Raw genomic sequence first — 72,089 nt, 5'->3', positions numbered from 1 at the left:
CCCCAGTTCAAATATTATTTTTGGGGGTCCCCAGTTCAAATATTATTTTCGGGGATTTTGGGTTGTCTCCAGTTAAAATACCATTATTTTGGGGTGTCTCCAGTTCAAATACCATTATTTGGGGGGGTCCAAATTATTTATTTTAAATTATTGTTCTATGATGGTTGTCATAGTCCAGCAGTGATGATCTTAGTCAGATTTTCTACCTATAAATCCCTGATAAAAGGGGGAAACGCGGGTAAAAACAGAAAACGACACGTTACTTTGGAGCCACATTGCTCTGGCATACTGTTACGTAGAAACACGCACAGCACACGAGGCCATCGACTTTGTTGTGGTTCAGACGGAATTCGAATACGTTGCACGGTTTGCCCGCTATCGCAGTTCAAAGTGTGTGTGGTCTGAGCAAAAATCTCGACTCACAGTGTCGCACGCCCAGAGAGAGACGGGTCAGAGGGAGAAGCCAATGTGAAGACTGTAGCGAAATTCTCTGAACAAATCGTCCTCACGGCCAAAATATTAACTTTACACGCATGGGCTTTGGTAATTTTGTAGCCACAATCGTCCTCTTTCACCCAATGTCACAACCACAGCCCAGATACATACGGTACGTGAACTACAGCCCTGAAAGCGACAGGTGTACCATCATAATGTGTCATCAAACTCCATGTTAACTGCCTGAATGAGTCAGCAATTTTTTCATCACACACAAAATTTCTTAACTCACTCTTATAACCACATTTCTTATCGTACTAATACCACGATCGCACACGGCGTACCTTAATGTCTCGGGTCACTCACGGCGAAAACAAAAATCGCATTCGACTTTTACTTTTTGCGATAGAGCAATTTGTTCGGACATACGTTCTCTCACTGAATCAGTGTGCTTTTAACTGTCAATAGTGGTTGCATTCGCATAGACAAGCCCAGCTGAAAATGATACTTTGTTAATGATTCAAGGTCAAGTTGACCACCTCTCACACACGCACACACACGAACGCACACGCACGCACATGCACACATGTGCATGCACACACACACATTGAAAGTCAATGAAAAATTTGGGGAAACACGTAACTCTTTCATTTCTCAACCGTTTCAGAAGCGGGGCGGCTCGCCGGAACCGGTCTGCCCCCCTGAACGAAACCAAATGGACCCTTACAGCTCAGACATCTTAGCATGTTAGCATTAGCATGTTAGCATTAGCATGTTAACATGATAGCATTAGCATGTTAGCATTAGTATGTTAGCATGTTAGCGTTAGCATGTTAGCATTAGCATGCTAGCTTTAGCATGTTAGCATTATCATGTTAGCATTAGCATGTTAGCATTTTAGCATGATATCATGTTATCATTAACATGTTAGCATTTTAGCATATCATGTTAGCATTAGCATGTTAGCATTAGCATGCTAGCATGATAGCATGATAGCATTAGCATGTTAGCATGATAGCATTAGCATGTTAGCATTAGCCTGATAGCATTAGCATGTTAGCATTAACATGTTAGTATTAGCATGTTAGCATGTTAGCATTAGAATGTTGGTGGTTAACATAATGCACAATAAACTTAGACAAAATACCCCATTGAAAGTCAATGGGGAGACCTGGCTCATATGTAACCAAATGGACCCTTCTGAAGGCTCATACATAGTCTGGACTTTCGGTGGTTAGCTGACCACCGAACTACAACATGACGTCACGAGCCGCAGTGAAGAGCAAACCACCACCACCGCTCCAACCCTTCTCTCTGTTTTTACTCACCAACGCTCAACATTATTTCAGCTCCCGTGGTCAGCTCACCACCGGAGCGGTGGTCACCTCACCACCGAAAAACCAGACAGGCTAAATGTCATCAAATGGTGGTCCGTGGCTCAAATGCTGCACAGACTTGGCGAGCTTCAGGCACCCAGAAAAAAATCTTGAAATTTTGTTTCTAGTTCTAAATGTTTTGCAACATCTCTCACCGGGTGGTGGTGTCGGGCATGGTCTCCCCCTCAGGATGTCAATATGAGCCGTCAGTCGGGTGTTCTCAATTTGTAGTTGCGTAATCTTATTCAACAGCTGGGCATTCTTCCGGGTCCGGGCGTAGCAGTTCTGGAACACAAATAATACAAACTATGAAAAACTATGCCGTCACATTATCAAATGAAATAGTGTTGTATACAGTACTGAACTTTATTCCTACAAAATCACCACCGTACGTTCACAGTGAATGAGTGGCTGCCGAACGGAAGCGCTCTGGTGGCCCAAACTGAACGCAGAAGTGTTGGCTGCATAGGGCCCATTAGTAAAAACATCATTTTTGGAAAAAACTAAAAACAAACATGATATGCCCGGGAGTCACCATGCTGCACCACCGTGATGTTCCTTTTACTGACGCCAAGTCTAAAATACGAATTGAGTGCGTAGAATATCAATATGAAGCAACTGAAAAACATGTTATTTCAATGCAGTGGACGGAGAGAAAGATTTATGTCCAACCACGAAACGGCAACCAATGAGTGCGAAGAGGGGCACAGCCATGGGCGGGACTTGACAAAGGATGAATTGGAGTGAGACTCAATGTGATAGTAATATCCTATTGGCCAATTGGAGTGAGACTCAATGTGATAGTAATATCCTATTGGCCAATTGAAGTGAGACTCAATGTGATAGTAATATCCTATTGGCCAATTGGAGTGAGACTCAATGTGATAGTAATATCCTATTGGCCAATTGGAGTGAGACTCAATGTGATAGTAATATCCTATTGGCCAATTGGAGTGAGACTCAATGTGATAGTAATATCCTATTGGCCAATTGGAGTGAGACTCAATGTGATAGTAATATCCTATTGGCCAATTGGAGTGAGACTCAGGTCACATTCATACCAGAGAGCTTTGCTTTGCTGTAAACATGGAGTGCTGTCACTGTGTGGGGACTAGTGGGGACTGGAACTTTCATCTCAATAAACATGTAAACATTTTGCGCTGCTGTCTGTTATATCAGTGCGCTCAGCGCTGTGCCTGCATGCCCAAAAGAACAGTGTGTGGCTGTGTGTGTATAGTGAGAGAGAGAGAGAGAGAGAGAGGGGGGGGGGGTCCAGTCCCAGACGACACATGCACGTTATGAGTATAATTTTATCACAATAGATTTCACTGTGTTGTAGGCTGTGTTGTAGGCTAGGTTTATGAATGGAACACATTGATAAAGGTCCCCCCTGCTGCGTTTCCAATTGCTACGGATGACAGTGTGAAGGCAAACCGCAGCAAATTAAATATGCAAGAATCCCAAAATCTCCGCCCATATGCATGAGTCTACCGAAGTATTAAGTGAGAATGTGACCTCAATGTGATAGTAATATCCTATTGGCCAATTGGAGTGAGACTCAATGTGATAGTAATATCCTATTGGCCAATTGGAGTGAGACTCAATGTGATAGTAATATCCTATTGGCCAATTGGAGTGAGACTGGTTTCAGCGCTATTTGACATGACCCTCTACCATACGATGACATGTCATAAACATGTGACTCTGCATGTATGCATAGGGCAGAAGAAGAATTTTCATAAAACTGCAATTTTCATTGGCTCATAAAAGCTCAATTATAGTCCTACTAGGGTTTAGATATTGGTCCAAAGTTTGTGTGTAGAAAGTTCTGAGCAAATTGCCCCAAAAACCCGGGAGTAGATCTAAAGGCCAGAGGCAAAAAGTCAGAAGAATAAAGTTGTTCGGCATGAGGAGTCACATGTGCGTATAAAACGTTTATTGCCGACGGTCAAACGGTGAGCTATGCCTGTTCAAAGTTCAAAGTTAGCATTGGCAGCCATAGTCCTCTACCATATTGCATTGGCAGCCATAGTCCTCTACCATATTGCATTGGCAGCCATAGTCCTCTACCATATTGCATTGGCAGCCATAGTCCTCTACCATATTGCATTGGCAGCCATAGTCCTCTACCATATTGCCAGGTAAATACTGACTGCACGGTTAAGCCAGAACTGCTATTTTTGGTGGAAGAAAAAGGAAAATCACACTTGTGTGAAGTGAGGGAAGCTCTCATCATACATCATATTCCGTGCTCAGCCAATGAAATCGTCACAAATGTAATTCCGGCCAATCACTTTACTGCCCTCACATTTATATATGTACTTACTCAGCCAATCAAATCATCGCTATGGAGTGATCAGCCAATAATCAGCCACACGAGGCTGGGCATAGGAGGGGCTAGCGCCCATTAAAAAGAAGAACAAACCTGGAAAATACAATAAAGCGTTTATTCTTAGTATGGATTTTCGGTGGTGAGGTGACCACCGAACTACAACATGACGTCACTGAGGTGACCACCGAACTACAACATGACGTCACTGAGGTGACCACCGAACTACAACATGACGTCACTGAGGTGACCGCCAAACTACAACATGACGTCACTGAGGTGACCACCGAACTACAACATGACATCACTGAGGTGACCACCGAACTACAACAAGACGTCACTGAGGTGACCACCGAACTACAACATGGCGTCACTGAGGTGACCGCCGAACTACAACATGACGTCACTGAGGTGACCACAGAACTACAACATGACGTCACTGAGGTGACCACCGAACTACAACATGACGTCACTGAGGTGACCACCGAACTACAACATGACGTCACTGAGGTGACCACCGAACTACAACATGACGTCACTGAGGTGACCGCCGAACTACAACATGACGTCACTGAGGTGAACGCCGAACTACAACATGACGTCACTGAGGTGACCACCGAACTACAACATGACGTCACTGAGGTGACCACCGAACTACAACATGACGTCACTGAGGTGACCACCGAACTACAACATGACGTCACTAGCCGCGATGAAGAGCAATAGATCTCAGTGTGGTAAAGATTAACATCAAAACTGTCAAGATCCTGTTAAACACAGAAGTAAATAAAATATGTATCACAGAAGTAGCATGAGAGTACAAACTAGATAAAGTGCCCCTCGGGGCACAGGTCTCCACCAGGGCAGGTCAGGTTGTGGCCTCCTGGTGGCGCTATAATAGGCCAATGTGAAAAGGGTGCCATTTATTCTAACCTCTTGGCAATAGATGATTTGAGGCATTTTGTTCCAAAAACGTGTTTTGCAAAAATCCACCTGTTGGTGGTGCTATAACAGGCCAATGTGAAAAGGGTGGGACATTTCTCAGCCTAGTAGGAAAGTCTGTGAAAGATTTAACGTAAATTGCATGCTGTGTTCATGATTTGAGGGTTTTTGTTCAAATCCTGGCCAATCCTGCCAACTTTGAAAGCCAATGTTAGAGAATTAGGATGAAATATGAAATATCGGACCGATCCGGCATGAGCACATGACTATAGAGATAGTGTGTAACGATTTGCAGGATCTTTGGACAGAATCTGGTGGAGTAATATAAAAAGAAAGTTTTTCGAAAGTCGGCCTCCTGGTGGCGCTATAACAGGCTCTGTTGGGGCAGAGGTTAATCGTTGGCATCCAGGGAGTGTGTGTGTAAAATGTGGCATCGACCGGGTTAACGGTGCCAGAGATTAGAGCTGTACACAGACACACAGACGGACGGACGGACGGAGTCCAAAACATACTCTCTCCCCATGCCTTCGGCCTGGTGGAGACAAACATACTCTCTCCCCATGCCTTCGGCCTGGTGGAGACAACAAACCGCAGGGAGTGCATGGGGAGCTAAACAAACGACCATGAGTTACCAATGAAACAAACAAGTCACAGAACATAAAATACAGAGTCACACAGATATAACTGAACTACTAAACTAGCATTTAGGACCTAAAATAATGTAGGCCTACTCACTTTGTTTCATGAACGCACAAAGGGAATCACATAACGTATAAACAAACACAGCTTGTTGTGTCATATAGGCTACTGTGTGTGTGTGTGTGTGTGTGTGTGTGTGTGTGTGTGTGTGTGTGAACACAAAATGACCGGAACTACTTCATATTTCACCAAAACCAGAGCAGAACTCCCACCATGGGACTTACTCGGGCAATCAATTAATATAGCCCAAACATTTAGACTCGAGGTTTTTTTTCGATTCTGACGAATCTCTCTAAAAGATTTACACCCAAATATGGTCGCGCGAGCAACATTTGTGCCTCGAAATCACTCTGCATTTAAGAGTGATTTTGAGGCACAAACGTTGCTGCGAATGTTTGGGCTACAATTAATACAGTTGCAACCACTATATTAATGGAAAGTATTTCATACAGCTTAAGTTAGAAAAAACTATGCCTTCAACATTAAAACAAATATAATAGAGCGTTCTCTGTCTGTACCTTTGTGAATATTTATATATATGTTAACATTAAAACAATAATAGAGCGTTCTCTGTCTGTACCTCTGTGAATATTTATATATATGTAAACATTAAAACAATAATAGAGCGTTCTCTGTCTGTAACTCTGTGAATATTTCCAAGCTGTTTCACTGTACTCTACACGCTGCGTGTCTGTTTCAGACTGATTTCATTTTCAATATAAGCTGGACATTACCGCTGCAATTGCTTGTTAAAGCCACAAGGTGGCACCCAAACACCACTCTAATCTATTACAGTAACCTGTAGAGTGTAGAACATGCAGCCACTTCACAGTTTATAGACAGATCATTGTCTCCACCAGGCCGACGGCTGGCTGCACTCCGCGCGCGCGCGTGTCTGTGCGTGTGCGTGCGTCAGCCACACAAAGCTGGGCATAGAAGGGGCTAGCGCCTCTCGAAAATAAGAACAATCCTGTCTGCAGTAATTTAACCCAACATTCTGCATTTGTGAAACAAACGCACGCACACACACACACACACACACACACACACACACACAGCCATCTGGAGTAAAGTGCAGACCCCCCCCACACACACACACACACACACACACACACACACACACACACACGGTGCACCCCCCCTCCCCCCAGGCAGACAGAAAGTCTTCTGTCTCATTGTTCAAAGTAAATATCTCTATCTCTCTCTCTCTCTCTCTCTCTCTCTCTCTCCTCCAAATGACTCTGACCATGGAACCAAATGGACCCGCAGTGGTCCAGTTGGTCAAATGACTCTGGTGTCTGTTGATTCTTTACCTCCTCGTTGAAGGTTCCATCCTCTGCGTCAGCGAGAGCAGAACAGAGGCCCAGCAGCAGCAGCAGATTGAGGAGAAGGTCCATAACTTCTGTCCTGGTGTCAGAGTGTGAAGTGAAGTCCTCGTGCCACAGAATGACTGACTGTCTGCTCCTCTCCTACTTTTAAACCTATGGAGGGGAGGGGCGGGGGTGTGGGGGCATGGTGAAGGAGACATGACCCTTAGCCCTTTGCTTTGTGGCCAGAACACATGTGAGGTCACATGGGGGGGGGGGGGGGGGGGGGGGGTGATATCATCATCAGCAGTACTTTGTTAACTATCAACACTGATCAATAGCCAGGGGTGGGCATTTATATGAGAGAGAGAGAGAGAGAGAGAGAGAGAGAGAGAGAGAGAGAGAGAGAGAGAGAGAGAGAGAGAGAGAGAGAGAGAGAGAGAGAGAGAGAGAGAGAGAGAATGCCCAAACTCTGCATGCAGGGCTAAATTAGGCCAATATCCTTTACTTCTAAATATACAGAAAATATCTATTAAATTCTGGATCCATATTAAAAAGAGTGACCCTGCCTGTTACCATTATAAAGCCCTTGCCTGCCAAGAGTTGAACATCCAAAGGAGCCCCCTCAGTCAGCTGGTTCTGAAACTAGCTGATCTCTCACCTTCTGACATCACAAACCCCAGACAGCCTCAGTGCAGCTACACTATCACTCAGAAGATTAGACATAACCAAATTATAACTAAAGAAAGAGATAAATACATCACATATTGGAACGAACTCACACAATCACAACACAAACTAGAAACATATTTGGCTCTAAACAGACAGTATACTGTGGCAGACTACCTAACCACAGTAACTGATAAAAACCTGAGAAAGACTTTGACAATGTACAGACTGAGTGATCATAGTCTGGCAATAGAGAAGGGCAGACACAGACAGACCTGGCTGCCCAGAGAGGAGAGGCTGTGCTGTCACTGTGACGGAGCTATAGAGACAGAGTTACACTTTTTAACACAATGTAAAAACTACACAAATATTAGAGAGGAGTTCTTCCCAAAATTTGAAACAAATTTCCCGGAATTCCGAAATGTCTGGGGGAACAGAAAGACTGTTCCCAGAGGGAGGGAGGGAGGGAGGGGGGGGTTAAGGAGGGAGCAAGAGAGAGAGAGAGAGAGAGAGAGAGAGAGAGAGAGAGGGGGGGGGGGTTAAGGGGGGAGAGAGAGAGAGAGAGAGAGAGGGGAGGGGAGAGGGGGGGTTAAGGAGGGAGCAAGAGAGAGAGAGAGAGAGAGAGCTCTATTATAGCAGATCTACAAGATCAGAGTGCATCGCAATGCGACACGCTGTGAGCTTGTAGATCAGCTTTTTGAGGGGCGTTAGCGCCTCCTATGCCCAGCTTTCCTGGTTTGTGTGAACACAAACATGCTTTACATAGATATTATATTACACACACACACTGACACACACACACACACACACACACACACACACACACACACACACACACACACACACACACACACACGCAGTGGAGGAAACCATGCAAGGCACCAACCAGCACATCAGGAGCAATCAGGGGTTCAGAGTCTTGCTCAAGGACACTTTGGTCACATTTGAAATGGGTCGATAGTTACCCAAAACAGCGGGATCAAGATTGTGTTTCTTGAGTAGGGGCCTAACTACAGCAGTCTTCAGTGAGTCTGGGAAGACGCCTGATTGTAGAGAGCTGTTTACAATTTTTAGGATATCTCCAATCACACTGTCTAAGACCTCTTTGAGAAAGGTGGTGGGAATTGTATCCAATGAACAGGAGGATGATGTCATCTGTGATATGGTTTTGCGGAGTTCGTCTTCATCAATTGCGCAGAACGATAATAGGCTCCCCCTGGAGAGATCTACCCTGGGACCATTAGCTGCTGTTTGAAGGTTTGCGCTAGCAGCAGCACTATTCATAATATCAGCTCTAATGTTAAAAATGTTGTTGTCAAAAAAGCATGCAAACTCATTACACTTAGCTTTAGAGGCCGGGAATGACTGCTTGTAGGACTGGGGGGGGGGGGGGGGTTAAAAGTCGTTCAATGGTAGAGAATAGGACTCTGGCATTTTTCTTGTTCTCATTAATAATGCCAGAGAAATATGCCTGCCTTGCTAGACGCAGGGCAGCCATAGTGATGATTTGATTGGCTGATCACCCCATAGTGATGATTTGATTGGCTGATCACCCCATAGTGATGATTTGATTGGCTGATCACCCCATAGTGATGATTTGTTTGGCTGATCACCCCATAGTGATGATTTGATTGGAACCTGGAGACCTGACATTCAGTACTTGGGTCTTATCAACATAATAACTGTAAAACATAAAGTCTATAATGTGCCACAGACAAGGCCTAGTCTTTGCTACGGACACATACAGTAGGGACATATTGACACAATTTACAATTACAATTTAGGCATTTATCAGACACTCTTAATCCAGAGCGATTTACATTAAGCAAGAACAAAAGCATGTCAATACATCACAAACATAAAAAGTAGTTTGGTTGAATGCTTGATTCTGATTGGTCAATGGCTTAATTCAGCGGTCATAATGACCGCTCCGCTCTATAACTGCCTAATCAAACCCTCTGAGCACCAGCTGCGCCCCGCTTTGATTTAGCCTACTGCTGTTTCCAACATGACAGCCATGATGTAAACACACACACTAGTGACACGCAATGTCATTTACAGCTAAACATTGCTCTCAAACATGTTTTTGAAAACATTTGAGCGAGAAATAGACGAAGCCGTAAAACCCGGAAATGGATTCTATTTGATCAACTCACTTCCTTGTTTTAACCTACTGTCCGCCCCAGCTATGACATCTAAAAAATAAAGACGAAAGTCATAAACAAACATTTAAAATAAAACTTGCATGCATGCAATGAGCGTTGAGCGTGCATGTAAAGGTTAGTCAACCCACTGCAAACAGTTGTGTTTACCTAGAGTCTAGGTAAACACAACTGTCTGCAGTGGGTTGACACAGTCTAATGTCTGACCCATTCCTCAAGGATCGCTGCAGTTCCATGCTATTGACAGAACATGTCGACACACACACACACACACACACACACACACACACACACACACACACACACACACACACACACACACACACACTTTGAAGGTCAGAATCTTCAATAGATCAAATTCTATGTACCAAGATCACTCGATGCAGGTATAGTGCAGGAATATACACAATGATTAGTCTTTAGGGTGGTGGTGTAAGTGTTCCATTTGATATCCTTCTCCTATCACAGCAACTCACAAATCTTGCTGCTGTGTTTGCACATTGTTGTACTTCGCCCAGCAGATATGGGAGTTTTTTGGCATTGGTCATGTTTTCACAATCCCCCCCCCCCCTCCCACACACACACACACACACACACACACACATGGAATTCTCCTTTAAATCCTCAAATAAAATGATGTACTGTGCACATGGAAAAGCAAATGATTAGAAAACAAACTGTAACATGTCTTCTTTTATATGCCTGAACTGATTATATGTGAGGTTACTCCATGGTGGGAGAATAATACAGGAGAACGACAGCTTGGCACGCGCGACAGAATGCCAGAATGCAGCCTTAATGTAACTAACTTTTTTGTATAAGATACAAACCGTTTGCTTTGATGGAATAATGGATTGAACATGTCATGTACACCGTAATATGATTTGATTTGGGTGTGTTCTAAATAAAGTGTTTGTGTTGATTGTGTAATTTATTTGTATGTGTAAGTAAACATGAAACATTGTACTGTAAAAAGGTCTCTTGTTCTATTAGAGTTCTCAAATTCGGGCCGGGCCTTCATTTTCAGGCCCTGAAGAGAACTCTATGTTCTATGTACTATAAAGCGGTGTCGCGCATCCCCGGCGATAGGTGTTAAATGTGAACGGTTTGGGGGGCCATTTAAAACAAAGACCTGGCGATAGGTGTTAAATGTGAACGGTTTGGGGGACCATTTAAAACAAAGACCCGGCGATAGGTGTCAAATGTGAACGGTTTGGGGGCCATTTAAAACAAAGACCCGGTGATAGGTGTTAAATGTGAACGGTTTGGGGGACCATTTAAAACAAAGACCCGGCGATAGGTGTTAAATGTGAACGGTTTGGGGGACCATTTAAAACAAAGACCCGGCGATAGGTGTCTAATGTGAACGGTTTGGGGGACCATTTAAAACAAAGATGGCTTGCATGCTGTGGTTTGCTATAGGCCTACTAAACAGACATTTGCATGTACACAAAGAAGGCTATCTTTTGTGGTTTTTCTTGTTTTTTTTTCTCCCCCTCTCTTCGAAGTTAGACTGGGCCAGCTCTAAACTGACTGAATGGACCACGTCCCTATTCCCTAACCTCGGGACCAAGCCGGTGGTCCGGGTCCCCTATTCCCTAACCTCGGGACCAAGCCGGTACCGAACCGAACATGCATGGATACCGGGTATCCATTACAATAATTCAATTTCAGTTCAAACTATTGGTTCCTATAGGCTACAGACGTGCTCAGTCATGCGCTAGTAATGATTCATTTATTTAACAGCTAAATCCGGTGAAACACTGTTGTAAGGAGTAGAGTAGCTGCTACTGCGTGTCTCTCTCTCTCTCTCTCTCTCTCTCTCTCTCTCTCTCTCTCTCTGTACGTACATTAACCCATGCACGGGTTGAGAGTGGCACTGTGCTGGTTGTACCCAGAGCCATCTAATAGAAGAGTTAGGACATTGAGGGGGCAGAAACCCAGAGCCATCTAATAGGAGAGTTAGGACATGGAGGGGGCAGAAACCCAGAGCCATCTAATAGAAGAGTTAGGACATTGAGGGGGCAGAAACCCAGTGCCATCTAATAGGAGAGTTAGGACATGGAGGGGGCAGAAACCCAGAGCCATCTAATAGAAGAGTTACGACATTGAGGGGGCAGAAACCCAGAGCCATCTAATAGGAGAGTTACGACATTGAGGGGGCAGAAACCCAGAGCCATCTAATAGAAGAGTTACGACATTGAGGGGGCAGAAACTCAGAGCCATCTAATAGAAGAGTTGCGACATTGAGGGGGCAGAAACCCAGAGCCATCTAATAGGAGAGTTGCGACATTGAGGGGGCAGAAACCGAGCGCTTGAGCGCTGTTCATGCAGCCTGAACTGAGACAAGCTGGAGTTGGAAATACACTGTTTTCAACGAGGGGCGGCGCAAATAAGAGCAATTCTAGTCATGCGGGCAACATGACAAACTGTTTTAAAGTATTGTACAGTAACAACTTAAAGTCTCTTTAATGTTTATGTTGTACTATTACTACAAAACAAACCTAAAATAAAGGGATTTAAGATTATTAAAGCTGGGCTGTTGCCTGCAGAGTCCAATGCATTTCTGCCTATACTTCCACTCCAGGACTTAATTGTCCCAGTTGGTTGTCCCCATTCTCAATAGAAGTCTATGTAGGAGAGCCGCCATTGGACTGTATGTATGCAGGGGCGTGTCCACACCTGGTCCTACCGGGCCTAGGCCCAGGTATTTCTGAACTCGGCAAAAAAAGAAAAAAAAATGTTGTTGTTTTTTACAAAATATATGATGATATATATGACAGTAGTGTCATTACTAAGGCTGTCAAAAATAACGTGTTAATGGCATTAATCAATTGCGTTAATTAATTGCGTTAAAATATTTAACGCAATTAACGCATGTTAGTGTTCCCCCTAACAGATCTACACAAGCACCGAGTGCCGCACTACGAGCGCTAGATCTGCTATTTTTTTTAATATCGTGACAATGTGGAGCAAATCTTATATATTATATTCTTTCAGAGCGTTTTTTAACTCAAGTTTTTGCTTCTGTGGGGGTCCCTGGAACAACATATTTTTAGATGGGGGTCCGCGACCAAATACAGATAATTCTGGGGGTCCTTGACATGAAAGACGTGAGAACCGCTGACCTATAGAAACAGAGGGTTTTTCAGAAAACCCCCAGGATTCAGAAGACATTCTATAATCTATAGTTTCAGGTCTAATTGGGTTAACTACATTTGCATAACGTAGACATGCACACAGGTCTAATTGGGTTAACGACATTTGCATAACGTAGACATGCACACAGGTCTGATGTGGTGCGGTATAATTCTCCACCATTAGGTCAGAATCACATTTCCCACGTTGTGGCTGAATGTGTTTAGTTTAACCCATTTTCAGCGGGAACCCCTTTTGGTGTTACATACATTATGTTATAATTTAGCTATTGAAAAATAGCAGATCTACAAGCTCATATAGCGAGCCACCGAGTGGCGCGCTACGAGCTTGTATAGGTCTGCTATTTTTAAAAAATCGTTAAAATGCCTCAAATCTTTCAGAAAATTGTCATGATTTAGAAGATTTCTAATGACGTCCATCCCGGGCCGTCGCGAACATTATAAACTCAACTCTTGGCTTCTGAAGGGGTCCCTGGAACAACATATTTTCAGATGGAGGTCTGAGGCCAATGCATATCATTTCTGGGGTCCTTGAAATGAAATAGTCTGAGAACGACTGACAGAAACATGATTAATAGAATCAGTTCTCGGATCTAAACGGGTTAACTTTCTCCATGGAGACTTCATCCAATAGTGGTGGTTTGTGTCACACACACAAGCACACACAAGCACGTACACGGACGCACACACACATACACGCAAGTCACGCATGCATGCACGTGCATGCGCGCAGTCTTTGTTTTTTTGTTTTGAATCTTTATTTCGGTCATTTTTACAAAAACAGATAAACAAAAATAGGTTTAAGCAATTTACATTGCTTAATTTATATTACATTAATTAGTCAACGCAGTGACTAGTTCTGACCGAAAAGGTATGGGCTGAAGCATAAAGCTTATTTTGCCCACCTTTTTATATAATACAAATAATAATAATAATAAGTCTGTGATTAATTATCACAGTAGCATAATTTATGAAAACACAAATGGGAAAGAAAAAAAAAGAGTAATGTCATAGAAATATGACTAAAAACAGAAAAGGAAAAGGAAATATAACAAAAGTAAACAGGATGTTGATTTACATTTGTCATTACATACTATAATATAATATATAATAATATAGATATGAATATAAATATAAACTTAAATATAATCATAAATAGAAATAAATATAACCATACTTATCTAAATGTCTATACATGAAAATGTATACATATTTGTTTTTGTTTTCTTTTTTACAAATATATACAGCCAAGCACCCATTCAACCGTTTTCTCATTTTGTTTGTTCTGCTGCTATATATGTATCAATTATCTTTGCTTTAAATAATTTCTTATATGTTTGTATTGACCTAGACAATTTAAGCTCGTTATCCAATTTGTTCCACAGTTTCACTCCTATCACAGTTATACATCTCCCCATGGTGTTTGTCCTTGCCTTTGTTGTTTTAAACATAGCTGTTCCCCTGAGGTCATATTTGCCCTCTCTTGGCTTGAACAGCTCCTGCATGCAGCTTGGAAGTGAGTTATTATGAGCCTTGTAAATTATTGCAGTGGAGTTGAGGTTGACTAAATCTTGCAGTTTCAGTGTACGGTTTTCAATAAAGAGTGGGTTTGTTGGTGCATGATAGTCAGACAAATTTACAATTCTAATAGCTTTTTTTTGTAGCATAAAGATGGGATGAACTATTTAAGTGTTTCCCCACACTTCCACACAATATGTTAAATATGGCAGTAGTAGGGATCTGTACAGAGTTTGGAGTGATTTTTTGTTAATGATACTTTTCATTTTGTATAATATTGCGATTGTTTTAGATAATTTTCTTTTTAAAGTGTCAATATGTGGCTTCCACGTGAGTTTTTCATCAATAATGATTCCTAAGAATTTAGTATAGTTTGTTTGTTCTAATTGTATATCATTGATTGTTAAATGGATTGGAGCATTTATCATTTTATTGCCAAAGATAATGAATTTAGTTTTACTGATATTTAATGATAATTTGTTTATTTCAAACCACTTTTTTAGAATGTTGAGGTCCTTCTGTACTACATGCAGAAGCTGTTTAAGGTCATCTCCGGATGCGTACAGACTCGTGTCGTCTGCAAACAGAACACAATGCATATTTTGTAGGGCTTTACATATATCATTGATGTAGAGAATAAATAGTTTTGGTCCTAGAACAGAGCCTTGAGGCACTCCAAATGTTGCGTTTAGTGTTTCTGACCCAACACCATTTAGACTGACATATTGTGTTCTATCATTGAGATAGCTTTTCAGCCAAGAGAGGGCAATGCCCCTAATCCATACCTCTGCATTTTCTTTAATAGTCTACACGCACATGCACGCACATGCTCACAACTTCAATTATATTCTATTGGATTTTATTAAATCTTCTCTGAGCCGCCTGTCACTTCACTGTAGCAGCCATCAGATAATTATTATTATTATTTATTTTGCTGTCAAGGCAGCTCAATCCATGCAGAGTCCTATACGGAAAATTTCCCAAAGCTGGAGTTCTTGAGTGCCATGCATGGAATGCATCCATGCATGGCACGCATTCCATGCATTCCTACATGTGTTTGTGCATGTGTGCATTTACATACTGTATGCGTGCATGTATGAATGAATGAACCTTCACCTCTCAATGTATGAATGAATGAACCTTCACCTCCCAACGTATGAATGAATTAACCTTCACCTCCCAATGTATGAATGAATGAACCTTCACCTCCCAATGTATGAATGAATGAACCTTCACCTCCCAATGTATGAATGAATGAACCTTCACCTCCCAATGTATGAATGGACCTTCACCTCCCAATGTATGAATGAATGAACCTTCACCTCCCAATGTATGAATGAATGAACCTTCACCTCCCAATGTATGAATGAATGAACCTTCACCTCCCAATGTATGAATGAATGAACCTTCACCTCCCAACGTATGAATGAATGAACCTTCACCTCCCAATGTATGAATGAATGAACCTTCACCTCCCAATGTATGAATGAATGAACCTTCACCTCCCAATGTATGAATGAATGAACCTTCACCTCCCAATGTATGAATGAATGAACCTTCACCTCCCAATGTATGAATGAATGAACCTTCACCTCCCAATGAATGAACCTTCACCTCCCAATGTATGAATGAATGAACCTTCACCTACCAATGTATGAATGAATGAACCTTCACCTCCCAATGTATGAATGAATGAACCTTCACCTCCCAATGTATGAATGAATGAACCTTCACCTCCCAATGTATGAATGAATGAACCTTCACCTCCCAACGTATGAATGAATGAACCTTCACCTCCCAACGTATGAATGAATGAACCTTCACCTCCAAATGTATGTATGAATGAACCTTCACCTCCCAATGTATGAATGAATGAACCTTCACCTCCCAATGTATGAATGAATGAACCTTCACCTCCCAATGTATGAATGAATGAACCTTCACCTCCCAATGTATGAATGAATGAACCTTCACCTCCCAATGTATGAATGAATGAAACATTGTAAAGCGCTTTGAGCACTCTTCTGTTCTAGTTAATGGGACACTTCACCCTTTTTGCAAAAACATTGATGTTAATGAAAATGACAATGATGAAAAATGTTCGTTGACAAAAATAACATACAAACAAAATAAAAACTAAGCTATCATGACTAAAACAAGGACTAAATATATTGAAAATGTCATCAAGAAATGAAAACTAGACTAAAATGTGGAGAAGAGATAGAACTAAAAGACAAGGCATTTTATGTTTGGTTGTGCTCTGCCGATCTACAATCTCACAACGTGTCGCACTGTGAGGCGTTGTGAGATTGTAGATCTGCTATTTTCAGCATGCAACCAAGTGTACAATCAGCCATTATGAAGCCAAAATACATTGTAGTCGACTAAAATCTTACACTATTTAGTCAACTAAAACTAGACTAAGACTAAAACATTTCAGATGATCAAAATATGACTCAAACTTAATACATGTTTACTCAAAAGACTATGATTAAAACTAAATGAAAATTTGCTGTCAAAATCAACAACAGTGAGGAGCCCCCACCCATCAGGGCGCGTTGTGAGCTTGTAGATCTATTCTCACAATGCGTCGCATCAGGGCGTGTTGTGAGCTTGTAGATCTGCTATTTTCAAATGGTCCTTATGTATATGGCTGAGGTTAAAGGACCACTTCACCACTTTTCAACCTATCTTCATATAATTGGACCTCGCTAATAATCATGATAAAAATAGCACAATTATTTTTCTATGTCTGTGTCTCATATGAGGGCTGAGGGCAGCTCAGAAACCCACCCACCAGTGACATCATTGATGGGTCTGTGTCTCATAGGAGGGCTGTGGGCAGTTCAGAAACCCACCCACCAGTGACATCATCGATGGGTCTGTGTCTCATAGGAGGGCTGTGGGCAGTTCAGAAACCCACCCACCAGTGACATCATCGATGGGTCTGTGTCTCATAGGAGGGCTGTGGGCAGTTCAGAAACCCACCCACCAGTGACATCATCGATGGGTCTGTGTCTCATAGGAGGGCTGTGGGCAGTTCAGAAACATTGTGAAACAATCCGGGGTTCTGAACTGCCCACAGCCTCCTATGACAGCGGTTCCCAAACTTTTTAATGTCAAGGACCCCCAAATTGACACTAATTAGCCCCGCGGACCCCCGTTTGAAAAAATATGCCAGGAACCCTGATAAGATTTTTTTTTTTACAGCTCTAGGAGAGAGAACGCGTTTAATGTCAAGGACCCCCAGTTTGACATGTATTAGTCTACGGACCCCCATTTAATGGCTTTTCTATCTCTGGGACCCCCGATTTATATTGTAAATTGTAATTTAACGGGTCCATTTGGTTCCATTTATACACTCTCAGGGTTACATACCAGTGTTGTTTTTGGCAGCATTTTTTTATTTTAGTTTTAGTCTCTTGAATAGTTACTTGCGCAAGCAGAGCGCGCAAGTAATAATTCCGCCCGGTCTTCGTTCATCGCGACAGCCACCTGCCATTTTATGCGTATGCCAATAAAACAGCAAATTTGTGCCTGGTTTGCTGGGACCAGATCACATAAATGACCATATGTCTTACGTCATCATTTAGAGCTAGTCATACGTATACTAAATACATAATCAGTAAAATAAACTAGCAAATTGTGCCTGATCTGCTGGGACCAGAGTACGTGGTGTGTATATGTATGACTAGCTCTAAATGATGACGTAAGACATATGGTCATTTATGTGATCTGGTCCCAGCAAACCGGGCACAGTTTTGCTGTTTTATTGGCATACGCATAAAATGGCGGGTGGCTGTCGCGGTTTTTGGCGCAAAGTAACCACAGTATACCGCTAATCAACTTACAACTACGACCCTCAGCCATTTAAATGTTAATGCTTAGATGCATGCAGAAGACGCTACATTTCGCTCCCTCCAGAAAGACTGGAGCGCGCAGAGCGCATATGCACGTAGACAGCAGACACATACATGTCCCGACCCAAACATTGAGGAGCTAAAGTAAACGTGACGTTGTTGTGATTAAACATATTGTGCCACGAAAAATAGCTGTCCAAAATAGCTGTCCATAGATGTCCAAACATGATGGCCTCGTTCGGCCAACAAAATATATCTCCCTCCCTCCACAGAAGCGCAGTGATGCCTGATTTATTCTTCGTCGTACACGTGTTATGCTTGCATGCTGAAAATGGCTGATCGACAAGCTCACAACGCGTTGCGGACGCAACGCGTTGTGAGCTTGTCGATCAGCTATTTTTAGCACGTGGAAATATGCAGGCTGTGAGAACTGAGACCCTTCACAATAAAAGCATGCAGCTTTCACAAGTTGGCCCATAATAAAGACAAGGAAAAGGATTAAGAATTAGGTGGCATTTCACATTGCATATGAGCTAACTGTAGTATCCACAAATGGCTCAACTGTTAAAGGAAAGGATGTTGGTCTATACTCTATTCATCTGTCTTAAATCAAAGTCTTAAAAATAAAAGCTTTGTGAAAAACAATTGACCTTAAGTTTATACCAAATTTTTTTTTTTACTATATTATCCACAAATGGCTCAACTGAATGAGGAGGAAGAGGATGTTACACTATTTATTCATTACATGTCTTAAATTGACATTGAGCTTTTTTGTTAAACATTTGACCTATTTTATATCATTTTGGAACCGAAATAGGGAACCGTTAAGAACCGGAATCGATAAGCAGAACCGGAATCGGTACTGGACTCGAAAAAATCCTAACGATACCCATCCCTACTTCTTTCACATGTGACGGATCACTCTTTGTGCACCAATAAAAATAAACCACACACACACACACACACACACACACACACACACCTTTGCTAGGCTCTGTGGTATACGACCTGTTCTGTGGTTATGAGATGACATTCTACCAAGCACAATGACTATATAGGCTATACTAACGGAAGCTACATAGAGGTGACCACAGTTTTTCATGATCTCTCAAAAGTTACACAATCCTCACCACTGTCCATTAGGAAGAACCAACACCAAGTTAACGTTAAACAATGCAAAATAAATGATGATGATCAATAAGATGTTTTAATCAAACAATGTGTGAATTTATTGGTGTGTTGATTCAACTAGTAGGCCTAATTCATGTTACCTCAGTCCCTCACTTAAGCAATATTACACGAGAGAGTGTGCTTTACTGTGATATTGGCACGACAGTGATGCTTTCAGGAACGAGACGTAGTCACTGAAGTGCCAATAATCACATTAAATCACACCCTCGAGTGTAATATTGCTGTTAGTTACACTGCTGTTATTGGAAAACAAAACATTCAAAATAATAAAAATAAAAAATAATGTTTCGACCTCTGTTTCCCTGTAAATAGAAGAGGTCATATGACTGAGACATTAAATAGCACCTGTTGATTCAATGTCTGCGCTCTGAGGCTGTCTCATCAACACAGCTGAGCTGTCAAAGCCGGCCCGGTGCAGTGGGAGGAATTCAAGACATGCTCCGTCGTACAACTGTTGCGTGGCCAAAATAACTAAAGCTTAACTCTTGTGAACTTGTAGATCGGCTATTTTTTTTTGGTTGACTTCGCTGTACTGACTTAATTCTTAGACTTTTCTAAATTATTGAGGTCTTTTTTGACAATGCAACATTATCTCTTGTTTGGTTTTGCGTTCTCCTTCCAACCATTCATCACAAGTAAGTCCATGGCCAAATAAATCATAACAATATGATCCATTTCTGAACGGAGTACTGGCTGTTGTTTGGGTTTCCCTCCAGTAGGACAGTGTGACGCAGGCGTGCAGCTGTGTCATATATGGCTGCAACCATAATCTGGTCTAATCAGGTGTGGACTGCAGTGCGGAGTGATCTATTTATTGTGATTAGGCCCAGGGCCAGGTGTTCCATCATGCTGGTTTGAAACACTGGTAGATGGCTATTTCAACCAATCGGATTGCTTTGTCAGCCTTCCTCCGAACCACCTGTCATAGTGTGCAATGTTTGGTTGTGCAGAGAGCAAAGTACGTACAGTATGTAGCATTGGATAATGTAATGTTTTCTATTAAGTGATTTATTATGTATCATGCATGCACGCGCACACACGCACGGACACACACACACTGTGTGTGTGTGTGTGTGTGTGTGTGTGTGTGTGTGTGTGTGTGTGTGTGTGTGTGTGTTTGTGTGTGTGTGTGTGTGTGTGTGTCAGTGTGTGTGTGTGTGTACCCTCTAACATTGTAACATCATGTTAGTTCTAGTGAACTTGAGTGGGTTTCGGGGGTTCCCCAACATCTTGAAACTAAAATGAAACATTTGAAATAGAAGAAATACTTTTTCAACTAACATCTTGTATGGGGGTCCCTCAATATAGTACAAAATATTATCAGATGGGGGTATACGGCCAAATACATTGTATGTGGGGGTCCTTGACACGAAAAAGAACGAGGTAGGCCTAACAAAGAAAATGTCACCGTCTTGTGTGGACACTTTTCTCCCATGGTAGGATTGGCCTTGCTTTCTATTAGAGAGAATTGCTGCCATCTGTTGGTATAACCATGTAGTTACAACTTGGACTGCATTTTCACAGTAGTAATTGCGAACACAGTGATTGCGAATTCAATGAGCACTAACTATGAGACCCTGCAGATCATGGCTGTGTCTGTCTGTCTGTGTGTGTGTCTGTCTGTCCCGCTGTGACACCACCCGCCCGCCACCAGAGGGCACAGCTGTAGCGCACACACACGCACACACGCACGCACACACACACACACACACACACACACACACACACACACACACACACACACACACACACACACACACACACACACACACACACACACACACACACACACACACACACAGTAGAAAACTTAAAAAAATTACTAACTAAAAAGGAAAAAAAAGTACGTAATTTATTCTAATTGTTGTTATTGCAATTTACGAGCTGCGTTCGCTTCCCGCGTTTGCGCGTCTTACTTGTGGTCTTATATTCAGGTCTGTTCTTTATACAATTCATCATCTATGTCTATCTTTTATTCATAGGCTACTTTGATTAATATGCAAAGTAACTCAATCAATCAACTAGAAACTGAAGTGGTCTAAAAAGTATATTTGCCTCTGAGGTACAAGTGGAGTAGAAGTTTAATGTATCAATAGAAATGTGTTTGAGGTATTTGTGGAAAGTAAATCTTTTACAAGACTAATTTGTAGAGAAAGAACATTGAATGTCAAATAGTTTAGTCTCCGATTTATAATATGACCCCGTTTTTTAGGATATTTCTATTGGAAAAAAACGTAGTCTTACATTCAGGCCAATAAAGTACATGCAGGTATTGTACTTAAAATCATCAACTTCAATACTTGAATATTCAATTAAATCTGGTTTTGTACATCATCATTATACATCAACACTTACAATTCAGCAGACAAAGCATATCTTACTGAAAACTCAGAGTCTTTGAGGGGTGCTAGCCCCTCCTATGCTCAGCTTTCCAGGTTTGGGTGAACACAAACATTGGCTTGTGATTGGCTGATCACCCCATAGCAATGATTTGATTGGCTGAGCAAAGTACATATTGAAGCTAAAAGTGAGGGCAGAAAAGCGAAGACGGAAAAGTGAGGACGCAAATTGTGATTGGCCGGCATGGTATACAGTATGATTGATAAGAGCGCCCCTCACGTCATATGGGTGTGATTCTTTTTAAATGTAAATGCTGTCTTGAAACCTCTTGTAACACAATTTAAGGAAATGGCATCCTTGGTATACGAGTCAATCAATAAATATAGTGAATAAATACATAAGCTTAAGCAACAAAATATAGTTTATTGTTTTATCAAGGTGGTACAGATCAGTGCAATTTGTAGTAACAATTATAGGAATATATTCAGGATAGGTAGCATATAAAGGACCTTCTGTATAAAAAAACAATACTTCAGAACAGTGGAATGTACATTGTGGTGCGCGATTAAAATGTGACATTTGCATTGTTTTTTTCTATAATTAATGGATTCGAAATTAATCAGTTAAAATCCCTGCCCTAAATAAAGAGATATATTTTGGGTTGAACTATCCCTTTAAGATCTTTCAACCTGCTCTGCTTATCTTAGCCATGTCGTTCTAGCTGAACATCTGAACAACATTATTCATGAATATTCATACATTTTAAACTTATTCATGAATATTCATACACTAAACACATATTACTCCAGAAATATAAAAATCAAAAATAGCTTATGTACAAACTCAAAACACACTCTCTGAGCTTATAGCGGCTATTTTATAGGGACTCAAGTAGTAAACTTGTTCCCAACCTGCATCCCCTGGGCCCTGGGGGCTACTGTCAACAGATGACAGCAAATTGAAAAATACCAATACAAGAATTACAACACGCACATCTCTAGAAATTCTACAGGTGCTGAACAAAAAATATACGTACAATGAAAAGGAAGGGTTGTCCACACAGCTGTGAGGACAACCCTTCCTTTTCAACAAACTATAACATAAGAAAGAGGCAACACTTGTGAAAATCACTGATGAGCTCACTTGTAGCAGATGTATACAAGCTTTCATATAGCGTCAGCGTGCATGGTACCAAGTGACACGCTGTGACAGCTTGAATATCTTCTATTTTTGAACGCTTCATTCTAAAATGACACATGCTTTCCTGGTGTTAATGCGTTAAAGTGGTTATGGCTACAACAGTTTGTACTCAGTGGTGTAAAGTACAATTTTCCTGTATTTGTACTTTATTGAGTATTTCCAATTCAAATAAAAAAAAATGTACTCCACTACATCTCGGATCCAAATATTGTACTTTGACTGTACTTTTACTACATTTATTTGAAAACTTTAGTTACTAGTTACTGTATATTTTTATTATTACAGTAACAAGTAACTATAAACATTTCGGCAATTTGATCTACAAGCTAACATTATTGTGACACATGGTGAGCTTGTAGATGTGCTATTTTCAAATATTTTTTAGACATTTGAAAACTTGAAATGAGACATTCGACATACTTTCATACTACGTACTTTCACTTTTGGTACTTTAAGTAAATCTTAATGCCAGAAATGTTGTAGGCCTACAGTACTTTTACTCAAGTGCATTTTGAATTCCGGTCTTTTACTTGTAACAGAGTATATTTGTATGCTGCAGTATTGATACTTTAGGTAGAAAATCTGAGTACTTTTTCCACCACTGTTTGCACTTTTGCACAATAAAATGTTTGGGTTTATATGATCTTCACTACTAATTACTACTGTAGCAGAACACTGAGCTGCTGTTTGATCAATGAAATTAAAACAATCACTTCTCGCAGATTGAGGCCCATGTAGATGAACATAACCCATTATACAATTTTCCAGGGTCATTCCCGTGATAGTACTCTGCACAGTCCCAGTCTTCATCGTCAACGGGATATCTACTGTACCAGTACCTGCACAATAAACAACAATGTATTGAACCACATCCACTCAGTCACACATACAGGGACTTTGATAGAATTACAATATACAAACATGTCAAATGTCTCACTGTGTTGTCGTTGGTGTTCCATCCAGCCACGTCCAACTGCCCTCAGTCCTGGTCAGACCAATCCATGAATAATGAGCACCAGGTCTCAATCCTCTGATGAATTCCTGATTATTTGTACATGATTGAATCATCATTAATTGTATCCAATACATTCACTTCTTCACGGTAATCATGGAATTAGATCACATGTAACTATGTGGACAATCTGAGATCCCATCGTTAAAAAATAAAGGGAAAATAGCACCCTATTTTTTATATATTAGATTCAATTTATTGTCACTGCACATAGTATACAAAACTTTGACAATGAAATGAAGAGTGGAGTCTAGCCAGAAGTGCAATACAGTAATGCAGTAAATGAGAGAATAAATGCAGAAAAATATACAGTATTTACAGTAATGTATACAGAATAATAAATAGAATAAAAGGAATGAGTATGATGGTAGAACCAAGCATAATCTGGATACATGAGAAGAAATAACTGTACAGTGCATGTATAGCATATATACAGTAGGCACATCCACCCACACATACCCACACTCTCTAACATGCTACTGAATATAAGCATGAGTTCAGATGGGTAGAGCTATTTCCTTGAGTCCTATGTGGATGATGGACACCTGGACACACACATACACACACACACGGACACAACTAACCTGTTCTTCTCCACTGTTAATGACCACCAGATCAGCTCCTTGATTCTGACATTCCTCTCTACCTTCCTGCCATGTTTTCCCTCCAGTAGTTCTGTAGTAACAGCTGTGTCCAAACTTCTTCCATCCACTGGGACACGACTTGTCTAAAAACATCAAACAGGAGATTTACTGATGGATTTTCAATGTACTGATAATGAATTATAACACATAGTTGTAATAATACTAGTAGTCAGAGATGTAGTGGAGGCTAAAACTATTCATATTATATTAATGGTGTATTCTTCTACACACATTTACTCAAGTAAACTTTTCTGATATTTGTAAGTATATAAGTATTTCAATTTTGTGGTAGGCCTATAGCATTACGCAGAAGCGGGGATTGAACCCGGGTCTCCCACTCGTCCATTCCAACACACAACCTACCGTGCCAATAGAGTAGACAGAAATGATGTTATAATGAGCATTAGTGACGCCGATATATTATATAAAGATGAGCTTGAAAACGGGTGACGTGCATCTTAAGAATAATTATTGTTATATGATAGTTGTCATACACCAGCAGTGATGAGCTTACTCAGATTTTCTACCTCTATATATCTGCGTCAGATTTTTGTTGTCAGACTTTAGCCGGGTGTTCTCCAGGGTCAGCTTATCATTGGACTTCAATGTGTTATCAACGACCAGGGTGTCGTTGGTCATGCTGTTACTGCAGGGTGAACGATCTGCGGAGGACAGAAATGGACGATAGAGACCTGTTGCTACTGTTCATGATGCGGTCAATAAGCATCTGTGTGGAAAGTTGGGCCTTTTTTAAAGTCGATTTGGCCTTTTTTAACATTGATTTAGAGGAATACAGCCATCCCACCCTAAAAAAGAAATCCTAAAATATATGAACATATATTTTCATATGCCACATCAACATATTTGTGGATTAAACTGCAAAAGAAAATGATAGCTGCATATGATGCTGAATAATAACCCACCTTTTGAATAATAGCATTTAACAAAATGAGTAAAAGAGTTGCAGCAGGTGAGGAGATGGTCTGTGTCCTATTGGTCATATGGTGCACCTTCTCCATGGGTGCCTATGTCTCCTATTAAATATTGGTTTACATAAAAGTCAGACTTTTTAATCACCCACCTCAGTGGAACTCTGTCTGTCTGTCTGTCTGTCTGTCTGTCTGTCTGTCTGTCTGTCAAAACAAAAACTGAAGAGGCTTTGGAGAGCCTGATTTGGATATAGGGACACATGATCTGATGCATGCATGATTCATGTCACTATGACATAAAGAGACAAGATGGGTCTGTTGTTGCCACGTTACCCCATTCACCCCATAATCTCAGTGGAAATGGGGGAATATGTTGTGAAATTTGGGAAAAAGCCTTATTTTTACATTTTCTTAGTTGTAAAAAGAACCACCACTCATCTGCTGAAAAAACTTAAGAGAGCTGCTGGAGCCACAAAGGGAACATGAGAAAAATAAAGGGAATCTCCGCGCACTCGGATCTGCGCACAATCAACATTTTCACATTTTCTTAGTTAAAACCATTCTATGATCCCCCCCCCCCCCCCTCTCTCTCTGCCTCCCTCCTCTCTCTCCCCCTCTCTGAACAGAACTAACGAGTCGCAGCCCCTACCCCTTCACACACACACACACACACACACACACACACACACACACACACACACACACACACACACACACACACACACACACACACACACACACACACACAGCAGTGACACTCAGTGACACTGGGGGTGATATGGAGGGGCTGGCTATTTAGAGGGGAGGCTAATGAATCTTGGTTTACATAGGAGTCAGTCAATTTGGCTTGTTTGGAGGGGGGGCTTAGGAGCCGTCCCTGACACACACACACACACACACACACACACACACACACACACACACACACACACACACACACACACACACACACACACACACTAACCTGTTCTTCTCAATGACCACCAGATCAGCTCCTTGATTCAGATATCCCCGATAATAATTAAAATATCAATAATATACACTATTTAATAGTTATTTTGTGTCTTCTCTCACCTGTCTTCAGGTGGTTGACTTCACTTTGAAGCTGGTTCCTCTCCTGAATAAGGTTGGTGTTGTCAGACTTTAGCTGGGTAAACTCCAGGGTCAGATTATCGTTAGTCATGCAGTTAGGCCTACTGGGTGAACGATCTGCGAAGGACAGAAATGGATGATAAAGACAGTTGTTGCTGCTGTGAAATTTTGATTTGAGGAGAAGAAATTTGCAATGGTATCCTTATTTACATGCATTAACTTGTTAACACTACTTTATTCATCATACTTTTCAGATGCATGAAATAATACACGCAAAAGGAAACTATGAGAAAATAAAAATAAGTCACAAAAGTTAATACTGTGGTGGCCTTAATACTTGTCACAGCTACAAAATATCAGACAACAAACTCCCGGATTGAGAGAGGTGGTAGTTTAGTGACATAATACTCACAGTGCACAGCCTGGGCTATGTTCATACCCATCAGTATAAGACACAGCATCCCCAGACACACAGCAACTCTGAAAGGCCTTCTCCCTGTTAGACAAAAACAACATAAGTCCTGTTAGGTAAACTCAACCAGACCAAAGTGCTTTGAAATGCGGCCTCCAACAATACTTTTACATTATTCACTCTCTAACTGTCCACTGTCCTCAGTCTCAGGGTCTCATGAGTCTCTCTCATGTCTCCTGTGTCTCCATGTCCATCTTTAATATTAGGCTACACTCCTGTCCTCGTTAGCTTGAGCAGAATTTCACATTACATGATAAGTAGTTAATTAAAAGCTGAGTTCACTGTCGGACAACTCACAAATAGATTGAAAACGTTTAAAATGTAAATGTAAAAGTGTGAATATAATTTTATCTTGGCGGTCTCTGCTATCCCTGCTCAGCACATTGAAACTGTTATAGTTTGAGACCCAAACCCCCTGGGACCCAAACAAATCTACAAGCTCACAATGCGTTGCAATGAACACGTTGTAAGCTTGTACATGAACAATTTTCGCTACTTCTGAAAAGTTGTCTTTATTCAAGGATTTCCCCATATATTTTATTCTATTAATTAGCCTATATGTACGAAGTTCTTTTGAAAGATCAAATTTTGAATTATTAGGCCTATTTCAGATTTGTATTTTTTTTTGTCCCGCCCCTGCGACACATCTTCCTGAACTGGCTCACAGAAAGGCTACGCATAATTTTGCTAAATGGAAGAAGTAAGATGATTAATTGTTTAAAAGGTTAAAATGTTTTTAGGGGGGTATTTTTTGTCTCCGTAATCTCACCAGACTGCCGTATCTTCTTCGGTAGGCCTTTGTCCTTCCTGGTCTTGGTCCGTAGATCTTCATAGACTGCATCGTCTTTCTTTTGCAGATCAAGACTCTCATAATGTCCTTCAGACATAAATTCTACATTAGTTCTTCTTGCAGTGACTGTGGTTTCATTCGCGTAGATTGTATCATCTTGGTCTTCATCTTGGACCTCAATGTTCTCAGAATGCCTAGCTACAGCCATTTGTACCTTTATGACTTCATTTGTCCTGCAAATATTTGACCTTCACAACACACTGTAGATACAGTATACTGTATCCTATCCTCACTACCCTAAATGTAGATGGCACTTCTTTCGCAGTGACAGATCACACCACACACACACACACACACACACACACACACACACACACACACACACACACACACACACACACACACACACACACACACACACACACACACACACACACACACACACACACACACACACACACACATGCTAATAATTGCTCCATAGTTCTGTGGTTATGAGATGACATTCTACATACCAGGCACAATGAGTAGGCTATAACGGAAGCTAGAGGTGACCACTGTTCATCTGTAGCTTCATGATATCTCCAAAGTTACACAACTCGCATGACTGACTGTCCATTATGAAGAACCAACACAGAGTAACAAAGTTACACAATGAACGTGAAATGATAATAATCAATAAGATGTTTTAATCAAACGATGTGTGAATGCATGCGTACGTGCATGCACATGTGCATTTATTTGTCTGTTGAATCCACTAGTAATGAATGGCCCTCAGTAGCATGCTGTCCTACATGTATGTGTTGTGCATGAGTTGGCAAAGTAATATATGTAGCACTGGATAATGTAATGTTTTGTATCATCAAGTGATTTATTATGTATCACCAACTATGCACACACACATCACATGCGTATGCATGCACACTGTTCATCATGCTAATTGCTCCATAGTTCTGTGCTACACAGTAGGCTATACTAACAGAGGAAGCTATAGGGGTGACCACAGTTTATCTGTAGCTTCATGCATAGCTCCAAAGTTACACAACCCTCACGAATGTCCATTATGAAGAACCATGAACACCAAGTAACAAAGTTAAACAATGAAAGTGAAATGATAATCAATAAGATGTTTTAATCAAACATACTGCATACATGTGCATTTATTCGTGTTTTATGTTGATTCAACACATTTTGTTACAGTGCAGATCGTTGGCAAAGTATATGTAGCACTGCACTGGATAATGTTTTTTATCAAGTGATATGTATCACACACGCTCGCACACGCATGCATGTACACACGCACACAATCATACCGTTTTTATTCAGTAGGGGGTTGGAACTTAGAAGTACACCAGGGCACTTCTCCAAACCTCTCTGCATGCCCCTGAGGCTCTGAATGGGCAAAATATTTTTTTTTGTCACAAGCCATGAATGTATACATTTTAATTATTATATAGCCTATATTCATCTTGACAACACAAAATCTCTCTCAAACTGTCATTTATACGTGCACCCAACACATCAGACTGGTATAGGCTACTCAAATGTGAATTTAAACCATGACATAAACGCTTTATAAAGAAACACAACACACAACTTGCAGTGTTTGGCACCCAACAAAATTAAACAATGCACAATAGGCCTACATTTAAAATGTATTGTGCAAAAATGTTATATTTTGCTCAACACGCATCCAGGGACCCCCATAAGAGAATAGGCCTATTTGTGTTGTTGTTGTTCAGAATTATTTCAAAAGCTTTCAATAAATAAATGAATAAATAAACAAACAAACAAAAAACTACATAAACAAACACATCAACAAACAACAAACAGATAAATCGATACTTAGGGCGCGTTCGGCTATGCGCACCGGGAATGTGGTCAGTTTGTTGAGTGTGGTGGGCGGTGACGTCACAGAGTGCGTTCAGTGTGCCTTATTTACGAACGACCAGTTACAACACACCATTCACACTGAGCAACCCTACCCTCAGGGTAGGGTTGCTCAGTGCGTGCACTCGGCACACCCGGTGTGCAGCGCACTGGATTTTCGAACGACAACGCACTGAGTGCACTGAATAAACGAACGACAAGAGAGCACACCAGTGCGTTCAGGGCGCATTTCCGAACGCGCCCATAGATACATTAATTAATTACTTAATAAACAATCTACAAGCTAATTTCAGCCTCATGTGGCACATTGTGAGCTTGGGGAGTGGGATGCAAATAAAGTTTTCATATAGTATTAGTAATAGTTTTTGTCATAAATGAGCTGGTTGATTGGAGAGAGCCGAGTGAAACCTTTATTTTGAAATGTACTGACGACTCGAGCGTTACGACTCGAGCGTTGCATCTCGACCTTTACTTTGAAGGCTGCGCTGCAGACAGAGCGGTCCGGAGTCCGGACGTGACGTTGTATTGTGTTTGCTCTGCTGCCTGTGTGTGTGTGACTACTCTACTCTACGCGGGCTGCAGGCTTCAGGTACACCACTTGTTTACTGTCTGTCCTATTCATGTTTGTGGAGACATTTGGAGTTTATTGCTCATGTATAATAACGGTATCATGTCGGAGAAAGAAAGTAGATTTTAGTTGAGTCGTTGGTCTGTTTCATCAGTCTTTAGAACCCAGAGCAAAGCTGAGTTTGTACTAGCGCGGGAGTTCTAGCTACTACTAAAACAAACAAAGGAATCGAGGCTGTCGTCACTGTCCTGCGGCGGTGCCTGCATGGACCCCCACATGCTCGCGCGCCGTCGATTGTTTTGGACGTCACCAGCTTGTCCTTGGTATCTGTGTTAGTGTCTTAGTTCTGGAGACTTCAACGCTGCTAAACGTAGCCCTGGTCCAAGGCTTACAGCGAGCCTCTCTTGGACCAGGGCTATGCTAAACGTAACGTTAGTGTTGTTTAAAAACGTTTAGGCTAACATTTTAATTATTTAATTGGTCAGAAATAATTGACCAACTTAAACTAAAACATTATTATCCTGTTTCACTTCACTAGTAGGTAGGCTACACTACACATGAGTATTTTTCTGTTATCTCTCACTCATTGACTCAAAACTGTAAGTGTCTAATTGTACATAATTGCTTTGCATTGCATTAGTTAATAGTTATATAGCCTAATACTATTCAGCTTTTTCGGCATTGTATCTGTATCTGTGTAGGGGAAGTATATGCCCAATTTAACATTTAGGTATTCATTAGCCCCATATGTGCCCTCTCCCTACGCTCATTCTGTAGCTCCGAGATGAGGTCACACACTGGGCCCCTCCCACCGCGTTTCAGAAACGGCGCAAGTTTCCGAAAACATAGTCTCTTATCCTTACCAGACCATTAATCCAAAACGTGTAGGGCCGATCCTGGTTTACACTAATTCAAACCTAGGATCGGCCCAGAAAATCCAAGTCGCCATTTGAAATGAGCCTTTACGTCCCGTCTTTTGTCAGTCGCTTCCATGTTTTATGTTGGAATAATGATCTGAATTGTGTATATATATATTTTATTATTGATAACTCTTATTGTGAAGTACACCAGACAGGAAGTGCTTGTTACTATGTGTATATAAACCGGTGTAAATAAATCTGTCAGTGACCTGTGACGTACTGATCCAGCAACACTACAGCTGATGCCTCCTGGTGTGTTATTTATTTACTTCAGCAGTGTTATTCCTCCGTCTATATTTCTTCACTTTATATTTCTGGTACAACACGCTATTACAGCTGTGAAACTCAACAGGTTATGGGCCCAGAGAGACCGGATTTATTTACGAGGTGAAAAGTTTGTTGTCGGCGTGCTTTGCCGAGCTAGTCTCGTTAGGCTAACAACAGAAGAACAGAACCATGCGGGCTGCTTCGAGTGGTCAGACTCATTGGTCAAGATTGTGTTTCGACGGAGATGCGGAGAGATATATACTGTGGGAGACGAGGATGTTGGGACATCTGAGACTACAGGGGTTGAAGGATATCGTCCTAAAAGATCTCGAGCCACCTGTCGAGGGTGAAGAAGTTGATGTGCCCTACGAGGACAAGAATGCTTTGGCATATGGAGGGTTGGTCCAGTTTTTGGATAGCAAGAGCCTGTCGCTCATTACACGAGCAGCGACGGATGATGGACGCAAGGCACTACAGATCCTAAGAGCCTTTTATGCAGTCAAGGAGCCGGCTGCAGCAGCATCAGGAAATGACGGTGTCGTGAGTACCCAGATCCGAGTGCAGCAGCCGTCTATGCTACATGAAAGTGCATGTGACCGGCGAGGGACTGTGAGCGTTGATGACGGTAGGATGTGCTACAGATGCGGCGTGAGAGGGCACATCGCCAAAATGTGTGAACGCCAGGAGTGGTGCGAATACTGTCAACGTTCTACACACCGGTACGCGGTCTGCAGAAGGAGGAGACAACAGCGGCGAGATGAGGCACGGAGAGTGTCGTCGGAGAAGAAGAACAACAGCGAGCACGAGTACTCATTCGGGGTGAGAGACTGTGATGCCGAAGTTCAACAAGTGAGAGCCGAACGAGGACATCGTGATCGTGTGAGACAGACGGGTCTGATGGTCGACACAGGAGCGACTTCCCATGTCATCACAGACATCACAAAGTTCACAAGTTTCGACGGCAGTTTCCAGCCTAAAGAACACTGTATGGAGTTGGCTGACGGCACGAGATGCCATGGAGTGGCGGAGCGCAGAGGAGATGCAAAAGTGATTCTGATCGACAGCAGGGGGCAGCGCCACACAACTACCCTGAGACATGCGTTGTACATTCCTACATATCCACAGGACATGTTTTCGGTGCAAGCAGCAACCACCAGAGGTGCCACTGTCATTTTCCAGAAAGGTAAAAATGTTCTGAAGTGCAGAGATACGAGGTTCAAAATATATTTATACAACAAACTGTATTATTTGAACACTGTGAATGACCAGAAATGTATGGCTAATGGTAATGGTAAAGTGCAGACGCACAGGTTGAAGTGTGTGACCCCACCCATTGTAGAGCAACAGACACCGACTGCAATGCCCATTGTTAATGTTAATGATGATGATGATGATTATTTTGATGTGCCGAGATGGAGGAGTAGGTCTAAGAGAAATGCTCCACTCCTACCACAAGGGCAGGTTCAGCAGCAAGTGCACGAGGCTGTAGTAGCTACACCTCAGGCAAACCAGACTGTGCAGTCAGATGAGGGCCAGGCTAAAAATGAGGCTAAACAGCAGACACGTTACCCTCCCAGAGTGAGGATGAAGCCAGCCTATTTGAGTGACTATGTAACTGTCAGTGCAGAAAAGGTCCCGAAGAACATGGACTATTCCTACAGCTACAGGTTACGAGTCAGACAGCCAGAGGGCAAGAAAACAGTGGGGGAAGCAAGCAAGAAAGCAGTGGGGGACAGAAACGGGATGGTGCATGATCACACTAGTACTCAAAACCCAGCTATGCAAAAGAAGATGAGAACACAAAAGAAACCAAAGAGAAAGAAATGTTCATTTGTGTTTGAGTGATCTGATTTTGTGATTTATTTAATCTGCTATTTATTATTGAGTATTTGAAAAGAAAATATGCATTTGAAGAAGAGTAATATGTGTATTTAACTTGATGATTGAAACCAGTAATGACAACATGATGACGGATGTCAAAGGTTTAACTTGAGTGTGTTACAGAAGTGTTAAAGATTTGTTTGAAGAGACATATGCATTTTGTATTATATTGTGAAAAGAAGAGAGGGGAGAAAATGTGTATATAAGAGATGTATGAAAAAGAAAATATATCCAATGTGAGATCAAGTGGGGGTGTTGGAATAATGATCTGAATTGTGTATATATATATTTTATTATTGATAACTCTTATTGTGAAGTACACCAGACAGGAAGTGCTTGTTACTATGTGTATATAAACCGGTGTAAATAAATCTGTCAGTGACCTGTGACGTACTGATCCAGCAACACTACAGCTGATGCCTCCTGGTGTGTTATTTATTTACTTCAGCAGTGTTATTCCTCCGTCTATATTTCTTCACTTTATATTTCTGGTACAACACGCTATTACAGCTGTGAAACTCAACATATCAAGGAAGTTGAAAAGCTTTAGCGCCTCCCCGGCGCCTCCCCTGGTCGAAAATTTCCAACTGACTTCAGTTCACTCGACATGCACGCGCACACGCACACTTCCTTGATAAACATGGAAGCCGGGACGTAAAGGCTCATTTCAAATGGCGACTTGGATTTTCTGGGCCGATCCTAGGTTTGAATTAGTGTAAACCAGGATCGGCCCTACACGTTTTGGATTAATGGTCTGGTAAGGATAAGAGACTATGTTTGCGGAAACTTGCGCAGTTTCTGAAATGCGGTGGGAGGGGCCCAGTGTGTGACCTCATCTCGGAGCTACAGAATGAGCGTAGGGAGAGGGCACATATGGGGCTAGGTATTCATTAGCCTAATAACAGAGTGAAATGTCATGAACTAAACTCTACGCCAGTCGTTCTTAAACTTTGATTTTAATTTCAAGTACCACATGGACATAATTGTGAGTGTGTCCAAATGGAACCAAGTGAACCCTTACAGGTCAATTTGGTTCCATTTGTACATTATTTTTTATTATAATGTTTTGAGAACCACCGGTATTGTATTGGTCATTTATCTCAACCTTCCATCATTGATGCGCGTTGCGTTGCCGTTGACACAATGTGAGCCTGTAGATCAGGTCTTCTACTCCAATATGTTGAGCTATTTTTGCAGAATGAGTGACAATGTATATGGCTGACTTTAATCTGTTGAAGCAGCTCAATTGCGCCACTCAGTGGGCGTTTTCTTGATTTGTTTTTCCTCCCTTGTTTTAATACAAAAGCTCTTTATATAATGTTGCATTTACATCGTGGCCGATAATAAACTTAAAATTAAATATGGCATCTATGGAGTAATCCATATTGAACAAGCATACTGTGGTAGGGACAGGATTTGGGACAGACATAGTTTAGATTAGATTAGAACATTAACTTGTGTTGAGTTGACACTTAAAACCAACTAGTACACTGTATACTTACCCCCATACACCAATCGTTCTGCAGCACCTTGTGAGCTTGTAGATTGCCATTTTTTGCCGAATGTTCATGCATGTCCAAAATAGTGACTAGGTTTCATGTGGGTAAGGTTTTACATTATTTATTATTACAGGATCTTATGCATATGCACATAAGGTAGGGTACGTGATTTTCTTTGGTTAAAATAAGTGTTACATATAGCTCTATATTGTGATAGTACTCATTGCTACAGTACAGCGTGTTTGATCCAGCTCTTTATTAAACAGAAAATGCATTTTCAGGTCTGGATAACGATTCTATTTAATCAGGATAGAGAACTCAGTCAGGACACAGATTAAACAAGAACTGCACTCTGTCGAGTGCATACTTGCTTGTTGCACTCGCAAGCAGAGCGCGCAAGTCCTTTCGACCGCTGTAAACTGTCAAATCTCAGTATCTCTGTGAAGGAACGTTTGAAATGTATAATGTTTAGATGTAACTATTTGCTACCTACCTACTTTATGCATATAAACACCTAGTATTATTACGTATGATTCAAGTTTCTATCTATATAAGTTTGGGTGAAGAGCTAGTCATACATATACACACCACGTACTCTGGTCCCAGCAGATCAGGCACAACTTGCTATTTTATTTTTACTGATTATGTATATAGTATACGTATGACTAGCTCTAAATGATGACGTAAGATATATGGTAATTTGTGGTCGTTTGGTCCCAGCAAAGCAGGCATATACTATATATAGTATATATAGTATATAGGCATATACTATATACGTATACATATATACTATATAGAGTGTGTAGTTGTAAGTTGATTAGCGGTATACTGTGGTTACTTTGTGCCAAAAACCGTGACAGCTGTCCCGCCATTTGATGTTTATGCAAGAAAACAGCAAATCTGTGCCTGGTTTGCTGGGACCAAACGACCACAAATGACCATATTTCTTACGTCATCATTAAGAGCTAGTCATACTCATACATATACACACCACGTACTCTGGTCCCAGCAGATCAGGCACAATTTGCTATTTATTTTTTACTGATTATGTATATAGTATACGTATGACTAGCTGTAAATGATGACATAAGAAATATATATAGTATATATATAGTATATAGGCATATACTATATACGTATACATATATATAGAGTGTGTAGTTATAAGTTGATTAGCGGTATACTGTGGTTACTTTGCGCCAAAAACTGTGACAGCTGTCCCGCCATTTGATGTTTATGCAAGAAAACAGTAAATCTGTGCCTGGTTTGCTGGGACCAAACGACCACAAATGACCATATTTCTTACGTCATCATTAAGAGCTAGTCATACATATACACACCACGTACTCTGGTCCCAGCAGATCAGGCACAATTTGCTATTTTATTTTTTACTGATTATGTATATAGTATACGTATGACTATGACTAGCTCTAAATGATGACGTAAGAAATGTATATAGTATATATATAGTATATAGGCATATACTATATACGTATACATATATACTCTATACTCTATACTGTATAAAGTGTGTAGTTGTAAGTTGATTAGCGGTATACTGTGGTTACTTTGCGCCAAAAACCGTGACAGCTGTCCCGCCATTTGATGTTTATGCAAGAAAACAGCAAATCTGTGCCTGGTTTGCTGGGACCAAATGACCACAAATTACCATATTTCTTACGTCATCATTAAGAGCTAGTCATACATATACACACACCACGTACTCTGGTCCCAGCAGATCAGGCACAATTTGCTATTTTATTTTTTACTGATTATGTATATAGTATACGTATGACTATCTCTAAATGATGACGTAAGAAATATAGTATATAGGCATATACTATATACGTATACATATATACTCTATACTCTATACTGTATAAAGTGTGTAGTTGTAAGTTGATTAGCGGTATACTGTGGTTACTTTGCGCCAAAAACCGTGACAGCTGTCCCGCCATTTGATGTTTATGCAAGAAAACAGCAAATCTGTGCCTGCTTTGCTGGGACCAAATGACCACAAATGACCATATTTCTTACGTCATCATTAAGAGCTAGTCATACATATACACACCACGTACTCTGGTCCCAGCAGATCAGGCACAATTTGCTATTTTATTTTTACTGATTATGTATATAGTATACGATACGTATGACTAACTCTAAATGATGACGTAAGAAATATGGTCATTTGGTCCCAGCAAAACAGGCACAGATTTGATGTTTTTCTGCATAAACATCGAATGGCGGGACAGCTGTCATGGCGGAAGAGACCGGGCGAAAACATTACTTGCGCGCTCTGCTTGCGCAAGTAACAAGTGGAATTGGAAGTGACGACACAAATAAATGAGCGGACAAAATTGGAACTGGAACACTAGAAAATTAAGCTGATAAATGGCTACTCCCTCCTGATTGGCCGATGTCTTGTCATCTACCTGTAAATGCTTTTTATGTATAAAAAGCATAGAGCTGGAGAGGCAGGGAGACTCCTGTTCCTGAAAAAGCACTCTATAGCAAATAGCAATGATTGCTATCAGAATACAGTGGTTTAACCTAAAAAAAAGTGTTTTAAGCATTATGTTATGCTTTAGCTATTGAAAAATAGCAGATCTGATTCTACATACAAGCTCATAGCGCGGCTGCGCGGCACCGAGTGCCACGCTACGAGCTTGTAGATCTGCTATTTTTGAAAAATTGTGAATATGTGTGGCAAATCTTTGAATATATTTACTTTCAGAGCGAACATTTTTTATTCAAATATTTGCATCTGGGAGGTCCCTGAAACAACATGTTTCCAGATGGGGTCGGCAGCCAATTTCATATAATTTCTGGGGTCCTTGACATGAAATAATTTGACAACCACTGACATAGAAACATAGGTTTTTCAAAAAACTGTCAGGATTTAGAAGACATTTATTTTTTAGAATCAGCATCAGGTCTAAATGGGTTAATCAAAAAGTTACCCTACCTTTTTTTAATTAAGAGTAATAAAAGTATAAGTGAAAATTGCTGTATGTATATTTCTAACGGTGCTGCCAACTGTTCTCAGCAGGAGTCTACCTCAGCACAGACATGGATCTGCTTGACATGCCCGACTATGAGCACACGGAGGATGAAAGCTTTCCTCCTCTTCCTCCACCTCTGTCGCCCAGCCAGGAAGACCATCCTTTTGGTAATGGTGATGAGGTCAACACACGCATGCACAGCCACACACGCACGCACGTACGCGTGCATGGCATTTCGTTTTTGTCGGGCAGAAACCTCTACCTCCATATTATAACTTTTTTGTTTGGTTTTTTTTTAATGTAAATTAATCATACTACTACTACTACTACAGCGTCACCCAAAACTGGCCAATAGTATAACAAAACAGCAGATCTGAAAGCACAAAGCCACATATATACAAACATTTTGAGTTTGTAGATCTGCTATTTTTGAATTTGGATCCTGTAAGTGTAAAGTGTAAAGTAACAGTTTTGGACATGGTCTTTGGACTGAGACCAAAGACTCGTATTTCATGAAAGAAAAAGAAAGACGGATGAAGGAGAAAATATTATATTGCTGTTTACTGGCAATACAGGTGACAAAAACTAACTAACTAACGCCCCCATGACAATTATAAAAACATTTCGTCTCTGCTTGTACTGTTGTGTGTTGTGTTAGGGCTGTGACGATTGCAACATTCAAGTTGTTGCGATTAACAATTGAATTGCTTTTTTTGGCATTGAACATTGGATCAATGTCAAAAAAGCAATTTTAGGATTTTAGGCTTCCTAATCATTGCACGGGGCATATATGAGAAAAGAGAGCAATGCCATGCACATCCCCAAGTGCTGAGCGACGAACGGTATACACAGAATAAAACTAAAGAACAGATGCTTTTATTGCACCATTCAAGTGACTGTAGCGTTTCGAGCACAAGGCTCTTCCTCAGACTAAATCTAAAGGCCTCAGTGTGTGAGCGCTTTCGTTTTATTCTGTAAAGGGCAGATATGACAAATAACTTGTATACAAAGGAATGACTGACATTTAATAATTCTATACTGGAAAAGAAAGTAGAATAGCAGTGATCAGCTGTTTTTTTATATATATAATATCTTATGTATGTATGAACACGTGATAATGACGATTATGTCAAATAATTGTGATTACACGGGCGGACAGTCAAACCACAAGGGTATTGTGCGTGGTGAATCCAAGTGTGACTGTGTGTGTTTGTGCTGTACGCAGGTGAAGAAGGCGAGGTGTCCCAGCTGGCGGAGGTTCCTGCTGCTAAAAGGAAAGGAGTGAGGAGACCTCAGCCAAAGCTGGACTCAAACAGGTATGATACCGCTCCTTTCATCCATCCATCTTCGTGGGGATAACAGTTCCAACAGAGCTCCAGACTTCCCTTTCCCGAGCAACTTTAGCAACTTCCTCCATGGGAATCACGAGGCCAGTGTGGAGAAATAATCCCCCCACCCGATTCTGGTCATCCTTAGGGAGACACTCAGGAGGCATCCGTACTAGGGCCCTCATTTATCAACCGTGCGTACACCAAAATATGGGCGCACGCCGAAATTACCGACATTTTCGGCATTTAACATTTCCGGCAAAGCTTGAAATTGAACTTGACAACGTTCAAAACTCACGTCTGGTCGAGAGCTGTCGTAGCTTTGTCCTCACCTGTTTTTCTGTCGTAGAACAGCGGAGCAGCATTGTTTGACCAGCTGAGAGGCTGTCACATGCATCTAAACATATGTTTTCTCTCCTAAAATGTATAAAACTAATAATAGCCTACATGTGAAGAAAATATATTTTGTAAAGGCATGACGTCATATGAAATTGGTAGGATATTACCTAGTGTGCAAGCTTATTAAATGCGCTGCAGCTTTAGATTTTCTTTTCGCAGATAAGTAAGCCTGGGACCGAGGCTATGCAGCTATAGTCAAGTCTACCAACCAACTGCAATCTACAGCCATGTCTTTCTCGCGTTACGTCTCGTCCTTTTAATTAAGGATAAACCTGACGCACTCGAATGCCACTAAATGTGACATGCCGACAGTGCCTACTAGGCAGCAAAGTGGGCGGGGACCGAATCTCTTTTTTTCCCCGTCATATGGAAAATCAGGGGGTGCCAACTTAACTCACGGAACTCCACCACTACAGCCTACCACCAGTACCACATAAGGTTTAGGCTGCGAGGCATGCAGCCTAATATACAGAAATGTCATAAACGTGCATGCAGGTCACGACAGTGACAGAGACAGACAGAACAGGAGCGGAGGAGGAGATGCAGAGTTGCAAAACAGCATTTGTCACGGGCTGAAACTCATTCCAATGACGTGAGCAATGTTATTTAATTAATGCTTCACATAATCACAGGTTCAGGTTTTCGTTCACTAATCTTGTTGTATATTAAATTAATGAAGACTTTAATAATTTAGGCTACAACAGTAGCCTACAACTAACAACACACAGCAGGCGCGTAGCGTGGATCAAATTATTGACTGGGAAAATTAGCATGGGGGGGGGGGCGCATCCCCGGCCGTTAGGTGTGAAGTGTGAACGGTTTGGGGGACCATTTAAAACAAAGGCGGCTTGCATGCTGTGGTTTACTAACCAGAAAGGCAAGCGAGGTGAGAGGAGAAACAGACAGGGTAGGCCTTTCTTTAATTCATGCATGATGCAGGTGTTCGTTCTTTATATATATTTAAGATACAATAACACACCAGTTGGGCTTGCAAGTTGCGTGTGCGTGCTTGCGCCTGTGTGTGTGTGTATGAGAGGGGGGTGAGGCGGGCAGCAAGGGGAAACTTTTTTATTTGCTTTTTCCATTGTGTAACTAGGTTACCATGCGTTGTTTGGTCGTATTGCAAAACGTTCATGTCGCAAAAACGAGGGCGAGGCTAGGGCGTGCCAGATAGATTTCAGCCGTCACATTTATTAACGTCGGAACGAAATTAAAGAAGGATCAGCTGTTTGCGATCACTTTATAAATGCCGTGGCGACGTGGGTGTACTACGAAACCTGCACTCGAATCTGTGGCAGATTTTACACTCGATTGATAAATGAGGGCCTAGATGCCCGGATTACCTAAGCTAGGCCCTGGTTGTCCCAGGTACGATTTCATGCCAGGCCAGCAATTTGTCAATGTGCGTCCCTGAGCAAGACTCTTAACCCCTATATGTGATCTTAATCTTTCGACTCACACTTCATGTCAGGAAAGAAGATTGGTCGGTATAGAGAGCTTTGCCTTTTGGCTCAGCTGAACAAGACCTGAGATACTTAAACTCCTTCACCTGGGGCAAAGTCTCTTTCCCTATTTTGTGCTATTTTGTGCGCTAACTTCCCAGATTGCGTTTTTTGGTCAAAGCAAGCTATATTCAACGGCCATAACTAAAGAACCAATGACACCCTGGACACATTCCGGCTCCCGACGGTGGGGTCGACACAATAAGTGAAAAACACTGGCAGTGGCAGAATAATGAATTAATTACTACCTGGAAATCAATGTCTTCATGCACAGTCAGAGTATTTCCAACCAAAGTATAATGTCTGTATTCTAGGCTGGTGTCGGAGAGAGGACTCCCAGCTCTACGGACACTGTTTGATAATGTTCACTTCAAAGGCAAAGGACACGAGGTGAGCTTTGATAGTGGGCCTCTCTCCTGTTTCTATGTCGGTGGTTCTCAAAGGCTTTCATGTCAAGGACTTCTAAAATGATATGCCACGGACCCCCCCCATCTCAAAATACCTTGTTCCAGGGACTCCCCAGAAGCAAAGATTTTAGTTATAAATGCAATGCCACTGGACCAACCAGCGTTGGTCATTAGATCATTAGATCCTCAAGCTCCCCTTGTCCCCTTTTTGAGTAAAGTTGTTATACTAGTATAATATAGCGTATTATACTACTGGAGTGAGTGTGGAAATGCAGTGGCCCTTTGCCGATTAATCTCCCATCCCTATGATGCAAACACTTCGGTATCGGCCGATTCTAGTTGTTGTTTGACTAATCTGCAATTCATTAATCGGTCCGATTGTCTAATGTGTGTCCGTGTGTTCAGACAGAAGACCTAAAGCTCCTCATGCACAAGATGGAGAACTGGGCTCACAGGCTGTACCCCAAAATGCAGTTTGAAGACTTCATAGAGAAAGTGGAGAAGCTCGGCGCCAAAAAAGACGTACAGGTGAGGTTGGAGATGCTGAATATTGGTAAAACTAAATGTACAAACTCCAAACAATATTGCTGTTAATTCTTCCCCTTTCCTTGTCCACCTTCAGACGTGTCTGAAGCGAATACGACTTGACATGCCTTTGACCCACGAAGATTTCATCGGTGAAGATGGTAAGTCATGTCACTCTTTTACTGCCATTGACGTGAATCACGTGCATTTAACTGTCAATTCCTGCCGTTGCCATGAATCACGTGAATTTGGGGTTGATATTAATCCAGAATAGCCTCTTTTATATTTACCGTATACTATAGTAGCGTTCCACGTCGCTAGGCAATGCTCGGCTCTGTGTATTTGCCGGTAGCAAGATGGCCGCTGCATAGACTGCTGTAATTAATGGCCACGATCTTCAGCTGCGTTTTTCTCTGAATTGAGGCTCAGATTGAGGTGATTGAACAGACTGTCGATGTTAGGATCGGGCTCGTTAGACAAAAATGTAAAAAGAACCACCGCTCATCCGCTGAAAAAACTTAAGTGAGGTGCTGGAGCCACAAAGGGAACATGAGAAAAAATAAAGGGAAGCTCCACGCACTCCGATCTGCGCACAATCAATGTATTTATTTAGCAAGCTTTCGATCTGAGTGTGCAGAACTTCTCTTTATTTTTTTCTCAGGGATCAGGTAATTAAAAAAACATCATTTTACATACTGTGATAGTTCACAGTATGTAAAATGATAATGCGCTAATATGGAGGACTTCTTTCTCACCCTTTCACAAATTAGATTGTGAGATTAGTTTTAGCTTTAATCCCTGATACTGTATGATGGTGAAAGTAAATAAATGAAAGTCTCCATATAGTATGTTGTTTTCACTTGTCCCAAACCAAGGTGACATTTGTGTCTAAACTTTGCACACACACACCTCTCAGGTGCGGAAGACATGGGTGCGCACAGGGAGGAGCAGCACTTTGGGGAACCGGATCCATTCGGAGGAGGAATCTTCCCCGATGAACCACTCCACTCCACCCCCGCTCCGGCCTTCCGCTCCACCCCGGCTCCGACTCCGGTTCCGGCTTTCCACTCCACACCGGCATCCTCCTCGGCCCCTTCGCTGACCGAGGAGCAGCGGCAGCGCATGGAGCGCAACAAGCAGCTGGCCTTGGAGAAGCGTTTAGCCCGCAAGCAGCAGCAACAACAGCTGCAGCAGCAGACAGGTAGAGTCTCACTGGTTCACGTTTTCCTCATTTGGTGAAGTAAATTATTTAAATCCCCTTTTTTATTCTACCCAATTTAGTAGTGATAGTGTAGTGATACATTGTAAATCGATGAAAAAAGCAAATCAAACTGGTGACAATTTAAATCGCAAAAAAAGAAGAGAATACAGGATTTTTCTAAGAGAATTGATTTAAAAAAAAGGTTTCAGTCAAAGGTAAATGGTGCATTTATATCATGCCTTTTTCCAAAGCTCTTTACAACACATTCACACACCGACGGCAGAGGAATCCATGCAAGGCACTAACATGCTCATCAGGGGCAGTTAGGGTTTCAGTGTCTTGACACTTGGAATCAACACTAACATGGGGGTGTGGGCGATGTAACTGGGAACCTTCCGATTCCCAAGCGACAGCTCTACCTACTGAGCCACTGCGGCCCCTGGAGCGCCCTGAAATTGATTGAAGAGAAGAAAAGAAAGAATGCTCTGTTTTCAGACGTTTGAGTGAAACTTGTAGCGTTGTATTTTGGAGGTCATTGTGAAAATCCTTGTTGACGGTGTCTTCCCACCTTTTTCCAGACGTGTCGGCTTCCCAACCTGCCTCTTCAAACGTGATGGCGGAGGAACCGTCGACGGGCTCCTCTCAGAGGGAAGACCAGGCTATGGAAGAAGACATGGACCAGGGACACCAGACTGAAGATATGGACCAGGGAGATCAGGCTTCAGTCCAGACTAAAGAGATGGACCAGGGAGATCAGGCTTCAGTCCAGACTAAAGAGATGGACCAGGTAGATCAGGCTTCAGTCCAGACTAAAGAGATGGACCAGGGAGATCAGGCTTCAGTCCAGACTAAAGATATGGACCAGGCTTCAGTCCAGGCTAAAGATCTGGACCAGGATTCAGTCCAGGCTAAAGATCTGAACCAGGCTTCAGTCCAGTCTAAAGATCTGGACCAGGTTTCAGTCCAGGTTAAAGATCTGGACCAGGCTTCAGACCAGGCTAAAGATCTGGACCAGGCTTCAGTCCAGGCTAAAGATCTGGACCAGGCTTCAGTCCAGGCTAAAGATCTGGACCAGGCTTCAGTCCAGGCTAAAGATCTGGACCTGGCTTCAGTCCAGGTTAAAGATCTGGACCAGGTTAAAGATCTGGACCAGGCTTCAGTCCAGGCTAAAGATCTGGAACAGGCTTCAGACCAGGCTAAAGATCTGGACCAGGATTCAGTCCAGGCTAAAGATCTGGACCAGGCTTCAGTCCAGGCTAAAGATCTGCACCAGGCTTCAGACCAGGCTAAAGATCTGGACCAGGCTTCAGACCAGGCTAAAGATCTGGACCAGGCTTCAGACCAGGCTAAAGATGTGGACCAGAGAGAGCAGGATGCGGATCAGAAGACGCAGAAGCAGTTGAGTCTGGAGGGAGCTCCTCACAAAGATTCTCTGCTGCTCTCAAATTCACCCCCATGTGGCGCTGTTCCTTAGCTTTAAATGTATGAGGGACCAGTATATGACACTAGATATCATCTGGGGTTTTGGACTGGTGTTTCCTGTTCCTGGCTTATAATCACTTCAGAAATTGGCCCAAGATTTTCCAAATGGCAAAAATAGCTATGCGACCCGATGTGCGTTTTTAAATGTGCAATTTTGGAAACACTTTTGCTGCAATAAAATGTTCCAAGACAGTTCTTCAAAACTAAGTCGGACAGCAACTCGCCAAAACCACAGAAAGAGCTCTCAATGAGGCAAACCTACTTGTAACAGATGAGAATATATGTGATCAGCGTGAAAGCTGAGATTCAATGACAACTGCTGCATGTAATGAAACACAACGCATCACATTGTGTTGTGAGCTTAAGCACCCTGTACTGTACATCTGCTATTTTGGAGATATAGGGCTCCATTTTCGTCACCGCTAAACCCCTTATCCCTAAACTTCTTTGCCTTTTTTCTTTTTTTTTTACTATTTTGAAAAGCATTTTTGAATAGTTCAACTAGCCAATCTACATTGACACGTTGTGAGCTTGTAGACTGGCCATTTTAACTATTCAAAAATGTTTAAAGTTTAGAGATATTGGGGTTTAGCGGTGACGAAAATGGAGTCCATATTGTGTGTATCACAAAATATTGTGATATTTATACAGCACTATACAATTGTGAGGAACATGTGTGGGCCGTCCTCTGTACCATCAATATTTAGGTCAACAGTCTGTATGTACAGTACAGTATGTTGACTAATGTTTGTCCCAAATCAGCATTTTGTTGACGTTTAGATTTGGTGATATCCTCTCGTGTTGTCGTCTTGAGCCACACATGCTTGTGGATGGAGATTTAAGTATTTTTCAGTGATCTTTTATAAAATAAATTGACATACGTTAACAACCGATGCATGCAAGAGATGTCACAAGGCTGATTATTATTTATTTTTTCCGACAGATTTTTGATCCCGATGGGAATCGGATTGCGTTGATCAAATCTGAACAGCAAAAAGCCAAATTTGATACACGTTCTTACAGTAGGTGGTTCGAAATGCGTTTCAAGAAAGTCTGACGTCTGAATAATGTCCTAGGCTGGACACGTGGACACAGAAACCTGCTTTATACTTTGTTGTATGATGGTGGCGCTCGCTAAAAGAATTGCCTATCTACGTGTACGCTCTCACGTCACTGGGCATTGTGAGATTTTTGATCACTTTCCCAAACAATGTCCCCCTTTTTTGCTTTGTTTTCCTACATAAAATATATTTGAAAAGTTGTAACTTTTTAAATATATTTTATATCAATTGAAAACGATTCCCAAAAATGTTCAAAGGCATATGAAATTAATTCCATACATAAATTAGTTATAAAGCATATAAGTTATAAATAGCAGTTCCACATGCTCACAACGTAAATCTGCTATTTTCACCATTTTGTGTCAGGGTCAAATTTCTCTTTTGGGTCTTGCGCTAAAAGGTTTTGGAACCACTGTTTTCGATCAAGGAGCAACATCCTACGACGGCATATAAGGTAAGCGTAAGGTATGGTAATGTTACGGTATGTCCATAGTAACCAATAGGCTACAGATAACTCGACACTGAATACACAAATCCCTTCTCATGACTTGCACATAACGGCGTATACGTTGTCCATGGTGTCGGTCCCAAAGATTGACCTTAGACCGATTTCTATGTCAGTGGGTCTCAAGACTTTCATGTCAAGGACCCCAAAAATATATATGTAATAGGCTGATGACCCCCATCTGAAAATATGTTGTTTTAGGGACCCGCCCAGAAGCTATTTCCGTAGACAACGCCCTGGTAACGTCTGTCCCAACAGCCAGGAATCTTGGTGTTGTCCTGGACAGTCAGCTCTCGTTCAAAGCTCACATCACAGCTGTCACTCGATCATGTAGGTTCACACTCTATAACATACGACGAATTAGACCGTTCCTCACCCAGGAATCAGCCCAGCTCCTAATCCAGACAACAGTCTTGTCAAAACTCGACTATTGTAACTCCCTCCTTACTGGCCTACCAGCATGTGCACTTAAGCCTCTCCAGCTGATCCAAAATGCAGCAGCTCGCTTGGTCTTCAACCAGCCAAAATTCTCACATGTCTCCCCCCTGCTCCGCTCCCTCCACTGGCTCCCGGTCGCTGCCCGCACAGAATACAAAACTCTGATGCTGGCATTCAAAGCAACCAAAGGTATGGCTCCCCCATATCTTACAAGTATGATTGAACCCTACAAACCCTCCCGCGCACTCAGATCAGCCAACGCAGGGAAACTGGAAGTACCCTCACTAAAAACGCCGGGACAACGCTCCACACGTCCCAAACTCTTCTCCCTTCTGGCTCCAAAACTGTGGAATGCACTTCCCATTGCAGTCAGAACTGCAGCATCACTCCCAATCTTCCGCCGTAGCCTGAAAACCCACCTTTTCAGACTCCATCATGGCCCATAGCACTTACCCTAACCCCTTACATAGCATTTCTGTTGGCTTAGATAGCATTTGACACAGACTTATAGCATGTTATGTAGACAGCACTATAATTGTATTGTATATAGTCATAGCACGCCATAGTACATATGTATAGCATAGTAGTGAATATGTATAGTTTATTATGTATAGTGTATGTATAGTTTCATCATATAGATATTCCACTGTTACCTTCTTATCTTACGCATGTTTCATGATAAATGCTTTTATGTGATGTATTCCCATGCTTTTGTTCTTGCCTAAATGTAAGTCGCTCTGGATTAAGAGCGTCTGCTAAATGCCTAAATTGTAAATTGTAAATTGTAAGCAAGTCAAAAACGTTCGCTTTGAAAGTATATATTAAAAGATTTGAGGCACATTTTCACGATTTTTCAAAAATAGCAGATCTACAAGCTCGTAGCGTGGCACTCGGCTTGGCTGTGATGGTTATACAGCAGTGGTTCTCAACCTGTGGGTCGGTCAAGACCCCCAGGGAGGTCCCCACATGGTCCTTATTCAATGCTTAAAATGACTGTCAAAAGTACTCAACAAACTATACTATAAAACTGATCGAACATTGGTCAAATTGTCAAATAAATAAGATTATGCTATGATTAATCAATATATTCACTAGAAATATGCAACTTGTAGCAAGTGTGGTTGCCTCTTGTAATACATTTTACCAGCAGACTTTATATAAGTGGAGATGCTGATGTCATATGTCATACATCATTAATAAATTATTCCCCCTCATAACTTCCACAAAGTTGTGTGTATTTCCCCAAACGACCAGTGGGAGGCAGCATGGCACCACCAATGCTCAAGCATTATGTATGCTGTTTTTTAAAGCCACTGAAGAAGCAGAACCCAGAAGTTGGAACAATAACAAACAAACGGCATAAACATGGACGCGGTGAGGAAGGTGCTCGTGCACGTCCTCTCCAAGGAGACCCGCGCGGCCCCGCAGCGCGCGCACTTTTTGCAGGTCAGTTTAAATCCCCCCCCCCCCCCATTTCCCCCTCACTGTATATGTTTCTTTCCCTTTTTACCTCCATTATGATGTAGAGAGATGAATTCCTGTTCTGTTCTTTGACTATATAGAAGTGTCTATTTGTACGTCTCTAAATGTTTTGATGAATTGAACATGGTCGACCCTCTTGTAAACAAGTGTAGGGGAGGATGGGGGAAGATGAACCACTTTTTACTTAAGTTGTCCTGGAAGCAAGGCAAAATGAGATGGCAGTCAAATCTAATGATCTACACATATTTCAGGATGTCCTCTATCAATTGAAATGATGAGTAAGCAGCTATGACAAAGGGCCATGAAAATATGACCTTTAAAAAAAAAAAGAAAAAAGTGGCTCAATTTGCCCCAGGTAAGGGGTAAGTTGATCCAAAATTGAACCACATGATATTTTAATGTAAAGAGCTTAAACTTGAACAGATAATGTATTCACGTATTGAAAATAATTTAATAACAGTTTTCCCTTTTGCAAATAGTCTTATTTTTCTGTTTATTTATTATTTAAACAATATAAAGACAATTAAATAAAGTTTGTTATTCAGAACCTTATAATATTTGCAATATTGTTAATACAATATAGCAAATTTGCAAACATTTGCAAACATCCAAATTAAAGGTCATTCAGTATAATTTGAGTAGCTAATACTTAATACAAAAATATGAATGGTGATTCACATTAAGAAAATTGGCTCAATTTACCCCAAGGAATTGGTTCAACTTGCCCCATGGCCACTTTTTGACAAAACATGGCTAGCTTAATGCTCCAGGCTAATGTTTAGCTAAATGATTCACATGGGTTTTATACATTGGTATATCACCAACATGCATGATATATAAGTTTAGACCTGGGTGCTTTTGCTTAATATAAAAATGATTATTCCAGAAAAGTTTATTTTTTTACTTTGACCAGCAAAAAACACTTTTTTGTGTATAAATGTACTTTCCACTTTGTCCATGTGTCTCTCATCTTCACAGTCAGGTTGAAATGGTGGGTGTGTCCTGATTTTGAGGTCACATGACAACTCATGTGTGTAGTTTTAAAGATACAGGGGGTGGTTCAACTTACCCGACGGTTCATCTTCCCCCATCCTCCCCTAATGCCTAATTGGGTCGTCCACTCACAGTTAACAGTCTTTGTATTGAGTTTGTGCTTGAAATGTACTGTCATTCTGCAAACTGTTAATACATATTTCAATCAATCAATCCATCTCTAAAACCAGGTGTTTGAGCAGTGTTGCCATGTCTGCATATTTTAAGTGACTGGGCTTATTTGGGCTGGTTGCATGGTTTCTAAAGTGTAGTTATTTTTTCAAGGATCCCCAAAATATTTGTGTATTTCTGCCCCTGTTGTGAACACACCATTTGGACTTTAATGTTTGTATAGGGTAGTTATGATGATGTAATTCTATGCCAGCTAAGTCTGTGGACTTTAATGTTTGTTTAGGACAGTAAATGACAACGTAATGTAAGACATATCATCTTGCTGATATACAGTAAATTCATCTTGTAATTCATGTATTTAATTTTTCATGGACACATGAGAACATCAACATTTGCCCCCAAACATCTAAGCGCCCCTCACTTCACACGAGTGATTCATTTTTACTAACTGTATCCTCTGTCCTTTTTTTGCAAACTGTTATTACAAGTAATGAATGAATGCTGATGGTGAATGTGTTGTGGTTTCAGAGCATCGCCGGGTACTTCAATAACAGTGTTGTGGTTTCAGAGCATCACATTCATAGCCACATATTGCCCCCAAGGCCAACATCCTGAGAGATGAATAGCACTTTACACACATGCACTTTGAATGCATCAGCACTTTCTCCTGCCAATGTTGTCTGCTCCTTTTACCTTTTTAATGTTTTTTTAAAAGGCTTTGCCACTTTTTAATGTGTCTATTGTTTTTAAATGTGAAGCATCATGAGCCATGGAGAACGGTATTTTGCTCCCCTGTATGCCCAGTGTATATTGTGGAAGTGACAATAAATCTGATTGATTGATTGATCACAGGGTACTTCAATAACAGTGTTGTGGTTTCATAGTCACAGGGTATCAATAACAGTGTTGTGGTTTCATAGCATCACTGGGTACTTCAATAACTGTGTTGTGGTTTCAGAGCATCACAGGGTACTTCAATAACTGTGTTGTGGTTTCAGAGCATCACAGGGTACTTCAATAACTGTGTTGTGGTTTCAGAGCATCACAGGGTACTTCAATAACAGTGTTGTGGTTTCAGAGCATCACAGGGTACTTCAATAACAGTGTTGTGGTTTCAGAGCATCACAGGGTACTTAACAGTGTTGTGCTAACAGAGCATCAGAGGGTATCAATAACAGTGTTGTGCTTTCAGAGAATCACAGGGTATCAATAACAGTGTTGTGGTTTCAGAGCATCACAGGTATCAATAACAGTGTTGTGGTTTCAGAGCATCACAGGTATCAATAACAGTGTTGTGGTTTCAGAATTCAGAGCATCACAGGGTACTTCAATAACAGTGTTGTCGTTTCAGAGCATCACAGGGTATCAATAACAGTGTTGTGGTTTCAGAGCATCACAGGGTACTTCAATAACAGTGTTGTGGTTTCAGAATTCAGAGCATCACAGGGTACTTCAATAACAGTGTTGTGGTTTCAGAGCATCACAGGGTACTTCAATAACAGTGTTGTGGTTTCAGAATTCAGAGCATCACAGGGTACTTCAATAACAGTGTTGTGGTTTCAGAGCATCACAGGGTACTTCAATAACAGTGTTGTGGTTTCAGAGCATCACAGGGTACTTCAATAACAGTGTTGTGGTTTCAGAATTCAGAGCATCACAGGGTACTTCAATAACAGTGTTGTGGTTTCAGAGCATCACAGGGTACTTCAATAACAGTGTTGTGGTTTCAGAGCATCACAGGGTACTTCAATAACAGTGTTGTCGTTTCAGAGCATCACAGGGTATCAATAACAGTGTTGTGGTTTCAGAATTCAGAGCATCACAGGGTACTTCAATAACAGTGTTGTCGTTTCAGAGCATCACAGGGTATCAATAACAGTGTTGTGGTTTCAGAGCATCACAGGGTACTTCAATAACAGTGTTGTGGTTTCAGAATTCAGAGCATCACAGGGTACTTCAATAACAGTGTTGTGGTTTCAGAATTCAGAGCATCACAGGGTACTTCAATAACAGTGTTGTGGTTTCAGAGCATCACAGGGTACTTCAATAACAGTGTTGTCGTTTCAGAGCATCACAGGGTATCAATAACAGTGTTGTGGTTTCAGAATTCAGAGCATCACAGGGTACTTCAATAACAGTGTTGTGGTTTCAGAGCATCACAGGGTACTTCAATAACAGTGTTGTCGTTTCAGAGCATCACAGGGTATCAATAACAGTGTTGTGGTTTCAGAGCATCACAGGGTACTTCAATAACAGTGTTGTGGTTTCAGAGCATCACAGGGTATCAATTCAATAACAGTGTTGTGGTTCCAGAGCATCACAGGGTACTTCAACAACAGCGTGGAGGACCAGGCGGTGGTCACATGTTCCCTGGAGGACAACCGCTTCATACTGTCTGCTGCCGGACAGACGGGCGGACCGATGGGAAGACACGTCCCGCTGAAGGTGACCGCCTTATCTCTGTCCTGCTGCTTGCATGCAAAACCATTACAACTGGGAGAGCATCTGTGTCATTTCACATTTTAGCGTTTGTTATTTAAAAAATAAAATAAAAATAATTATATATATATATATATATATATATATATAGCAGATATACAACCTTGTTAAGACTGCTCTAAGATCACCCACACAGTGAATGAATGAAGGGCATCATGACACTCCTACAAAACAACAGTGGTGGAAACTGGACAATAACTAAGTACATTTACAAGTACTACTGTACTTAAAGGTATACAGGGTAAGTGATATTCTTTGGTAAAAAAAGGTTGTTGTTAAAGGTTCAAGCGCTATAGTCTATGATTGTACAATTTTGAAGTATTTGTACTGAGTATTTACAATTTCCCCAAACAATTGAGTATTCGACCCACTGCAAAACAACCACTTTAGAAGATATGTAATGTGTAAACATATCTAACAACATTAATATTTGCAGACACTATTTACCTAATACTGGTTAAAACAGATGCATATAGAACTAAAGACATTCACAAGTTACAACAAAAGCAAAAAAAGAAAACAAAAACTCCAGTCACACCCCTCCCTCTTCAATGGCCACTTTATACAGTCTGATGATTAGGTGTTTGACAGTAACAAGGTGATTGACATCAGCTGGAGGTCATCTGACGAACTACAATAAACATGGGGGCTGTAGTCCATTATAGTCCAGGAAGAACTGACATTCTGAAGGCGTCATGGTCGCCCAAATCATGTTCAATAGGAGGTGCAAAATCCTTCCCTCGTTCCTTAACAGTTCCCTTAAAATCTACCTAATATTTTTAATTTCTGACACAAATGCAATCATACATACAGTATATTGCAAACATATTATTGTAGCAGTTCTCAAAGTGAGGTCCAGGGACTTTCTAGGTTCCTTGAGGGGGTTCCAAATGGACCCTTACAAGTCTGTAACTCTGAGAGTGTACAAATGGAACCAAATGGACTATTACAAGTCTTTCTTCTTAAAAAAAAAAAAAAAAACATGAAGTTTGATTGGCCAGCTGGCTCTTTGTCCCACCCAGAGGGCACCCTTCTGTCCCTTCAAGCACCTGTCAGTCACAGAGGGAGCCGCTATCCCATTAGACGTGCAGCAGCGGGGTGTGGACGTGGGCGTGGCTGTCCTCCTCCAGTCAGCCAATCAGAGAGTGCTGTTGACGAGACGGGCTGCTGGACTCCGAATCTTCCCAAATATCTGGGTTCCACCAGGTATGTCTTTAAGACCATATTATTATTATTGATAACTATTGTGGCCTCGAGAAGTGAGTCCACTATTGTTATCGTATGTTTTGCCGGGGCAGTTTTCCCTCTGGGCTGTGACATCTCATGGGCTAACCAATAGGAAGACAGAGGGAGGGCGGTTACGCCGTTTTCATTGGCCACTGAGCTCTGACGTCATGTGGGTCAATGCCACTCTTTATTCACGCTTTAGTTCCGTTTTATTATCCCCCCCCCTGTGATGTCACCAGGGCCGTGTTAACATCCGAATGGGCCCAAGTTTTTATTTGTTGCTGAAACCTTCCATATATTTAGTCATAGTCATGATGAAAGCTTCACTTTTATTTTGTTTTTGTCAGTGGAAAAAGGTAGAACACTTCACTGTGTGTGTGTGTGTGTGTGTGTGTGTGTGTGTGTGTGTGTGTGTGTGTGTGTGTGTGTGTGTGTGTGTGTGTGTGTGTGTGTGTGTGTGTGTGTGTGTGTGCGCGCGCGCGCATGTGTATGTGTTCTCTGCAGGTGGTCATATTGAACTGGATGAGCAGGTATAGTGTATGTGTGTTGAACATCAGTGTAACTTCAGTGTCATTTTCATTAATTGCCCCGCCCCCACCAGCGATTATTATTCTTTCTTACCAAGATGGCAGTAATAAGCCTTCGTAGGGGCGCTCTTATCATCGTACATCATCATGACGTAAAATAGACACTCTATTTGCTCAGACACTATGACGTAGAATTTTCCATTCATTGTCACTGAGAATGTAATGTTTGTGTAGGACAAAGTTTGTGAACATATACTAAAAGCTGGATATAGGAGGAGCGCCCCTCAAAAATCACACTCGTGTGAAGTGAGGGGCACTCTTATCTTCAGACATCATCACATTGCATGGTACAAACTCACACAAAACTGTGCATAGGAGGGGCTAGCACCCCTCAATGACCAAATGCGTATTAATGCGAGTTCGTTGAACATGGTTGTTATTGACAGCTCCTGGAGGCGGGGCTTAGGGAGCTGAGGGAGGAAACGGGAATCAAACTGGAACCCGAGGATGTTTCACCCGAATTACTGGGACTGTGGGAGGTACACTCACGCACACACACCCACACACACACACACACACACACACACACACGGAATATCCAAACCTGCCTACCGATGATGTCACTGGTAGGCGGATTTATGAACAGTACAGTGTGATGCAGATATTTTCTAACAGCGATACAATACGCATCACGATACATGGTTGATGCGATGATATTGGTTAATTTATGGGTGGAAATAAATTTAACCCGGGGTGCATACTTAGTTTAGACTAGTCATTGGTTATTAGACATGGGTTAAGGTTAGGTTTAGGTGTGCTGCCCCGTGGGAGGTTAGGTTTAGGGTGAGGGTTTGACATAGACTAAAGACTGGTCTAACCAATAACTAGTCTAAACCAAAAACTGAATACAACGCACACATACTTGATACTAGTAGGTACTTTAAGACAATACGAATCGATACGATAAGTCAAGCGAAACAATATATTGTTGTTTGCATATCGATATAGTTGGATCGTTGAAAATGAAATTCATTATGTAATGGTTATCCTCCTGTCTCACACCTTGACATATATGATGTTTATAATATGATATAAATGTATATTTATTATGATATTATAATAATGATGTGTTTTGTCTCCCTGACAGTCCGTCTACCCTGCCATGTTGTCCAGAGGAAAACCACATAGACACCACATAGTGACGTACATGTTACTACACACAAACTACACACACGTGCAACTACAGGTACGTCTGTCTGTCTGTCTGTCTGTCTGTCTGTCTGTCTGTCTGTCTGTCTGTCTACCCGTCTGACTATCTGTCTGTCTGTCTACCCGTCTGTCTCTCTACCTGTCTGTCTCTCTACCTGTCTGTCTTTCTAGGAACAGTTCTCTCCGTGTCCAGAAGAGGTCAGTGGATGTTTGTGGGCGGAGCCTCTTCTGGTCAGAGCGATGGTGTCGGCTGTAGACGGTGAAGAATCTGACGTTCTATTGGCTGGTCTACCTCCCTCTGTCAGGTAATGGCGTCCTATTGGCTGATCGATTGGCTGATTGCGAATGCAACCCTGCAGATCATGTCTGTCTGTCTGTGTGTGTGTGTGTGTGTGTGTCTGCAGATCATGTCTGTCTGTGTGTGTGTGTCTGTCTGTCCCGCTGTGACACCACCCGCCCGCCACCAGAGGGCGCAGCTGTATCACACAAAACACACGCACGCACTCACACACACACACACACACACACACACACACACACACACACACACAACTTAACTTAAAAAAAAACTTAACTTAATGAAAAAGAAAAAACTTAACTTAAAAATAAAATCTTAAAAAAACAAAAAAGCGTAACTTAAAAAACTTTAAAAACACTTAACTTCAAAAAACTTAACTTCAAAAAAATGTTGTTATTGCCATTTACGAGCTGCGTTCGCTTCCCACGTTTGCGCGTCTTACTTGTTCTTCTGACCAATTTCATTAATAGTTGATGGGACACTTTTACATTTTTGAGGGCCTCCTATATACAGGTTTAATGTTTGTTTTTAGTTCAATGTTTGTTTAAAAAAACGCCATTGACAATGAAGGGAAACTGGCGGGGGCACTGGGGAGGCACTGGGGAGCGTTAGGGTTCGGGGTACGGTGTCGGACTAATGCCTGTCTGACCAAACACATGCACCCGTGTAATGGTAACGTGTGTGTGTGTGTGTGTGTGTGTGTGTGCGTGTGTGTGTGTGTGTGCATGTGCGTGTGCACGCATGTGTGCTGCAGTGTGTGTGAGGTCTCTCCAGACGGCTCTCTCGCCCTCTCAGAGCTTCCGGTGTCAGTGCTGTGTTCTCGGGTTCCCAGCAGTGGACCGGACGTAGAACGGGTCAGCACCGGAACCAAGTTTGCCCTGGAACTGTGGCTGGAAACCCTGTAGGACCACCACCTCGTCTACAGGACCACCACCTCACCGCGGGGATGGGGGCCATGTTGGATTTGGAAATAAATATAAATATATAAATACATTCACTGATTCAGAACCCATTCCTTGAGCCCTAAAACCTATAGTTAGACGACCAAACCACCTTTTTGGGTTATATAGTCATTGCGATAATAGCCATAGAGCACCGAAGTCTGACGTCAATATCGGCAGAGTGCGCAAATCCACAGGTTCATGTACTTTTTACTTGCTTTATAATCCCCATATAAGAACTGTGTTTGACCCTGGCCGTTTCACTCATATGGATATTAAGAATCAACTGAGAGAAAACGCTAACTACTGCTACTGAATTAGTTACATTTTCGCTAGAAACAGACTGTATCATATATGAGTGACTGACTGTTGCAAACGATACAGAGACACCTCCATGACAATAACGCAGAGACAGCTTGTTTATTTTTGGATGAGTCCATGTTATTCTCCATAGAGAAATTACTTCTGCGAACCAGGGGAATCGAAGGGATGAGCGAGTTATGTCAGGACTTCGGTGCTTCTTTTGTAGTGTGCTTATGGACCCCACCGCTTTTCGAGGGAGACCGGCTGCTGTGATTGGCCAGTATAGTTGCTGTGATTGACAGTTCTTCCTTCCTAGCCTTCCTAAACCTAACCCTAACCTCAGTAAAACTATGACTCAACCTCAAACAGGAAGCCACTCCGATAAAGCTGGTCTTCTGGCAGCCGTCTTGTACGTCATCTTGAACATGACGCCTTTCATTTTTCTAGATTTTTTAGTATGTTCTTAAGCATGCCTAGTGGCACCAGCATATAATTTGGAAAACCTTTTGTATCAATGTCTTTTGGTTTATGCATATAGCCTATATATATATGTCATATATTGACCGGTTTCATTTGCATAATGGGGCTCAATTTGTTAGCCTAATTTAAACCTTCATAGATAACAAATCCACTGAGATGCTCTCTCCACGATCCTGAAATAACCCAACAAGTATACTTTCCGTACCAAAACTATCTGTTTATTTCACTTCACCGTGAAATTCATTACATTTTAAGTCACCTGATTATGAAGAATGATCTGCATTGATGTCGACCCGCTCCAAACTCACTAGATAAGTAAACCTTTTAAGATAGATTAGTTAGCTCGAGACTCAAAAGAGAAATCTTATGTGAGCTTGTAGATCAGCTATGTTCCCTACTTCTTAAAAGTATTTATTTTCCGTCTAATTAATGTTCATGGTATTTTATAGCAACCAGAGGCTCATGTATAATAGTTTATTGCACTCACCCAGCATTGGGGTTTATTACTGTAAATGTCCCTTACACTATACAGCATGCATGAGGCCTTGTGTGTGGGTGTTATATTTTAGTGGAAGCAACTTTTTATTTATTAGTGTTATATTAGTATTATTATTATTATTTTTTAAGTAAATTTTATTCAAAGAGATGGATCATGTGCAGTTTTCACAGAGAGAGAATACGACTCTTCGGTTTTTTTTACATTTTCTCCCACAACTCCCTTCCCAGTCCTCCCCACCCACCCACCATCTTTCCCCACGAGGCCAGACATACAAACAACATACAAACACAGGTATAAGAAATAATAACAATAATAATTTGAGTACAAAGCAATACACACAACATACAGTATATACAGGTATAAAACCAATGGGTAATAGATAAGATACTAACAGACAAAGAAAGGGATCACATGGTTATGGTTAATAACAACTTCAATGGGGGGGTAAGATTAACAATAATACAAACAGGTAAATAAAAATAAAACAAAGTAATATTAAATAAAAATAATTATATATATTTAAAAAAAAAAAAAGAGAAAGAAAAAAAAAAGAAAAGAAAAAAAAGAATTAGTATTATTATTAATGCAGCAGCATTAGTAGCCTACAATTAATGCATGTCCACCAAAAAAGGAAACACAGGACATTACGTCATTTCAGTAAGACTTTTTTTTGGATGGAAAGTAGGATGAAAGTAGACTGTCAGGAAATGGGGAGAAGACATGCGTCAAAGGCTGTCGGGATCGGGAGTCGAACCCCCGACATGACGTCAAGCTGGCTCAGCAGCCTTATTGAGCATAATTGAGCATAGATATATGAAGCATAGATTGGTGTCAGGGCACTGTCCCTATTCATTCCCTGTGACACTAACATTTTAGTTAAGTTATAAGCCAAATAGAATTACAGGGAATTAATTAAGATCCCATGCATCTAGAAACAGAGTCTACAGGTGGATGCTGGGGAGGCGGTGGGATTTGCAAAAACTTAACAGCAAGCTAGGCAGGGAGGCAGCAGCGACGCACGTCCGCACAGCAGGAGGGAAGCCAGGAATGAGCAGTTAGGCAGAGAAGTTTAAATAGCCGCTCTGATCAGGTAAAGAGTGCATCAGTCACATGATCAGGTATAGGCACGCTCATAAAAGTTGTATGCCTGAACTAGCTACGCAGGCTGTGCATCATTACACCAACAAGTAAAACATGGGGATAAATGATGAGGGATCGATGATGCCGATGAACTATGATGGATGTGGTTTCATGGTCGCAACTTCACAGGGTTTTTATTGCTTGGCATTGATGATGTCAATGAACTCTGGCTTGAGGGACGCTCCGCCCACAAGGAAGCCATCTATGTCTTTCTGGCCACAAAGCTCCTTGCAGGTGCCACCGGTCACGGAACCTCCGTAGATGATCCTAACGGAGTCGCCCACGGCTTCAGACACGTTGGCTCTCAGCCATTCCCTCAGCTTCTCGTGAACCTCCTGCGCCTGCTGCGGGGAGGCTGTCCTGCCAGTGCCGATAGCCCACACGGGTTCATAGGCCAGCACTACCTTGCTCCAGTCCTTTACGTTGTCTGCGAAGAACTTGGTCTGAGCGAAGACCACCTTCTCCGTGATGCCGGCCTCTCTCTCTTCCAGCTTCTCGCCGATGCAGGCGATGACATGGAGGCCGTTCTCCAGAACGTGGGCCGTCTTCTTACCGATGAGTTCGTCGCTCTCTCCGAAGACGTGGCGTCTCTCGGAGTGTCCCAGGATCACCCAGTGGGCTCCGCAGTCCTTGATCATCGCGGGGCTGATCTCCCCGGTGAAGGCACCCTTGGCGACTTTGTAGCAGTTCTGAGCGGCCACCCCGAATTTAGCGTCCAACGTAGACCTGACGAAGTCCAGATAGACAGCCGGAGAACTGCACACCACCTCGACGCTGGGGTCCACCGTGGCGCTGTTCAGGGTCTTCATGAGCTCGCCGAGGCTCGCCTTGTCGCCGTTCATCTTCCAGTTACCACCGACAAAGAATTTCCTGCTCATGTTTGCGGTTTGGTGGATGATCTTGCGCTGCTTTGTCCTTTTAGAATGGTGTTAACCGTTGATTCCAGGCTGTTGCCTGTCAGTGTATTAATTAAGGGTAATAACCACTCTTTATATGGAGCTTGGCTCGATGCTTGTCACGATGATGTCAGTCGATGTCATCCATACATGGAGTTCTACATTGGCATGATTTCAGCACTTAATGTCACTGTCATCTCATGTAGAGCTCTGGATCAGCCTGGTCCAAATATGGGGTTTGTGATGTCAGACATGGATATGTTGGTAAGACGATGTCAGATATCTCCATATATGGAGTAGCAATATTCAGTGGGGTAATTCTGGCTACCCATCGATGACTATGATGTGAAAGCATTCTTTACAGTATTTATTGTAATACTCACAATACAATCTGAAGTAATACAAGTGTGATGGCCGCAGTCACACATTGACTATTTGACTGCTGCCATCACACATCACACATTTGGATTATTATTATTACTTTTCTTGTGACCACCGTGCTCTGACTTATGGTGTGTTACCCGTTCAGATCACATTAAAGGTCACATATCACACCCAGTGTTGTGATGTGAGGTGATCAATGGTGATTGGGTGCACCTGCATTGTCACCACTCACTCCTTTAAAAGGGACATTTACAAACTCTCCACACTGATGAAGGCTGGATAGCCGAAACGTCTGTCATGCCATTATGCAAGAATAAAAACTAAAGCGCAAGGTTATTATTATTACAAAATGTACATGAACAAATTAAGCCATATTTTATACTTTTAAAACTTGCAGATTTATTTATTTTTGAAAATGTAATACTTTTGGTATGTAAGATATGTTGATGCCAATACCTAGTAACCAAGTAACATTTTGAATACAGTTTCTACATTGTAATATGGCTACTTTTACAGTAGGCTACTCAAGTAAAAACTTGAGCCGGTTCCAGCACCATGAGCTCCGTATTTGGGCATGCCTGACCTATGGTTGACTCAGCAGCTCAGGCATAATTAAAGTAAATGCACTCTGTCAAGCTGCCAACTTGCGTTTGGCACACAAGCAGGCAATGAATGGCCTGTGTGTGCGCGAGCAGAGCACACAAGTTATGCGCAGTGCTTGAACGTTCTGTTTGCGCCTGGCTCTCCACCGCCAACTACTGTGCTATAAGCGGACCCCGATCAAGTTATTGAAACATCTGACATATTGGCCTATAGTTCATATATACTATAAACTTAATTTGGTTACGTCATCCACATATGTCTTTTTTTACATAAACACACACAGTTGTGTCATCAGCCAATCCCTGATTGGCCGAGCAACGCCACCAACACAAGGAGGCAATCCAAAGGGTCAAAGGGACCACCTGACATACGTAGCAAGCTGCCAACTCGCGCTCTGATTGGTCGAGCCAGTCACGAGCGTACGCACGCAGTGCCCTGATTGAGGGTGTCACCGACTGTTCCGTCCGATCTAAAGTCGCTGCTTTGTTTCATAATAATTAATATCATTCTGTCGAAAGGACAGAGAGCAAGTGTCAATAAGTGACATCTTAAAGCTTAATCAGGTCACTAAAATCCAATTTGCGGAGGACGTCACTCTCAAATGACATCACAGTCAGACTATTTAGCCTCTCCTGTCCCATTGTGGACCTCAGTTTATCCTTTATGAGTGGCAGTGCCAGTCTAGAAAAACTGCGCTCACCACTTGCATTACTCACAGGTAAAGTCAAGAAAAGCCTTAGAGCAATGTCTACATTTGGGAAGACGCCTGATGTTTTTCTTTTCCTCATGGTCTGGCAAAGCTCTCTTGCATTAGAAGTATCATCCCCACTAATACATTCTTGGTATTGGACAATCTCTTCAACAAAGTGTACCCCCAAGTCAGTTGAATATCGCCTCTGGAGGTCAGCTGCTCAAAGCTGTTGTGCAGAGAGAGGGGTAAGTAATTCAGAAAGCCAAAAACATTATTCAGTTATAAGACTGATAATAAGACTGATAGGCCTACCTGTGATCTAGTTCTGCTACTAATCGTAACCATTGACATCTGGTGTCTATTTGACCATAACAGTCAAATAGACACCCTGCTAAATTAACCTCATGTTCTGTGGACTCATCCGCCTGCACTGTACGTTTCTTTTGTCTCTCTATGTCTCCTTTGTAAAGTTGTGATACTGTTGGAGACATACGTTTAGCTTGTTCCTCAAATACATTAAAATTATCTCGCAAGCCTGCGGTATAACCTCTCAGCGTTCTGACCAAATCAACTGCATTACACAAGTCCAGACGCACAGCCTGTAGCGCCTCACTTGTTTTATGAAAACGCTGGAGAATACAATCCTGCAGTTACGACTGCCCATCTAGCTGTTGACTTGGAACAAAGTTGAAAATGTCAGCTGTCTCTAGCAGTTGACGCTGTTGGCACCAACAAGAGTTAACGTGTGAGCTGCGCACGGGACCCATTCAATTAGCAGATTTATCGCTTTCACTATGGACATGTTTGCAGCATTGTTTGACATGTTTGCCCCCTGCAATTGCCTATTTCAATAGCCATCTCCTCCAAAACCGTGATCACGGACTTACAGAGAATGCGTCAACTATAGGAAGAAACTTTATGAAGCGTTCATGAATGTCACCTTCTTCGGGTGACACATAGCGCAAAATTAATGTGAGCTGATCCGTGTGTGAAACATCGGGGGTTGAATCAACACTAATTGAGAAGTATTTGGTCATTTTCATTTCACTGATAATATCTGATAAAGTGATAATACTCAATCCCCCATCATCTTAATTAATTCTTCATTATGGTCGAGGAAAGATATGATGGTTTTTGGTTTACCTGATCCAGCATTTTACCATATTTTTCGATGTGTGTCTTCAAAAATGGGTCAAACTCACTTATTACCTCAATGATGCCCAGGTAATTTCCATTGTCAAGACTGAATTATTTCACTAGTGCCCCGTAAAGCCATTCCCCGCTCCGACATTTTTTTTACAACTGCCACTATACTCTCCTATAAGTACATCTGTCCCGTATACTGCAACTCCAGCTGTTTTCTCAGTTCAGTGTCAATTACTCCAATCTCTGATGCCCTGTTCTCAGTTTCGGAATGCTGTCTGAGGCACGTTTCCAGTCACTCCAACCACATGATTGAAAAGGGCCCAGCTGCGTATTATTTCCACAACCAAATAGTCGGCATGCAAAACAAAAAACGGAACCAGTGGACGGGGAATAAAGAAGCCAGTCTCTGGGCACAAACTCGTCGTTTTGGAGCGCACTTTCTTCTTAGCCCAGTATGATTGAACTCTGTCTGTCTAAAACTATGAAACATTTCAAATATTCCATTTCAGGCAAACATGTCCACCGTAAGATGAACCTAACTAGGCTAGAATGGGGTTGGTAGGTTCAAGTATGTACTATGTAGGACTAGTAGCATGCCGAATGTTGTGCTATTGCCATAGAGAATGCATTGGGCGTTTAAGTTAAATAACTCAGAAATTACAAAAAATTTCAAAGTAAAAAGTTCCAGCATGTGTCTCCACAGTAAGCTGAATAATACAAAGCGTGAATGGAGTTAATAGTTGAAAGTTATTTTTAGACGTGCAATGTCTGCCATTGAGCCCCATTGTACATTTCTCAAATTTGAAAGCACTATATTTCTAAAACTATGACACATTTCAAAGATTCCTTTTCAGGCAAACATGTCCACCGTAAGATTAATCTAAGTAGGCTAGAATGGGGTTCGTAGGTTCGTAAGTATGTAGGACTAGTAGCATGCCAAAGTTTGTGCTATTGCCATAAAGAATGCATTGGGCGTTTGTTACATAATCGGGGATTGTATTTATATATGTATATATATATATATATATATATATTATTATAACGTGATTATATTTATATATATATTATATAGTATACAGTGATTATGGTAATACGGTTATTTGTCAGTCACATGCTGTTGCATTGTATAGAGTGCTGATTGAGGTTCTCAGTCACAGGTCTGGTCTGCTGTGGTGCTTGGAGGCGGAGAACCATCCACCTTCTACCTGCCCACCTCGTCACCGTGAGCTTATCGACAATCAGATGGCCAGCCTGTGAAAGCCTACTTAAGCGCAGCTGTGATGTGAGCTCGTGGGCATTGTGACTCAGTCTGTCATACTGAGCGCACATTGTCCAGACTCCAGAGGAGCTTTGAAACTCTAAATCTGGTAGCACTTTACAATAATGACCTGTTACAAAGCATTTATAAACGTTCATAAGCAGTTTGTAGACTATTAACATTTATAAGGTATTAGTAAGTAGTAAACTATTCATTAATAAGCCATTTATATACATCTGTAAATGATTATTAAATCAGTTGTAACTAACGACCCATTATAAAGCATTTATAAACGTTTCGTTTATAAGCAGTTTGTAGACTATTAACAAATCATTAACAACCTGTTTGTTTACATTTGTAAATGATTACTAAAACCTTTATAACAAATTTACAATTAATTTATAAGGTATTAGTAAGTAGTAAAACTATTTATGAATAAGCCATGTATAATGCATCTGTAAATGATTATTAAATCATTTGTAACTGATGTTATATAATATATACAAGCTATTTGTATATTTGGTAAATGTGTTTGTTCATGTTTAGTTTAACATAATACTTTTCCTAAAATATCTATGAATCCTTAGTACATGTTATTAAGTGCCCTATAGTAAAGTGACAGTTCATCATTTACAACTGTCAACTCTTCCATCGCCACTAGGGGGCGCAAAAAAGGCCCTGAGCGCCAGTTTCTATACATTTCTTTATTCTTTTTTTATTTTTTATTTTGCCCAATGTTATACACGTGTTAAAAAGGCGATAAAGACGTCGTTGGCGCTGTAGGAGTATAAAAAAAAGCAGCTAATTAAGCCCTTGGCAGACATTGAGCTAACACCTTACCTACCTCCGGGGGAGCCTCCTGGCACCCTCTGGAGTCTGGACCCTGAAAAGGAAGAAGAGGAAAGTTATAGAGAAATCTAGTTGGTAGATAGCCTAGACCGGAGTCTGAGGCCCCAACTAAGTACTTACCCTGTGCGCTGACCTCATGCTAACCACCCCTCTCATCCTCTGCAGTGACGAACCAACCAGATGAGACCTGACTCAGAGAAATAATGTTGACTCATGAATAATCTGATGTAAACTGACATTTGCTTGGCTTTGTGTGAAATAAAACGAGGGGCGCCACCGTGTGTCAAACCCTTGATACTGCATTCTGACTCCTGTTTCCCACCCAACCTCCCACAATATATATATCTACTATTATATGTATTGCATAACCGTCTGTCTATTGTACACCTTATTATAATACGGTGAAAAAAACAACAGTTCACTTGCCAGCCGTGTTGCATCCTTTAATAACCCCTAGACATCTACGAGAATGTAACAGCGTTTAAGTTAAATAACTCAGAAACTACAAAACATTTCAAAGTAAAATGTTCCAGCATGTGTCTCCACAGTAAGCTGAATAATAAAAAGTGTGTTGGAGTTTCTAGGTGAAAGTGCTTTTTAGACGTGCCAATGTCTGCCATTGAGCCCCATTGTAAATTTCTCAAATTTGAAAGCACTATATTTCTAAAACTCTGAAACATTTCAAATATTCCTTTTCAGGCAAACATGTCCACCGTAAGATGAACCTAAGTAGGCTAGAATGGGGTTGGTAGGTTTAAGTATGTAGGACTAGCATGCCAAAGTTTGTGCTATAGCCATAGAGAATGCATTGGGCGTTTAAGTTAAATAACTCAGAAACTACAAAACATTTAAAAGTAAAAAGTTCCAGCGTGTGTCTCCACAGTAAGCTGAATTATAAAAAGTGTGAATGGAGTTTCTAGGTGAAAGTGCTTTTTTGACGTGTCATAGTCTGCCATTGAGCTCCATTATAAAATTATCATATTTGAAAGGAATATATTTCTAAAACTATGAAACATTTCAAAGATTCCTTTTCAGGCAAACATGTCCACCGTAAGATGAACCTAAGTAGGCTAGAATGGGGTTGGTATAGTTTAAGTATGTAGGACTAGTAGGATGCCAAAGTTTGTGCTATTGCCATAGAGAATGCATTGGGCATTTAAGTTAAATAACTCAGAAACTACAAAACATTTCAAAGTAAAAGGTTCCAGCATGTGTCTCCACAGTAAGCTGAATAATAAAATGTGTGAATGGCGTTTCTAGGTGAAAGTGATTTTTTGACGTGCCAAAATCTGCCATTGAGCCCCATTTAAAAGTCTCAAATTTGAAAGCATTATATTTCTAAAACTTTGACACCTTTCAACGATTCCTTTTCAGGCAAACATGTCCACCGTAAGATGAACCTAAGTGGGCTAGAATGGGGTTTGTAGATTTAAGTATGTAGGACAAGTAGCATGCCAAAGTTTGTGCTATAGCCATAGAGAATGCATTGGGCGTTTAAGTTAAATAACTCAGAAACTACAAAACCTTTCAAAGTAAAACGTTCCAGCATGTGTCTCCACAGTAAGCTGAATAATAAAAAGTGTGAATGGAGTTTCTAGGTGAAAGTGATTTTTTGAAGTGCCAAAATCTGCCATTGAGCCCCATGTTAAAAGTCTCAAATTTGAAAGCACTATATTTCTAAAACTATGACACCTTTCAAAGATTCCTTTTCAGGCAAACATGTCCACCGTAAGATGAACCTAAGTAGGCTAGAATGGGGTTGGTAGGTTTAAATATGTAGGACTATTAGCATGCCAAAGTTTGTGCTATTGCCATAGAGAATGCATTGGGCGTTTAAGTTAAATAACTCAGAAACTATAAAAAGATCCAAAGTAAAAAGTTCCAGCATGTGTCTCCACAGTAAGCTGAATAATAAAAAGTGTGAATGGAGTTTCTAGGTGAAAGTGATTTTTTGACGTGCCAAAATCTGCCATTGAGCCCCATTTAAAAGTCTCAAATTTGAAAGAACTATATTTCTAAAACTATGAAACATTTCAAAGATTCCTTTTCAGGCAAACATGTCCACCGTAAGATGAACCTAAGTAGGCTAGAATGGGGTTGCTAGGTGTAAGTATGTAGGACTAGTAGCATGCCAAAGTTTGTGCTATTGCCATAGAGAATGCATTGGGCGTTTAAGTTAAATAACTCATAAACTACAAAACATAAAAATAAAAAAAAGTTCCAGCATGTGTCTCCACAGTAAGCTGAATAATAAAAAGTGTGAATCGAGTTTGTAGGTGAAAGTGACTTTTGACGTGCCTATAGAGCTGCCATTGAGCCCAATGTTAAATGTCTCAAATTTGAAAGCACTATATTTCTAAAACTATGAAACATTTCAAAGATTCCTTTTCAGGCAAACATGTCCACCGTAAGATGAACCTAAGTAGGCTAGAATGGGGTTGCTAGGTGTAAGTATGTAGGACTAGTAGCATGCCAAAGTTTGTGCTATTGCCATAGAGAATGCATTGGGCGTTTAAGTTAAATAACTCATAAACTACAAAACATAAAAATAAAAAAAAGTTCCAGCATGTGTCTCCACAGTAAGCTGAATAATAAAAAGTGTGAATCGAGTTTGTAGGTGAAAGTGACTTTTGACGTGCCTATAGAGCTGCCATTGAGCCCAATGTTAAATGTCTCAAATTTGAAAGCACTATATTTCTAAAACTATGAAACATTTCAAAGATTCCTTTTCAGGCAAACATGTCCACCGTAAGATGAACCTAAGTAGGCTAGAATGGGGTTGCTAGGTGTAAGTATGTAGGACTAGTAGCATGCCAAAGTTTGTGCTATTGCCATAGAGAATGCATTGGGCGTTTAAGTTAAATAACTCATAAACTACAAAACATAAAAATAAAAAAAAGTTCCAGCATGTGTCTCCACAGTAAGCTGAATAATAAAAAGTGTGAATCGAGTTTGTAGGTGAAAGTGACTTTTGACGTGCCTATAGAGCTGCCATTGAGCCCAATGTTAAATGTCTCAAATTTGAAAGCACTATATTTCTAAAACTATGAAACATTTCAAAGATTCCTTTTCAGGCAAACATGTCCACCGTAAGATGAACCTAAGTAGGCTAGAATGGGGTTGCTAGGTGTAAGTATGTAGGACTAGTAGCATGCCAAAGTTTGTGCTATTGCCATAGAGAATGCATTGGGCGTTTAAGTTAAATAACTCATAAACTACAAAACATAAAAATAAAAAAAAGTTTCAGCATGTGTCTCCACAGTAAGCTGAATAATAAAAAGTGTGAATCGAGTTTCTAGGTGAAAGTGACTTTTGACGTGCCTATAGAGCTGCCATTGAGCCCAATGTTAAATGTCTCAAATTTGAAAGCACTATATTTCTAAAACTATGAAACATTTCAAAGATTTATTTTCAGGCAAACATGTCCACCGTAAGATGAACCTAAGTAGGCTAGAATGGGGTTGCTAGGTGTAAGTATGTAGGACTAGTAGCATGCCAAAGTTTGTGCTATTGCCATAGAGAATGCATTGGGCGTTTAAGTTAAATAACTCATAAACTACAAAACATAAAAATAAAAAAAAGTTCCAGCATGTGTCTCCACAGTAAGCTGAATAATAAAAAGTGTGAATCGAGTTTCTAGGTGAAAGTGACTTTTGACGTGCCTATTGAGCTGCCATTGAGTCCAATGTTAAATGTCTCAAATTTGAAAGCACTATATTTCTAAAACTATGAAACATTTCAAAGATTCCTTTTCAGGCAAACATGTCCACCGTAAGATGAACCTAAGTAGGCTAGAATGGGGTTGCTAGGTGTAAGTATGTAGGACTAGTAGCATGCCAAAGTTTGTGCTATTGCCATAGAGAATGCATTGGGCGTTTAAGTTAAATAACTCATAAACTACAAAACATAAAAATAAAAAAAAGTTCCAGCATGTGTCTCCACAGTAAGCTGAATAATAAAAAGTGTGAATCGAGTTTCTAGGTGAAAGTGACTTTTGACGTGCCTATAGAGCTGCCATTGAGCCCAATGTTAAATGTCTCAAATTTGAAAGCACTATATTTCTAAAACTATGAAACATTTCAAAGATTCCTTTTCAGGCAAACATGTCCACCGTAAGATGAACCTAAGTAGGCTAGAATGGGGTTGCTAGGTGTAAGTATGTAGGACTAGTAGCATGCCAAAGTTTGTGCTATTGCCATAGAGAATGCATTGGGCGTTTAAGTTAAATAACTCATAAACTACAAAACATAAAAATAAAAAAAAGTTCCAGCATGTGTCTCCACAGTAAGCTGAATAATAAAAAGTGTGAATCGAGTTTCTAGGTGAAAGTGACTTTTGACGTGCCTATAGAGCTGCCATTGAGCCCAATGTTAAATGTCTCAAATTTGAAAGCACTATATTTCTAAAACTATGAAACATTTCAAAGATTTATTTTCAGGCAAACATGTCCACCGTAAGATGAACCTAAGTAGGCTAGAATGGGGTTGCTAGGTGTAAGTATGTAGGACTAGTAGCATGCCAAAGTTTGTGCTATTGCCATAGAGAATGCATTGTGTTGCGGAGGATGAGAGGAATGCTCTCATCCTCCGCAAGACCCATTCTCATACACCGCTATACACCGCGAGGATATCGGCTATAGCCCATATCGTACGGCATACTATACGGTAGCACGCCGTTTTTCATCATTTTTGAGGATTTGAAAAAAATGAAAAAATGAAGAAAACGATGGGTTATAGCCCATCGTTTTTTGAATTTTTGATTTTTTTTTATCCTCGTTTTTCATCATTTTGGACAATGGGCTATAGCCCATACGTACGGCATACTATAGCACGCCGTTTTTCATCATTTTTGAGGATTTGAAAAAAATGAAAAAATGAAAAAAACGATGGGTTATAGCCCATCGTTTTTTGAATTTTTGAATTTTTTTTAATCCTCGTTTTTCATCATTTTGGACCATGGGCTTTAGCCCATATCGTACGGCATACTATAGCACGCCGTTTTTCATTATTTTTGAGGATTTGAAAAAAATGAAAAAATGAAGAAAACGATGGGTTATAGCCCATCGTTTTTTTAATTTTTGATTTCTTTTTTAATCCTCGTTTTTCATCATTTTGGACCATGGGCTATAGCCCATATCGTACGGCATACTATAGCACGCCGTTTTTCATCATTTTTGAGGATTTGAAAAAAATGAAAAAATGAAAAAAAAACGATGGGTTATAGCCCATCGTTTTTTGAATTTTTCATTTTTTTTTATCCTCGTTTTTCATCATTTTGGACAATGGGCTATAGCCCATACGTACGGCATACTATAGCACGCCGTTCTTCATCATTTTTGAGGATTTGAAAAAAATGAAAAAATGAAAAAAACGATGGGTTATAGCCCATCGTTTTTTGAATTTTTGAATTTTTTTTAATCCTCGTTTTTCATCATTTTGGACCATGGGCTTTAGCCCATATCGTACGGCATACTATAGCACGCCGTTTTTCATTATTTTTGAGGATTTGAAAAAAATGAAAAAATGAAAAAAACGATGGGTTATAGCCCATCGTTTTTTGAATTTTTGATTATTTTTTTTAATCCTCGTTTTTCATCATTTTAGACAATGGGCTATAGCCCATATCGTACGCCATACTATAGCACGCCGTTTTTCATCATTTTTGAGGATTTGAAAAAAATGAAAAAATGAAAAAACCGATGGGTTATAGCCCATCGTTTTTTGAACTTTTGATTTTTTTTAATCCTCGTTTTTCATCATTTTGGACAATGGGCTATAGCCCATATCGTACGGCATACTATATATAGCACGCCGTTTTTCATCATTTTTGAGGATTTGAAAAAAATGAAAAAAATGAAAAAACGATGGGTTATAGCCCATCGTTTTTTGAATTTTTGATTTTTTTTAATCCTCATTTTTCATCATTTTGGACAATGGGCTATAGCCCATACGTACGGCATACTATATAGCACGCCGTTTTTCATCATTTTTGAGGATTTGAAAAAAATGAAAAAAACGATGGGTTATAGCCCATCGTTTTTTGAATTTTTGAATTTTTTTTTAATCCTCGTTTTTCATCATTTTGGACCATGGGCTTTAGCCCATATCGTACGGCATACTATAGCACGCCGTTTTTCATCATTTTTGAGGATTTGAAAAAAATGAAAAAAACGATGGGTTATAGCCCATCGTTTTTTTGAATTTTTGATTATTTTTTTTATCCTCGTTTTTCATCATTTTGGACAATGGGCTATAGCCCATATCGTACGGCATACTATAGCACGCCGTTTTTCATCAATTTTGAGGATTTGAAAAAAAATAAAAAATTTAAAAAACGATGGGTTATAGCCCATCGTTTTTTGAATTTTTGAATTTTTTTTTAATCCTCGTTTTTCATCATTTTGGACCATGGGCTTTAGCCCATATCGTACGGCATACTATAGCACGCCGTTTTTCATCATTTTTGAGGATTTGAAAAAAATGAAAAAATGAAAAAAACGATGAGTTATAGCCCATAGTTTTTTGATTTTTGATTTTTTTGTTTAATCTTCGTTTTTCATCATTTTGGACAATGGGCTATAGCCCATATCGTACGGCATACTATAGCACGCCGTTTTCATCATTTTTGAGGATTTGAAAAAAATGAAAAAATGAAAAAAAACGATGGGTTATAGCCCATCGTTTTTTGAATTTTTGATTTTTTTTAGTCCTCGTTTTTCATCATTTTGGACCATGGGCTTTAGCCCATATCGTACGGCATACTATAGCACGCCGTTTTTCATCATTTTTGAGGATTTGAAAAAAATGAAAAAATGAAAAAAACTATGGGTTATAGCCCATCGTTTTTGTATTTTTTTATTTTTTTTCAAATCCTCAAAAATGAATAACTCATAAACTACTAAACATAAAAATAAAAAAAAGTTCCAGCATGTGTCTCCACAGTAAGCTGAATAATAAAAAGTGTGAATCGAGTTTCTAGGTGAAAGTGACTTTTGACGTGCCTATTGAGCAGCCATTGAGCCCAATGTTAAATGTCTCAAATTTGAAAGCACTATATTTCTAAAACTATGAAACATTTCAAAGATTCCTTTTCAGGCAAACATGTCCACCGTAAGATGAACTTAAGTAGGCTAGAATGGGGTTGCTAGGTCTAAGTATGTAGGACTACTAGCATGCCAAAGTTTGTGCTATTGCCATAGAGAATGCATTGGGCGTTTAAGTTAAATAACTCATAAACTACAAAACATAAAAATTAAAAAAAGTTCCAGCATGTGTCTCCACAGTAAGCTGAATAATAAAAAGTGTGAATCGAGTTTCTAGGTGAAAGTGACTTTTGACGTGCCTATTGAGCTGCCAATGAGCCCAATGTTAAATGTCTCAAATTTGAAAGCACTATATTTCTAAAACTATGAAACATTTCAAAGATTCCTTTTCAGGCAAACATGTCCACCGTAAGATGAACCTAAGTAGGCTAGAATGGGGTTGCTAGGTGTA

General features: G+C 40.9%; 3 protein-coding genes across 4 annotated transcripts; 2 read left to right on the top strand and 1 right to left on the bottom strand.

Annotated features, from left to right (window-relative positions):
- The first annotated feature begins 30,583 nt into the window (after positions 1–30,583).
- Positions 30,584–45,564, top strand: tipin (timeless interacting protein). 2 transcript variants are annotated; one of them, XM_083789835.1, is made up of 8 exons: positions 30,584–30,604; positions 38,200–38,319; positions 39,378–39,468; positions 41,696–41,771; positions 42,194–42,316; positions 42,411–42,474; positions 43,230–43,514; positions 44,093–45,564. In XM_083789835.1, exons 2-8 carry the CDS (start codon positions 38,220–38,222, stop codon positions 44,986–44,988), a joined length of 1,635 nt encoding a protein of 544 aa, XP_083645961.1. In that variant the 5' UTR covers positions 30,584–30,604; positions 38,200–38,219; the 3' UTR covers positions 44,989–45,564. The 2 variants fall into 2 exon arrangements, with proteins under 2 accessions (XP_083645961.1, XP_083645960.1); XM_083789834.1 differs by having other exon boundaries at positions 38,200–38,325.
- A 2,558-nt stretch (positions 45,565–48,122) lies between these two features.
- nudt17 (nudix (nucleoside diphosphate linked moiety X)-type motif 17) lies at positions 48,123–56,502 on the top strand. Its single transcript, XM_083789921.1, has 8 exons — positions 48,123–48,446; positions 51,960–52,091; positions 53,168–53,351; positions 53,877–53,902; positions 54,346–54,438; positions 55,047–55,145; positions 55,280–55,413; positions 56,161–56,502. Exons 1-8 carry the CDS (start codon positions 48,366–48,368, stop codon positions 56,309–56,311), a joined length of 900 nt encoding a protein of 299 aa, XP_083646047.1. The 5' UTR covers positions 48,123–48,365; the 3' UTR covers positions 56,312–56,502.
- Positions 56,503–58,762: 2,260 nt separating this feature from the next.
- Positions 58,763–59,728, bottom strand: LOC310876316 (triosephosphate isomerase B-like). The gene has a single exon (XM_083789832.1). It carries the CDS (start codon positions 59,645–59,647, stop codon positions 58,904–58,906), a length of 744 nt encoding a protein of 247 aa, XP_083645958.1. The 5' UTR covers positions 59,648–59,728; the 3' UTR covers positions 58,763–58,903.
- Positions 59,729–72,089: the final 12,361 nt, after the last annotated feature.

Source organism: Protomyctophum parallelum, assembly GCF_964188405.1.
Source record: "Protomyctophum parallelum genome assembly, chromosome: 19".
Lineage (NCBI taxonomy): Eukaryota > Metazoa > Chordata > Actinopteri > Myctophiformes > Myctophidae > Protomyctophum > Protomyctophum parallelum.
The sequence above is the reverse complement of the archived record's forward strand: the minus strand, read 5'-3'. Positions and strand labels throughout refer to the sequence as shown.

Bases quoted from the DNA above. Each gene is read 5' to 3' on its own strand.
- tipin (XM_083789834.1), top strand. From the start codon at position 38,220: ATGGATCTGCTTGACATGCCCGACTATGAGCACACGGAGGATGAAAGC. The intron at 39,469-41,695 runs GTATGATACCGC...TCTGTATTCTAG, and splicing joins CCAAAGCTGGACTCAAACAG to GCTGGTGTCGGAGAGAGGAC. The intron at 41,772-42,193 runs GTGAGCTTTGAT...CCGTGTGTTCAG, and splicing joins TCAAAGGCAAAGGACACGAG to ACAGAAGACCTAAAGCTCCT.
- LOC310876316 (XM_083789832.1), bottom strand. From the start codon at position 59,647: ATGAGCAGGAAATTCTTTGTCGGTGGTAACTGGAAGATGAACGGCGAC.
- nudt17 (XM_083789921.1), top strand. From the start codon at position 48,366: ATGGACGCGGTGAGGAAGGTGCTCGTGCACGTCCTCTCCAAGGAGACC. The intron at 52,092-53,167 runs GTGACCGCCTTA...TGTCCCACCCAG, and splicing joins GAAGACACGTCCCGCTGAAG to AGGGCACCCTTCTGTCCCTT. The intron at 53,352-53,876 runs GTATGTCTTTAA...TGTTCTCTGCAG, and splicing joins AAATATCTGGGTTCCACCAG to GTGGTCATATTGAACTGGAT.